Source organism: Pteropus medius, unplaced genomic scaffold (assembly GCF_902729225.1).
Source record: "Pteropus medius unplaced genomic scaffold, Ma_sr-lr_union100, whole genome shotgun sequence".
Classification (NCBI taxonomy): domain Eukaryota; kingdom Metazoa; phylum Chordata; class Mammalia; order Chiroptera; family Pteropodidae; genus Pteropus; species Pteropus medius.
In genome coordinates, this window is record NW_024349800.1 from 24431473 (window position 1) to 24503561 (window position 72089).

At 41.1% G+C, this 72089-nt stretch overlaps 1 protein-coding gene, 1 long non-coding RNA gene, 1 other non-coding gene and 1 pseudogene across 3 annotated transcripts in view; 1 reads left to right on the top strand and 3 right to left on the bottom strand.

Annotated features, from left to right (window-relative positions):
* Nucleotides 1-20036: 20036 nt before the first annotated feature.
* LOC120622161 (uncharacterized) lies at nt 20037-20155 on the bottom strand (annotated as a pseudogene).
* Nucleotides 20156-39438: 19283 nt separating this feature from the next.
* LOC120621599 (uncharacterized) lies at nt 39439-50839 on the bottom strand. Its single transcript, XR_005658202.1, has 3 exons — nt 50685-50839; nt 39610-39674; nt 39439-39499 (listed from the first exon to the last, which is right to left on the bottom strand). It is a non-coding gene; the product is annotated as an uncharacterized LOC120621599 (long non-coding RNA).
* Nucleotides 50840-53440: 2601 nt separating this feature from the next.
* LOC120622188 (U6 spliceosomal RNA) lies at nt 53441-53546 on the top strand. Its single transcript, XR_005658443.1, has one exon. It is a non-coding gene; the product is annotated as a U6 spliceosomal RNA (small nuclear RNA).
* A 17081-nt stretch (nt 53547-70627) lies between these two features.
* The window catches only part of B3GNT2 (UDP-GlcNAc:betaGal beta-1,3-N-acetylglucosaminyltransferase 2), a 25753-nt gene continuing 24291 nt past the window's right edge, over nt 70628-72089 (bottom strand). The window contains exon 2 of the mRNA XM_039887038.1: nt 70628-72089. This exon is cut by the window's right edge and continues 1070 nt beyond it. Coding sequence (XP_039742972.1) covers nt 71957-72089 — 133 coding nt within the window. The 3' untranslated portion in view covers nt 70628-71956.

Below are 72089 nucleotides of genomic sequence, written 5' to 3' on the forward strand. Positions count from 1 at the left end.
TTCCACTTCTAGGAATTAATTCTACAGATTAATGTGCAAAGGACCACCTGATAAAGCTATTCATTGCAATCACAAGAGACCAGAAGTCTCTTAAATTTCCTTCAATGGGAAACTGCTTAAACTATGGTACAGACATACAGTAGAACTAGATGCGGGAGTAAAAAAGAATTAGAAAGTTCTCATGTTACAGAATATCACTGAGATACATTAGCTCAGTCCAGCTATAATGGCTGGCATGTTGTTCCTTATATGGAATACTTTCCTCCCTCAAGGCCTTGGTGTGGGATGTTCCCTTTGCTGTGAATGTTCAACTCCAGACATCTGCATGGTTCCCTCCCTCACTTTCTTCCGGGCCTTGGATCAAATATAACTTAATCAGCAAGGCTTTCACTGATCACTCTCTGTAAAATAGCAACAAGCCCCCATCCCCTGCACAGACACACCAACATACATACACATGCTTCTTATCCCCTTACCCTGCTTTTCTCCATAGCATTTACTACTTATTTCTATTTATTTATGTGTTTATTTATTTCTCACAAAAATGTAAGCTCCATGAGGGCAAGGAATATAACTGCTTTGTTCATTCCCAAATTCCAAGTGCCAAAAAAGGGCTTGGCACATAGTAGGTGCTCAGTAAGTATTTATTGAATAAATGATTATATTAAGTGAAAAAGGCAAGATGCTAGGTAGTGATTTTTAACATGCTTCTATTCATTTTTTTTTTAAAGTCTATTCATGTGAATGCTTTTATGTGCATGAAATATCTTTAAAAGTTTACAAAAGAAACAGGTCATGCTGGTTTCCTGCAAAAGGTGAACTTGGTGGCTGGGAGACAGAATGGCAGGGAGGCTTTTCACTATATTCTATTTGTAGACCCATGGGGTTGCTCTGGCAGGACTCAGGGAGACTGTCATGACTGAGCACTCTCTGTGGCTCTTTCTCCAGTCCTGCCAAGAGCCCAAAGTGTCCTAGGAGGCCCATCCCTTCTGAAAAATATGACAAGGCACCAGTTTCCCAGAATGACTCCGCCCTGTTCTCCTGCCTACTCTCAAAGCAGACTCTGGGAGAAAGAGGCTGATAAGCGCATTTTCACAGCCCCTAAGCCTCACAAGTGCAAATGGAGACCATATTCATCCTTATCTCTGCATCTGTAATTAAATCATTTAATAAAAATATAAATCTGCAGAGATTTCATTCAACCTGTTGAAGTCATGAATTTGATAAGAATAATTTTCTTGCTCATTTTCAGTTTTTATTAGCAATTAAAATTTCATTAAGTAAAGAATTTGTGAAGTTCTCTCACAAATTCTATGAGAACTCTGCTCAACAGAAGACTGCTCACTTTCGGTGTTTCTGGTTTTTAAAAATTAAAGCAGATCATCTTTTTGAACATCTTTTCTTTTTTAGGCTTTTTTCTTTTCTAAGTTCCACTGTCATATTTCCTAAATTGATTCCAACTCAACTTGTATTCATTCTTGATGAGCTAAGAGTTTTTATAAAATAAAGTTGTTTTTCTTCTAAAACATTCAAAATTATTAATATTACTAAGCAAAATACAAAAAAGAATATTAAAAATTTTAAGTTTATTTAAATAAAGCTAATTTGTTTGTTTTTAGACCTTTTTAATTAAATCTTACTAAATATTATTACTAAATATTCTAGGGTTTTAATGTCCATTAAATAAGCAAAGAATCTGTATTGCACTTCAAATACCTTACAATTACACATATATAAATGCATGAAAAATATGAATTCTTTAATATGGCAAAATGTTCCTCAGACATTGCATTATATTGCTACAGAATGGTCCCCAACACATCATACCTTCCTGTGTCCAGCTCATCTGGAATATGATTTTTGCCATGCCTCCCATCAAGAGATAGAGTCCATACTCCTCCTCCAAACTCTCCAACCCTTGGATCTGGGTCTCCCTTAAGGCTTCCTTAGTCAATAGAATGAGACAGAAGTAACACTGTACAATGCCCAAGGCCAGGCCTTAAGAAGCTTTGTAGCTTTTGCCCTCTGGGAACATGTCAGCCATTATGTGGAAAAGCTCATTCCAGCTGAGAAGATGAAAGGCTGTTTGGAGAACCGAGGCAGTCCAGCCAACAGCCAGCATAATTGCCAAACATGTGAATTCGGCCCTAGTGAGCTGCTGGCTGATTGCAGCCCATAAGTGAACCAACAGAATTTGGCAGAAAAATCACTCAACTGTGCCCAGCCCAGAACTATAAGTAAATAAATTGTTGTTTTAAGCCACCATGTTTTAGTCTGGTTTGTTATACAGCAGTGTTATACAGCAGTAGATAGACTCTGCATGCAACAGTTGTGAACACTGAGCTAATACATAAATGCATCTGGAATCACAAATTAGAATTAAAAGAAAGAAGAAGAAAATGGACCCTTGGCACTACTAGATTTGGTTATCCCAGGACCTACTGAATTCATGCTCTCTGAGAGGAGGAATGTGACAAATTCATTTGTCTTTTCTATTATCTACACATATCAGCCAATTAAGTTATTTCTCCCAGATAGCAGTGACTGTCTCCAAGGTCAGCAGGAGCACAACCCGCAAACCTTCACAGCATTTGGACTCAGCAGTCTTTGTTTTGAGAATATAGGTGGAAGTGTGGAGACTTAGGGTGTGGGTCACAAGCATTCACGTTCAAGGTTGCAGGTCATACTGCATCAGCCCAGCACTGAATAAATGCAGCCTCCCATGTGGCCTTTAATAATTTTTTTGTGTGTGTATTTGTGACATGCAAAGCCCTCTAAAGTGTGGGGGCCCAGGACAAAAGTCCCCTTACCTAATTAAAGGGCAATATTACCTTGGCCCCAGTTTGAGGAAATGGTTGAAGTCTTTTTAGGGATTTGCCTGTGAACCATGACTAAGGAAAGTTGGTAATGGCGATTAAAATTTAAAATATGCCAATCTTTTGATATATCAATCCAGCTTCAGGAAAAATATCCTATAGAAATAAAAGGACTAGTATAGTAGAGTAACTGTGCAAAAATGTTTATCACAAACATTGTCTAAAGTAGGAAAAAGTGGAAGCAACTTAAACATCATTAATAGAAGGATGGTTAAATTAATTGTGATCTATTTTCATCAGCAAATGTTACGGCAACTGTTGAAAAGGTTGTTATATCTATTAACTTGGAGAGATTTATTTATTCTTTCATTCATTAAACATTTACGAGCATCAGCTATCAAGCCAGCACTGTTCTCAGTACTAGGAATACAGCAGGGAGAAAGACAAGGTTTGTTGCTCATGGAATTTATATCTTAATGGAGAGACAGACCATAAACAAACAAATACGTCAGATGGTGGTAAGTAGGTGCTATGAAGAATAATGAAGATGGGTCAGGAGATAGAGTCTGGAAGGAAGTGAGGGAAGGAACTTTGTGGCTATAAGGAGGAAGGGCAGTCTAGACTGAGGAAACAGCCAATGCAAAGGCCCTGACTTGGGAGTGTGCTTGGTGGAATCTAGAAACCTCAAGGAGGCCAGGGTGGCAGGGGGACAAGGATGGGAGGTAAAGTCAGAGAGGAGAGCATTAGAATTGGGGTGTGTGTATGTGCATGCAGATCATGTAAGGCCTTGTAGCTGCTGGTAAGTACTTTGGTTTTTACTCTGCATAGGATGGGAAGCCACTGGAGGGTTTTGAGCTGAGGAGTGACATGGCCTGACTTAGATCCCTCTGGCTGCTGTGAGGAGAACAGACTACAGTAGGCCGAAGAGTAGAGTAAAGAACCTTCTGCAGAGAGAAAGAGAGAGAGACAGAGAGAGAGAATGGATCTAATGCCAAGGTGGGGAGAAGTAGTTGGATTCCAGATAGGTTTTGATGGGAGGGCCTACAGGGTGTCCTAGTGGAATTGGATGTGGGGTGTGAGCAAGGAGCCAGATAATGTTAATGAGAATAGCTAGTTTCAGAGTCACGTAAGCTTAACATGATTTCATTTGGGTTCAAATCAACAACAAATAAAATGTCCTCTCCTCCTTGTGCATAGATCTTTGTGCAGCGTTATAAGGCAGCTCCTAGGACTGCCTTAATAAAATACCACCATCTGGGTGGCTTAAACAACAGATATGCATTTTCCCACAGTTCTGGAGGCCAGAAGTCTAAGATAAAGATGCTGTCAAGTTTCTGGTGAGCCCTCTCTGTCTGACATGTAGACCAATGCCTTATCACTGTGTCTTCAGTGGCCTCTTCTCTGTGAGGCCTCACCATTATGACCTCACTTAACCATTATCTCCAAATACAGTCCGACTAAGGGTTAGGATTTCAACATCTGAATTTGGGGAGGACACAATTCAGTCCATAGTAATGAGTATAGAGAAAGTTGTGAAAGGTGACCCATAAATAGCATTGACCACTGGAGGGACTGTGGGCCAGGTGAGGGTGTTTATTAATTTTTTTTTCCTTTGAATGGTTTTCACTGGTTGCAGTGAGTCTCACATGTCAATTTTAAAAACTATTGACAAGGCATTTAATATAAAACTATTTTAAGAGAGAAAAAAATCCACCTTGGCTCTGAATTCATTCCTGCACATATTTTTCAGGCCACCACTAGCCTCTGGCTCTGAGCTCCTGATCCTGGTCCCTGGTTCACTCATGGCTTTGGCAGAGAAGCAGGGATGCTCGGACATGCTCAGCATTTGGTGAGGGAGTCAAAGGAGCTAAGGAGAAACTAAGTGGGGATTATACCCCTCCCTGAATCAAGTTTGGAATGTCCATGACAGGACCCGTTCTCCCACCTGGCAAGCAACTCGGGTGAATGTCCAAGATAGAAGTTACTGGAAGGAAGCCTTAGTGTAACTTCCAGGCAGTGAAGTCAGTGGAAGCCTTAGGTAATCCTGCTACCCCTCTCCTTAGGGGATTCAGAGCTGGGCTGTAGCTATGACTCCATCTGGCACCTTCTGCACTCCCAATCCAACCCTCCTTGGTCCTTTCAAGTTCCAATGAGTGTCACTCTTCTCTTTGCCCGTTTAGGAGGGAGAAAGCACGTATCTTTCACTTCTCTAGACCCCTCCCAGCACCACAGTGGAGCTTGCTTCAACTCAGCACCTACAGACTGCCATAGTAGGGGTTCTGAATCCCAACTCTGCCACTCGTGTGCTTGGCAACTCTGGGCAAGCGGCTTGACTTTGCTCATCCTCGGCTGATTTTTAGTGGAGATAAGAATCACTACCTCATAAAGGTGTGGTGACCGTTCACCAAAAGAATGTAGACAATTTGCCTGTTTCTTCCATTGCCAAATGGGACCTGCCCTGCTGACACACTCTATCGACAGGAAGAACATCGTCACCTCATAACAGAACCTGCCATGTGCCAGACACGTTACATGGTACGGCACACACAAATGTTCTCTAGCACCTCATAGAGACCAGGATTCATTTTGCAGCTGAAGAAAATGAAGAATCAGAGAAGAGAGGTAATATGTCCAGGATTATATGCTCACGAAGAGTGGAGCTGGGATTCAGGCCCAGCTCTGCCCACCGTAAGGCCGGAGCTTTCGCCCCACCACTCACATAGTTTAATTTGTATGAAATTACTCGAGAAGCAAGGACCCCTGGGTAAACACGAAGTATTGGTATCTCCCTCCAACAGTTCATTCCTGAACCCAGGGCACCCTGGGTCTGCTCATGAATTCACCAGATACCTGTTTTTTATGTCCATCATTGAGTCTGACAGTCCAGACACTCGGCTCGGCGGGTGAAGGCTGGAGTGGGCCTTTGCTTCTGTGTCCCAGGTATGCGTTGAGGATGCTCCACAGTGAGGAAGGCTGGAGAGCCCCACAGGCAGAGGCTGAGCCCCATCCACACACTGAGTGACCTTAGACTAGCCACCTCTTGGACTTTCGTGACACAGCTGTAAAATAAAGATGGAGCCTGTCATGGCTTGGAGTGTTTTCAGCTGTGAAAATTTATGATCCCACAGAGAATTCACTTCGGGCTTCCTCATTTGGGAGTAGAGATCTCATAAAGAAGCCCTGAGCCTCGTGGTCTCTAGAAAGCTCGCCACAAATCCCAGAGATCCCACAGATATTAGGATCCCCCTGTCAACATAAGAACATCCAAACTTACAGAGAATTTTTACAAGAGTTTATTTGAGCCAGATTAACAATATATGCCAGGGAGCGTGATCTCAGTATTCCCAAGAGTAACAGTTTTGCAGTTTCTTTAAAGCATTTGAGATTAAGAAGGCAATGTAAAGAGGTGAAAGAAAGCAAGGCAAGGGTTAGATTACAGGATAGTAAAGTTTATGTGCTCTCTTGAGGGTGGTTATGCCTTAGAAGGGCATTACTTCTGGCATTTCAAAGGTGTGTTAACCTAGATGCACAGATATAAGGGACAAGCCTTGCTTAAGGCAAAAATAAGCCTTTTACTAAAGAAGTTATATGCCTGGGGCATGACTACTCACCATGACCTGCCCAGTTATGAATTTATGATCAGATCACCCCGTGAGGTTACTTTCCATAGAAAGCTTTTTTCATTCACACCCCTAAACCCAGCTCATGGTCTAGCCCTGCCTTCCTCTTTTGCTTGCTTCTCTTACTTCTATTCCTGTTCCTTATACTCCAGCAAGAAAGCCCCTCCCACTCCAGGGACTCAGCTCATTCAGTTCCTCTGACTGGAACAGAACACCTTCTGACCCTTGGGAGTGTATGGCTAGCTCCTCCTTATCCTTTTAAGATCCCACCTTTGCCGGGAAGAGATCCAGAATATACCATTGTGACTTTTTTACCCGAACTTCCTTTATCTGCCTAAAAGCAGAGTCCCCCCCACCAAAAAAAAATTAAATGTTCATAAATCCCCTCCATGAGAATTTTGCAGCCAGAGAAGATCGGCTCCTATTACCCAGAGAAGTCACAAAGGTATAAGTCACCTAAACAGACATTTCACAAAACTATCACATCTCCCATTTATCTTTTCTAAAAGTCACTTGTTTTCTCTTAAGTGCTTTGCTCTCCCTCTTCATCTCGTTACTATGTTATATAAGTCCCAAATTCTAACAGCCTTTTCAAGCCACATTCTTCTGTGAACTCCTGTATACATTTGTGAATAAAATTCTGTCTTTTCTCTTGCTAACTTTTTTATTATAGTTGATATATTAGTCTCAAGCGTACAACATAGTGATTCAACATTTGTATACCTTATGAAGTGATCACCATGATAAGCCCAGGAACTACCTATAATTGTACAGTTATTATAATATTATCGACTATATTCCCTATCTTGTACATTACATCCCCCAAAACTTATTTTATAACTGGAAGTTTGTGCCTCTTAATTCCCTTCACCTTTTTACCCATCTCTTCACCCACCTTCCTCTGGCAAAAATGTTTGTGCTCCATGTCTATGAGTCTGTTTCTATTTTCTTTTTCTTTTTTTTTTTAGATTCCACATACAAGTGAAATCATATGGTATTTGTTTTTCCTCTGACTTATTTCACTTAGCATAATACTCTTAGGTTCCTCCATGTTGTCACATATGGCAAGACGTCATTTTTTTATGACTGAATACTATTCCATTATATATATTTATATATATATATATAATTCATATATATACATATACACACACACTACATTTTCTTTATCTATTCATCTACCAATGGATAGTTAGGTTGTTTCATAAACTGGTTAGTGTAAGTAATGCTGCAATGAACATAAAGGTGCACATATTGAAACCGAGGATTCTGACTTAATGCACGATTTTGATTTAACTTGTAGCCCCAGGACTCAATTCAGTTCCTTCACAGCATGCCCTATAATTCTCTCTCGGCCCTTTACATTATAACTCCCTAAGGCAGCAAGAAAGGATGGCCAAGCCCTTTCTTGGTCACAAGGTACGGGCTCTATTAAGTTAAAGATAACATCATGGCCTAAGTTGTGTTTCAGTTCTTGAGCCCTAAAACAGAACAACCCCCTGGCCATGTTTCCATGAAACCAGACTGAGGAACTCTGAAGCTGACCTCAAGACCTGAAATCATGATTTATTGCCATTACCTCACTCTTAAACAATCATCAAGACTGATGACCCCAAACCCCTTACTCATGATAACTTGACTTTTGCTCTATGAAGCCTCTTGTCTGCAAGCCATCTGGGAGCTGGGTATTTGGAGCACGAGCTCACCAGTTCTCCAGACTGGTGTCGATCCTAATAAACTAATTCTTTTCTCCATTGCAAACTCCTGCTCATACATTTTTTCAGCCTGTGCGTGGGGGCAGATGAACTCTTGTTCAGCTTGGTAACAATATCTTTTTGAATTACTGTGTTTTGTTTTCTTTGGACAAGTACACAAAAGTGGGATTGCTATGTAATATGGTAGTTTTTTTATTTTTTATTTTTTAATTATAGTTGACATACAACATTATATTAATTTCAAGTATACGGCCTCGTAGACATTTGTATAACTTAGAAAGTGATCCCCTTTATAAGTCTAGTGCCCATCTGACACCATACATAGTTATTACAATAATATTGAGTATATTCCCTATGCTGTACTTTACAGCTCTGTGAATACTCTATAACTGCTAATTTGTAATTCTTAATCCCTTCAGCTTTTCACCCAGTTCCCCACACCATCTTCCATCTGGCTACCATCAGTTTGTTATCTGTATTTATGAGTTTGTTTCTGTTTTGCTTGTTCATTTATTTTGTTCTTTAGATTCCACCTATAAGCGAGATCATACAGTATTTTATTTGTCTTTGTCTGATTTATTTCACTTAGCTTAATTCACTCTAGATCCATCCATGTGGTCACAAATGCCAAGATTTTATCCTTTTTTAATGGCTGTATACATGTACTACTTCTTCTTTATCCACTCATCTTTTTTATCCATTCATCTCTCAATGGACACTTAGGTTGCATCCATATCTTGGCTATTGTAAACAATGCTGCAATGAACAAAGAGGTGCATGTATCTTTTTGAATTAGTGTTTTGGATTCCTTTGGATAAATACCCAGAAATGGAATTGCTGGGTCATATGGTAGTTCTATTTTTAATATTTTTTGAAGAATATCCATACTGTTTTCCATAGTGGCTGCATCAATTACAATCGTGCCAATAGTGTACAAGAGTTTCCTTTTCTTCATACTCTTACCAATACTTATTTGTTTTCTTTTTGATAATAGCCATTCTGACAGGTGTGAGGTGGTATCTCATTGTGATTTTGACTTTTCCATATGATTAGATGTTGAGCATCTTTTCATGGTCTGCTGGCCATCTGTATGTCTTCTTTGGAGAAATGTCTATTTAGATACTCTGCCTATTTTTTTAATAGGATTTTTTTTCTAACTCGTATATTTCTTTATATATTTTTGGATATTAACCCCTTATCGAATATATCATTTGCAAATATCTTCTCTCATTCAGTGGGTTGCCTTTTTGGTTTTTTGATGGTTTCTTTTGCTGTACAAAAGCTTTTTAGTTTGATGTAGTCCCATTTGTTTATTTTTGCATTTGTTGTCTTTGCCCAAGGAGACATATCCAAAGTAATATTGCTAAGACCAATGTCAAAGAGTTTACTGCTTATATTTTCTTTTAGTTTTATGGTTTTAGGTCTTAAAATCCATAAGTCTTTAATCCATTTTGAGTTTATTTCTGTATAGGATATAAGAAAGTGGTCCAGTTTTATTTTCTGGCATATATCTGTTCAGTTTTCCTAATTTCACTTCCTAATTGAAGAGACTATATTTCCCCCATTGTATATTCTTGTCTCCTTTGTCATACATTAATTGACCATATACACATAGATTTATTTCTGGGCTCTCTATTCTGTTCCACTTATCTTTGTGTCTGCTTTTGTGCCAGTACCATAATGTTTTGATTACTATAACTTTGTAGTATCATTTGAAATCAAGGGGCCTGATATCCCCAACTATGCTCTTCTTTCTCAAGATTGCTTTGGCTATTCAGGACCTTTTGTGGTTCCATATAAAGTTTAGGATTATTCTAGTTCTGTGGAAAATGCCATTGGTATTTTGATAGGGATTGCATTGAATTGCGTTCTTCAGCTCTGATTTTTTTTTTCATATATTTTCTAACTCTTTATTGAAGTTCTCACTGCTCCTCTACTCTTTTCCTAAGTTCAGTGAGCATTTTTATGACCTTTACTTTGAATTCTTTATCAGATAAATTACTTATCTCTGTTTCATTAGGTTTTCTGGGGTTTTGTCTTATTCTTTCATTTGGAATATTTTCTTCTGTTTTCTCATTTTGTTTGACTTTCTGTGTTTCATTCTATGAAATAGATGAAATAACTACTTCTCCTGGTCCTGAAAGAGTGGCCTAGTGTAAGAGTTACCCCTGTATAGACTGCCTGTGCTGGTGGCTTTGGCTGGCTGGCGGGAACTGAGGTGAGTGTGGCCAAAATATCCCAGGGCACATAGCACTGGGGCCACGCAGGCAGCACAGCTGGTTGGAGCTGGGACAGGCACAGGCTTAGGTGGCCCAGGGTGCATGACTCTGGGCCCTCCCTGGTAGGGTGGCAAGCTGGAGCTGGAGTGGATGTGGGCCAGGAGCCTGGGGCCTACTAAGGCGGCCTTGCAGCCTACCTAAAGCACTTGGAGCAAGCTCCAGCTCACCTTATCTAGGAGGAAGGAAAACAAACAATGGTGCTCTCCAGTGTCTCTGATCCCAGATTTCCAGCAGTTCCATATCCATCTGGCTTTTGGAGTAGTAAATAGATTTCCCTCATGTACATAGTCTAGGTGCCCTTTAAACCGCTCTCTTTTCATTGTGCTCCAGAGCAGGCAAATCTGTTTGCAGGCTCCTCTGTGAAATTCCCTGCCACATGGAGAGTGGGGTTCCCATGTCTCCTAACCTTCTCTATGTGGGCCCTCTATTGTTTGTTGTACAGAAGCTGTTCGAGCAGTTGTTCTTACGGAGGAATTCTATATGTGGGTATATGTTTGGCGTGTCTGTGGGAGCAGAGTTCAGGGTCTCCCTATGCTGCCATCTCGGACCCTTCCCGTGCTAACCGTTCTTTCACTTTAATTCACAGATCCTCAATCACTAACCTAAAGAGGGTAGAGAAAAGCCTTTTCTTCCCTGACAATTGTTACCACCTCAGAGGGGTGTTCCCTAACCATTCTATCTCAGTTTGGTCTCTTTCCCCTTTTTGTTTCCCAAAGCACTTATCATAACTTATTATGATTTTATTTATTTGTCTGCTTACTAGTTTTTGTCTGACTTTCCATTACAATGTAAGCCGTGTGGAGACAAGGACAGTACCTATTTCATTCACAACTGAATGCTCAAGGCCTAGCATGGTACTTGGCATATAACAGGAGTTCATGAAGTACTTTGTAAATGAATAGATGAGGAACTCCATCCACAGGCATTTATTGTTGAGTCTTCACTCATCTCAGTTCAACAGTCACTTTAAGAACTTATTAGGTGCCATGATAGTGCTCAGCGTTAGCGACACATAAAGGTTGACTCCCTGTCCTTGAGCTTACAGGAAAATGAGCACCTATGCTGGGTCCTGTGAGGGGCAAATATGAGAAAGAAGACATAATTTCTCCCTCGAGAAGTTTACTGACATTAGAGGAGGGGAGGAGAAACAAGAAAATATGCAAAAAGGAGCTTGGAAACAAACACAACTCCAAGTATACTTATTTAGTACACAAATAAAACAGACACTGTTCAACTATTCTCTCCACCTTTGTTTAGGGAATAGTTCAGGTCATTTTGCTAATTACATTGGATGGAGCTCATGTGACTTCTGTGTCATTTATACACCTAAGCCTGAGGAGTGCTTGTCCCTTGGGCACACAGACCCACTGATAAGCATCACTGATCCCCTCTTGGCAACACTTTGGAGAGTCACGTAGCCTCTAAAACACCTAGCAGACGGTCTCCCTGCCTCAGTCAGGGGCTTTTTAGCCAGAAGGGCCAAAGATTGGCTGAATTTAATTCCTTCACCTCCCTCCCCGAAAAGAAATAAATAAAAGAGAGAGTTTATTAAAATTATTTCAATGCACATGAACCCAAGAGAACCCGAATAGTCAGGCCAGGCCTAGTGTTCTTCAGTTCTCCAGATTCCCAAGTTCAAATTTCTAAATCACTTTATCTTCCTGAGTTAGGCCTTAGGATCTAGGTGCTGGCTGGCCTATGAAAAGAAAGCCGCTGGATTAGGTAGCCACAGCCTGATGCAACCAGCCTACACCTGAGCAGGAAAGTGTGATATCAAACAAGTCCCCTACACCAGAGAAGATGACCCCAGAAGGAGACTGGGTCAGGTAGAGTGATCGACCTTTGTCTAGGACCAAGAGATTTCATTGGAAGTATGGCTTTTAGGGCTAAAACCAGGAAAGCTCCAGGCAAACCCAGGCGATCTGATCACCAGTACAACCAACAGCACGTCTGTTTTACGCCCGTATATCATTAATTCTGAGGAAAACATTTCTTCACATTAAACATTACTAAAATCAGAATGTGTTTTAAATAGGTGGTATCCTGCAATAGCTGTCAGCTGGGATTGAAGCTGAGTTCTCCCAGAGAGGATGCATGTTTGCTGGTGACTTCTGAGGTACTCGCAATCAGACCACCTTATATTAGTATTTTGTTTGAGTTTTTTAGACCATATTGACAGGGCGAATTCAAACCTCAAACCTGCATGAGGACAGGTTTGTGGTTCAAATTCTCAAGAAAGAATTGCTTTTCTTCCCACCACACAGTGCCAAGATAGACAGGCACATTTCTAGCCCGTCTCTTCTTTGGGAAGATTTCTTTATCTCTGGTGTCCCAGCTTTTGTGTGATGTCTCCCTCTTCAGCACTTTTTTTCTTGCTTAGTGGTACATAAATAATGGTACAGCTTACAGTTGATGGTATCTCAGATTGGATAAAGTACGGGTGATCAAGCCCCAACAGCTCACATGGGGTGGAGGGCCACATTGGTGCTCCAGGAAGGCACAGTACTGGATTCCCCAGGAACGTAGGACTGGATCCAGAGAATATAAAAACCATTCTCCCCATCTAGGCCTCTTGGCCCCCCGTGAGCATTGCTCTGAGCTCAGGGGTCACCTCATGGACCTGCACAGCCCAGCAGGCAGCCTATTTAAAAAGCTTTTTTTTTTTTCCCATCAGTTTCGCGAGACAGGTCAGTGTTTAGAAACAACAGTAGCTTTGCTATCCCTACAAACAGAGGCCATATGTGTGAAATGGTAAACCTCTCCGAACATCTGCCCTATGTGGCAAACCTGAGGAGGCAGAATTCTCATAGAAAGAAAGAGGAAGAAGCAGTGTTTAAACTTAGAAACCAGTATCCAAATTTTGTAACTCCCAGATTTTTCTTCATTTCCCCAGGCCACTCTGCATTTACTGGATGTGTGATGACTGGTCCCTTTTATTAGTCCACTCAGGGACATTCCCTGAGGGCCTTCTCCACCCAAAGCACCATGTTTTCAGGGCCTGCTCAGCCAGTCTCTCCTCTCGGCTTTCTAGGCCACCACTTCTATTACCTAAGATGATTTTTAAGATTCCTACTAACACGATGTCTCAGTATTTGTAGACTGGTTAATCAGTTTCACCTCTTACTTTCAGTATTTTCTAGCCAGACTTACCAGACTTAACACGGAGCCACGGCAAACACATTAAGTGGTCCTATTCATGGCCCATGGTTTGCCTTTCTTGATATCATATCTCAGCTTCCTAGGTTAAGCTCCTTCTACCCCAGCTCAGGACAAGACTGCACCCTCCAGATGCACTGAGGCCAGCCACAGTGAAGGCAGAGGCAGGTGCTCTGGCCTCTTGCCTTGGGGGCAGGTACACCTGTACCCTGCAAAGGTCTTCCCAGCTCTGCCCAGCCTTCCTGAGCTGGAGAGTGGGGGTAGGGAGGACAGGTATGCCAATTCCAGGTTGACAAAGGGAAAGAAGTATGAGATTTTTGCAAGTACTAAGAATTCAGTTTGAAAATTAAAAAACAGAAACCTCATTTAAAATGGAGTCGAGAGGCTAGAAGAGAGAACTCTCATGTCACACAACCGCACACCACTGATCCCAACAGGAAGAGATGTACTTTGCATCTTTGATGGAAAGTGACACTGCTCTACCACCTCAGCAGGAGGAAGACTCTCCTTGCCCAGTAACAGCTCAGCCAACAGGGACTGCCATAACTAAGCCAATGAAAAGTCACTACATTTTGAACTTGTACTTTCTTCCAATGGACTCTTCATTTACAACAGCCCCTCCTAAATCCATAAAAGAGCATTTCTCTCTTTGACTTCCCTGGACTTGCTTGAGGTTTGCCATTATACCAATTTGCCATTAGAGTGCATGTCCTGACGTGCAGTTCTTTGTTGTTCCCAAATAAACCCATTTACTTGAGAAATAGCTAGCTATTTGTTTAAGATCAACACCAGCATACACAAGAAAGAGCTTACATTGTCTAGTTTAATCTAAATCATATGATAAGGCTTGAGGGTGTGTGTTGCTTAAAGTGGGACTAGGGGTGTGGTTTGGCTAAAAACATCCTTGGGTTTAGATTCAGAACTACACATCAAAACCCTTCCTTTTCTGTCTGTATAACTTTGCGTAAGCTTCTTTAACAGTTTAGACCTTAGTTTCTCCATCTGTAAAAAGGGAGTTATTATTTTTATTTTAGGGTTATGTGAGGATTAAATGGGATTAACCCATGCTTTAAAACCTGCTTTGTAGGCATTAAAGCATTACACAAAAAGAGTACTTAACTTATGCCTGGGAGGGAAGAAAAAGAGCTATTATGTTTAATGCAGTGTTTTTCAAAGAGCATGTTGTGAGCCATCAGCGGGTGGTGAAAAAAACTTAGTGGGTTCTGATCAACATTTTAACAATGGAATAGAATAGAAAATATCAATCCATATTGCAAGTAATAAGGATAGGTATTGTTTCTTTTATTTAAGTTATCTGTGTGTGTGTGTGTGTATTAGTATGTGTATTGTGATGTAAAATCTATGTCTTTTACATCACAACACACATACTAACACTTTATTTCTGTGGTAAATAATGGAACTAGAAATAAAGGGAGCCGTTTGTGCTTTGTTGTACTTTTTAACTGCAGCATTTCCACATTCCAAGAGTGGGAGAAAAATTCATCTCAGGAAAGAATTTATCTTTTGTTTGGAAAAAACACTTTAACAGGCCTTTTGGTGATCCAAAGGTAGAGCCCTGAGGCCAGGTTGAAGGGCTTGTGACTAAACTGCTCTGCATGGTAAAGCCAATGTCCAAGGGTTTCTTTTTCCTTTGCTGGTCCTAGAAGTAGCAATTTGGGGCCTGGAATCTCAGAGAAGAGGGGGTTTTGGCTAGGCCTGAGGGAGGCCTTGAGTAAAGGCCTCTCCACACAGTGTGACCAGAAGATCTAGGAGCTCTCTGTACTAAATACTAGGTGAGTTCTCCTTGCCTGCATTAAGCCCTTACATGGGTCTTCAAGCCTTCAGTATTGTTGATTAAGCATCCTAACCTGGTTCTCTTCAGACAGCCCTGCCTCAGGAATGACAGGCAGGTCCTGGTTTGGAAGCAAAGTGCCTCAGAGGGAATGGGAGGTGTGTAGAGCCTGCGACAGGAGTGCTGGAAGAATCCAGAAATCAGAAGTAGTAAAAGTAAGAGAAGACAGACCACATAGGTGAATATGTGTCTGGGAATCCTTGGCAATATTTGGAAGGGGACTGGAATTCCTCTGGCCTCAGAGCATGGGTCATTTCTTGGAATATTTAAGTAAAAGGTAATTCTGGAAGGCTGAAAAATGTAGGAACTCCAACCGTGTTGAGGTCTGATGAGGCTCAAACATAATTGAAAATTAGAAAAGTACTGATCTGTAGCTTCGAGCAAAACTCGGCTGGACTGTGATCATCACCAATGCTATTATTATGGTTACTACGACCATCTCCTTCCACAGAGCACAAGCTCATGACCCTGGTAGGCAGAACAATGGTCCCCCAAAGATGTCTGCATCCTAGCCTGTGAATATGCTAAAGTATACAGCAAGGGGAAATTAAGATTGTAGGAGGAATTAAGGTTGCGTATAATTAGAACAACTAATCCTAAAATTTATACGGAACCACAAAAGACCCCAGCTAGTCAAAGAACTCTTGAAAAAGAACAAAGCAAGAAGGATCACAATCCTTAATATCAAACTGTTAGGTAGCTAATCAGACATGAACAACAGAGGAACAAAGGAATAGGGGTCCAGCTCTGTAACCACAGAAAGTTCCCTTGAAGATCTTCCTTAAGTGCCTCCCAGAAATACCTCTCTTTTAGAGTTGTAAATTACTCCAAATCCTAGAGAACAAAGGCCATAAAAGCTGCTGGGCTAAACCAGCTACAAATACATGCACAGAAAGTACTGCCCCTAACTTCAGCCTCATTATACCATCATTATAATCTCATTACTATGCCTGGAAGTTCATGAATCCAATTATAACAGACTGAATTCTGAGTAAGCACGTGCGTACTAGACAAAGTTATACAGCAACCAGGTGTCAGTAAGGCAATCTCACTTGTCAGTCATCTAGGAATGTCTTTAGGACCACCTCATCATGGTCCCCAAATATAATGCAGACCTCTCCCTCCTCCAACATTGCAGCTCTCCATCTTCCTTGACCATAACCTGTACCCCCTCCATAGAGGTACATAACCTCATTTCTACTCGGCCAGCCGGTTTTAGGCTTGACCTGTCTTCTACCGTACAATGTACTTTTAATAAACAAATATTTATCATATTCATTGAGTTGAAATTTATTTCTTCAGTAGTGAAAAGTACCTAGAAGTGTGTGAATTATCAGAACTCCAATCGCTCCATTGGCAACAAAACTATACTGCAAAGCTACAATAATCAAAACAGCATGGTACAAGCATAAAAATAGATACATAGATCAATAGAATAGAATAGAGAGCTAAACAGAAATAAATCCTTGTTTATATGGTCAATTAATCTATGACAAAGGAGGCAAGGATATACATGAGGTAACAGACAGTCTTCAATAAGTGTTATCAGCAAAACTAGACAGATACATGCAAAAAGAATAAAACTGGACCACTTTCTTACACCACATACAAAAATAAACTAAAAATGAATTAATGACCTAAATGTTAGACCTGAAACTTAAAACTCCTGGTAGAAAACATAAGCAGTGAACTCTTTGATATCCCTTTGAGCAATACCTTTTTGGATATATCTCTTCAAGCAAGGAAAACAAAAGAAAAAAAAATAAACAAATAAGACTACATCAAACTAAAAAGTTTTTACACAAGGAAGGAAACAATTAACAAAACAAAAGACAACCAACCTACTGAATAGAAGATATTCACCAATTATACATCTGATAAGGGGTTAATATGCAAAATACATAAAGAACTCATAATTTAACACTAAAAAAGCAAATAAGCCAATGAAAAAAAATGGGAAGAAGACCTGAATAAACATTTCTTCTAAGAGGACAGATGGCCAACAGATATATGAGAAGATGCTCAACATCACTAATTATCAGGGAAATGCAAATTAAACTAGAATGAGATAACACCTCACTGGTTAGTCAGAATGGCTGTCATCAATAAATCAACAAACAACAAGTGTTAGTACGATCATAAATTAGCACGGCCACTGTGGAAAACAATATGGATATACCTCAAAAAATTAAAAATAAAGCTGCCATACAATCTAGCAATTCCACTTCTGGGTATTCATCTGAAGAAATCCAAAACACTAATTTAAAAAAATATATGTACCCCATGTTCATTGAGGCATTACTAGTAATAGCCAAAATATGGAAATAACTTAGACGTCTATCAATAGATGAAATAGCTAAAGATATGGTGTATGTGTGCGTGTGTGTGCGCGCGCACATGTGCGCATGCACAATGGAATGTTATTCAACAATAAAAAATAATGAAATCTTGTCATTTGCAACAACATAGATGAATTAGAGAGTATTATGCTAAGTGAAATAAGTCAGACAGAAAGTCAAATACCATATAACCTCATTTATATGTGGAATCTAAAAACATAAGCAAATGAATAAACAAAACAGAAACAGATCCATAGATACAGAGAACAAGCTGATGGTTGCCAAAGGGTAGGGTTTAGGGGAATGGGGATACAAAAAATATAATGTTGGCGAAATTCTTTTTCTTAAAATCAAAAAAAGGCATTCATTTTTCCAATTAAAAAAAGAAAAACAACCAGGCTTATGGTGAATGGGAGAGCAAGAATTACCTGGGGCAGAAGTACAGGTAATGGAGGGAGAAGAGGATGCCAGGGAGTGGGAGAGTGAAGGGAGAGTATGGGCAAAAGGCCAGTTCAAGCATTGCTCTCCGAAGAAATCAATGGACTGTCTTCCCTTCTCTGGGGCTGAGGCCACTGGGATTGGTGGGCCAAGTTAGGGCTAGGTTATGTTTAGAGTGGGTGTATTTCTTTAAAAAAAAAAAAAAAAGCTTAACAGATAACCTTAAAATAGGGAGATTATTTTGAATTATCCAGGTAAGCCCAATGCAATCACAAGCATCCTTAAATGTGGAAGAGGGTAGCAGAAGAGTGAGTCCCAAAGTGACGTGATATGAAAAATCTTAACCAGGCACTGCTAACTTTGAATATGGAAGGTGGCCATGAGCCAAGGTATGTGGGCAGCCATTAGAAGCTTTAAAAAGCAAGAGAACCTATTTTCCCTGAAGCTTCCAGAAAGGAATGCAACCCTGCTGACACTTTGATTTTAGTCCAATGAGCTTCTGACCTCTGATACTGTTAGATAAAAATTTGTTTAATTTTGTTTTTTTGAGACTTGTTTTTTTGTTTTTTTGTTTTTTTGTTTTTTTTTTTACAGCAGTTTTAGGTTCACAACAAAACTGACAGGAAGGTACAAAGATTTCCCATATACCCTCCGCCCTCACACAGAAATAATCTCTTTTATTATCAACATCCGCCACCAGAGTGGTGTCTTTGTTACAACTGATGAATCTACAATGACACATCAAATCATCCCAAGTCCATAGTTTATATTAGGGTTTACTCTTGGTGTTGTACACTCTGTGAATTTGGACAAATGTACACTGACATTTTTCATTCACGACAAAATTTGCTTAGAGACTGAGATTGTCTTTGCCAATATCTATAATTTATAATATATCACAAGCAATAGCACATAGAATGGTGAATGGGTGAATGTCTCTTAAAACAACAAAGAAATACTCCAAACCTATAATAGATTAATTACACTATTATTCCAGGCAAAGGGGAAGTGACATCAAGTCCAAATTTAGTTGAGCTGTACCTTTCTACAAGTTGGTTCTTGGTGGAATGAGTCCTTCCAACTAAAAGCTGAGTATCAGCTGCCGGCTTATGTCCCTTGCTGCTGGGGCATATAGCTAGCAGGCAAGATGACTGGATTTGAAGGTTCTTACTTCAGGAACTGTCACTCGGCTTACATTACTGCCTACAAGAAGTAGCTTTGTTAAGCAGGAACAAGTGTCCCTTCCCTTCTGAGACCACTGCATGGTATAACACTACTGCCAACCAAGAGTAGCCTAGCCCCAGCAGGAAGAAGTGTCTCAAGGTCTTCAGAGAGCTACTTTGATCAAACTGAACACTCTCGGTTAATCATCACTGGCTCTAGGTACTTAAAGTTATGATGTCCATTATGTTATAGTCGTTCTTCCATATGTTCTTCTGACTAAGTCCTCAGTGGTGCCTGTCAACAGCGGAGCTCTCGAGTGCTTACCAACAACAGGTGTCAATGACAACATCTTGGCACAGTTTGCTCAATGTAAAAAAATCACATTTGTGAATGTGGACTGGATCAGAACTATTTCACTTAAGTCATAAGCAAGTGGATATGAAATCATAACAAAGCAATACACAACATGACCTATATCCATTATAATATCATGGATACTGAGTATTTTTGCTGCCTTAAAAGTCTTCTGTGCTCCTTTAATTCACCTCCGCCCCAACCAACCCTCTGGCAACCATTGATCTTTTTATTGTCTTCATAGCTTTTCTTTTCCAGAAAGTCATACAGTATGGAGCCTTTTCTTTCTTTCTTTCTTTTTAACGCCTACAGCATCTGGTCTTCCTAGGTGGTCTCCCATCCAAGTACTAACCAGACCCGACTCTGCTTAGCTTCCGAGATCAGGTGAGATCGAGCACATTCAGGGTGGCATGGCCATAGACTGGAGCCTTTTCTTATTGGCTTCTTTCACTTAGTAATATGAATTTAAGATCCCTTTCTTTCTTTTCATGGCTTAATAGCTCATTTCCTTTTAGTGCTGAATAATGTCGCATTGTCTGGATATAACACAGTTTATTTATTATTATGTACTGAAGGACATCAAGGTCGCTTCCAAGTCTAGGCAATTATGAATAAAAATATGTGTGCAAGTTTTTGTGTGGACATAAATTTTCAACTCTTTTGGGTAAATACCAAGGAACATAATTGCTGGATTGAATGGTAAGAGTACATTTAGTTTTTTTAAAAAAACAAAAAATAAACAAACAAAAAAAAAACTAGCAAACCATATTCCAAAGTGGCTGTACCACTTTGCATTCCGACCAGCAATGAATGAGAGTTTCTATTGCTCCACATCCTTGCCAGCATTTGGTGTTGTCAGTGTTCTGGATTTTGGCCATTCTATTAGTGTGTAATGGTATCTCATGATTTATCTCATTGTTGTTTTAATTAATTTGTGTTGTTTTAAGCCACTATAGCAGCAATAGAAAACTAATACAATGACATTGTGCAAGGAGGTGACAAGGGACCAGGAGAGGAGGTCTAACTCAGTGCTGCCACCAGCTCACTGTGTTTCCTTGTATAGGTTATCTGACTCTTCTGGGCCTCAGACACCTGGAGACTGATAAACTAGGAGCAATAATTCCTGCTGTAGCTATAGCAGGAAACAGTGAATCAATGTGGGATATGATGGCTGTAGTAACAATAACCTTGGAAGCTGCCATTGGAGAAAGCTTGAAAGGCTGAGGGCATGGTTTTATAGCTCTATCGGTGTTGGTGCTTTTGGTGGATTCAGCCTCTTAAGGAGGCCATCAGCCCAAGTCATGACACAGCCCAACATGACTTGGCAAGACTCCAGGCCTGCCTAAAGAAGTAAGCAGCGACAAGAGCTGACCCTTCTGGGGAGCCCAGGCAGGGCATGAGTCAGGCATGGTTGTGTTTGGCAAGACTTCCACCCAGACTTCCTTTCTAGAGTAGGAACTGCTCAAGGGCAAGACCTTGCTGACATCTGGATTTGGCAAAACTACCCTTAAGTTCCCAACAGATCACACCCATTCACTGAAGATATTTGCTCAGCAGATCTTAAGCCAGACATAGACTCGTAGGAAGTATCACTTAATAATAACAGCCTCCAAGTGTTCTCCACTCATGGTTATTAATCCTAAGAATACTGCATTGATATTCACCTTCCACAGAGGTGTGCACAGGTTCTAGAACTTGCACAAGGGCAGGCTTAGTAAGAGGTAGAGCCAGGATGTAAACTCAGATAGATCTGCCTGGCCTTAAAGTATCCTGCGTCTTATATACCTAGCAGAAAGGGAGCTTGGAGATGAACAAGTCCTGACCCTCATTTTATAAATGAAGAAGAGAAGTGACTTGTCTAAGTTTACTCAGCTAGCTAGAACCAGAGTTAGACCCATTATTCTTTCTACTAATCTTTGGAGATGGGTGGTTGTAGACTTCTTTGAGAAGCTGATATAAACTATAATTCCCTCTCCTGAAACGAACATTGACACATAATTAGTTTACTTACGATCTTGGGGTGAGTTTGTGAACCATCCCTATCTATGAAGCCCAAGTTAAGAGCTTCTGCATTATAACCTCTGCCTCTCTAGAGTGCAGGGTTATGAATGGGGTGGGAACTCAAGAGTGCCTGTATATCAACAAGCATTGTAAAGAGATGATTTGTTTTCCCTATAGTCAGGTACCCATTTTTCACCCATCTTTATTTTTTATAACAGCTATGTTGAGACACATGATTCACATACTACACAACAAGCTTTTCTGCCACTGCTGCCTCCTCCACACTTCTGGAAAATGAGAAAAATTCTACAACTCCTTGCATCATGAAATTGCTAAGAAACCCTATAAGGTTTTACCTATGTGGTAATCATTAGTGCTTTTGCCATATAGTCATTTCCATTTTATCACTTTCTAGGCACATGTTAGAATTTTACTTGATATCCTTGCAGTTGAGTAGAGCCATGTGATCAGTTCCAGCCAATGATTTTCTTTAGCTAGTGAATTTTAAGCAGAAGTGGCACATGTCATTGGGGGGCCAACTGTTTAATTTCTGAGTGAGACCTATCATGACATTGTCATGGTCACTAGCAATGTTCTGAGTAGTAACCACTTCATTGCCCTAGATCTTAGAGTGAGCAGGCAAAAGTCATGAAAACAGAATACCTAATGCATCTTTAATAAATATATACTAAAAGTGAGAAATGAAACTTTGTTGTTTTAAGGTATTGAGATTTGTTTTCTTTTTTTCTTTCTTCTTTCTTTCTTTCTTTCTTTCTTTCTTTCTTTCTTTCTTTCTTTCTTTCTTTCTTTGCAGCATAATCCAGTCTATTGTGGCTGATAAAATATGTGAATGTGCTTTAAAAACTACAGGACACTTAAAAATATAAGGGATTATTATTATACCAAATCGTACTCCCACCGCAGCTCTACCTGACATTGTCAAAGTCTTCACCTTGGGACAATGTATATTCTGTCAAAGTGGATGATTGCTCATCAACGTCTTTACCACAGTCCCAGTGCAACTCCTAAAAAGGAAACATTTTAGACTTCTCTGGGGATGGCAGCAGAACTCACCATCCACTAATGAAATGGCCTTTGCTTTGAAGAACATAGTTTCATCCTACAAATGTAGCCCGAGAAGGAGGTTTGGGAAGTTGCACTGCTCATTTTACCTGATTTCTTCCCTGTGAACTCAGTTAAGCCATTCTTGATGCAGTTAGCAGTCTGGCAAAAGTTAAAGGAGGCCATCCTAGAGACAGTATTTGAGATATTGGACTAGAGAACCAAAATAACCAATCACAAGAAAGAGAATGATACAGAAAAAAAGGTCCTTGCATTTTCATTTTACTAGATCTCATAAATTATATAGGCAGTCCTGGCCAAAGGTGAAACAGTTCCTGTGTCCTCTCTCTTCTCAGAAGGGCTTGTCACTCTAGAATTCAGTTCATTTTGCTGCCTTATGACCTTAGTTCTCTGATGGGTTCAAGAAATTTGTGATTTGCAGCCTACAGGCATATTTTATTTGGTTGCACTTCACTTTATTGCACTTCACAGATGTGGGTTTTACAAAGTGAAGGCAAGACCCTCCAACAGCAAAAAGGTTATAACTCGCTTTTTTGTGATACTCGCTCTATTGCAGTGGTCTGGAACTGAACCTGCAATATCTCCAAGGTGTCTCTGTATCTGTCTTTTTCTCATTGTTTGGATGGGGCTTTGTTCTTTAGTCTCTTGTAGCTTTCTACACCCTAAGTAGAAACTGAACTATTTCTCTTAGAATCTATTTGGGGCCTCAAAGGGAGGTAAGAATGCTATGTTTGGCTACAAATGTGTAGTGGGTAACCTGCGAGAAGGTAAGTTGGTGGTGGACAAGTAATTATCTTTGGATGGCATGACTTTTTCCTACTTTTTATTTGACTGTATGTTCCCAAATTATTTTTTACGATGAGCAATCATGTGATAAAAACACTGAATTTGAAATATTTTTTTAAAACAACTGTTCTAATGACAGTGCAATAATTCCCGAAAGCCCCGTCTCTGGACTCACCAGAGAAAACAGCATACTCAGGGGCACCAAGGGATACTGGACAGAAGGTTCACGGGACAAATGAACAGAGCTCTGCTGTTCTAGGACACAGGACCTTCAGCTCTGGCTCAGTTGGCAGGAAGGCTACTCTCTGTATACTTCCTTTCAGAGGCACCACTTCCTCCCAGCAGGGGAGCACCAGGGTGTGGCCCCTCTTCCTTTGCTCTTATTCTACCTTGGTGGGAATGGAGCAGGTGCCAGTCCAGGTACTGAGTGGCTATTTCTCGCTGAGATGACACGCTTTCCTAGCACTCTCTGTGGAAACTGCCAAGACCTTAGTGAAAAATAAACAGGATCGTATAAAAACATTGGGCAGGTAGTCAGAAGTCTTATTCCCAGTTCTGCCACTAAGTTTGTCACCTGAGACGAATCACTGAGCCACCTCAAGCCTCAGTTTCTTTATCTATAAAATAAAGGTAGCAATCATGACCATCTCATGGGTTTTTTTTTTTTAGGAAACCCACTGCAATGATATAATATAGAACATTTTGCAAACTATAAAAAATCATCATCATTCTTCTTCTTAAGCAAATTAGCCCTGGGAGTGGAATGGGGCGAGAGAAAATAGGCTCCCAAAGTCACTTGCAAATTGAATATTTGGAGGCAAAATTTAGAGATAATAACAGTATCTCTCTATTCTCTTGTCTCTTAACCACCCTGCTCTCTCCACCCCCAACTGTAGAATCTCAGAGTGTGTGGGTGTGGTTGTAGGAAAAGGCTGCCCCTGTAATTACAAAACTCAGGGGGCCCCCTTCCTGTCACCTTCTACCCTGGCTCAGTGAGCAAGTGTGTTGCAGGAAAGCCTTACTCATATAAGATCAAGTAGAAATGATTAAGTACCTGGCAAGTGTTTCTCTGCAACCAATCACTAATCCTTTCATTGAAAAGGAGGAGCCCCTTAATGACAATGGCTGTGACATCTTCTCAGTCCCTGCGTTTGTGTTCAATGTAGATGCTACCTAGCTGATCTCTCTGGAAGAAGAGAACTCCTCCCACAAACAGGGTTTGTGCTCCAGTCCTCAGGTCACAGAAACACATCCTCCCTCTGCAGCTCCTCAAACAAATGGAGACTCCTAGATGGCAGGGCTCAAGGACCAAGGCCGTATAGCCAGGTTATCCCATGGGAGCTGTTTAGGAGAGGACTGGACCAGGGATAGAGCTGGCACTACTGGCTGGTGGGCAATAGAGCACATTTAAAATGATACTTCCCTTTAATTAGCTTCTTTTTGTGTTGTAGAGCCTGATGATTTGACCATTGATATTATCTCTTTTTTTTATAATATATTCATTTCAAAATTATATATATGAGCATCTATAAAAATATCTCTCAACCCGAGATCTCAAATATTAATAACTTACATTCACTTATGTTATTTCCCACACTTTTACTTTTATTTTGTATTTATAATTTCCTTTTTCTTAAAGTAGTTTAATGCTATGCTTAATTATGTTTAATTAATGTTAAATTGTATTTAATGAATGTAAGATTTAATTCATGTTTAGTTTTAGCTGTTTTTAAATTTTATAGAAAAGTTACTAATTACATATCTTTTAGATCACTCAGCACATATAACAGAATTATAGTGTAGGAACTACGCTCCATGCAGTTGCAATTCCTAGTTATCATTGTTGTATAATATCCCACTGTGTGAATATATCAGTTTATTTCTCCACTTACCTGTCAGTGGGCATTTTAGGGACTTCTGAGTTTGTTTTTTTTAATTTGTTTTTGTTATTTTGTATGGAGCTGCTAAGAATATTCTTTTATGTGTATCCTGATGTAAGTGTCAGATCATGGAGAATGTGAATATTCTATTTTAAAATACATTACTATGGTCAAATTTATCAATCTTTTCTCTTTTGGGTTATTGCTTTCTTGCACTTTAATAAAAGAAAATTTTATTAAAGAAAAACCTTTTTCTAGTGCATCTATCTTTTCTACCAAGATAAACATATGAAGACATGCTTTGACACTGTCCTTAATTCATTTAGAGTTAATTCATGAGTGTGGTGTTAGATGGGATTCTGTTTCATTTTTATACCTGTGGATTTTTTTTAGCTGCAGTTATTGAATAGTTCTTCTCTTCCCCACTGACGTAGCACAGTTATTAATATTGTATTTCACACTGATTCTTCAAAGGGAAAAATTTTTTACACATAGTCTTAATAAAACATTATGTTGACATATTACTGTTAAAAGATTATATAGACATATTACCTTAAAAAAAAAAAAACTGTTGAAAAGCAATCACTTCTGGAAAATGTATTCCCCACTGGCTATTCCTCCTCCCTTTCCCTCATGGCATCAGTCAAGCACCTGATTGGTCCAGCAGAGCCAGAGGAAAGTTTTGCTATTGGTAAGTAGGGGACTCACAGATTCATCTGGACTAAAATCAGAGACTACTTCAAGGGCCTGAGGGAACCAGGTCTGGGGATGCTAGTCTGGGAATGGGCGAATTAGAACCAATCTGACCAAAAGGGCACTGTTATGGGTTAGGTTGAATTGTGTTCGCCCACAAGATATGTCCCAGCCTCTGAATCTGTGCATATGATCTTATTTGGACATAGGGTCTTTGTCGATGTAATCAAGTTAAGATGAGATCACACTAGATAAGGGTGGGCCCTGATCCAATGACTGGTATCCTTATAAGAAGAGGGAAATTTGAGCACAGACATGAGGAGAAGGCCATGTGAAGATGGAATTAGGTATTAGAGTGATTATCTAACAGCCAAGAAATGCCAAAGATTGTCAGCAACCATGAAAAACCGAGAAGATGCAGGAAAGGATCCTTCCTTGAAGCCTTCAGAGAGGGCATGGCCTGCTACCACCTTGATTTCTGACTTCTAGCCTCCAGAATTATAAGAGAATAAATTTCTGTTGTTTTAAGCTACCCAGTTTGTGGTGTTTTACTAGGGAAGCCCTAGGGAGCTAATACAGACACCTTCTCCTCTACCAAACAATAACAACGGTTAGTGTGAGGGCATAAAGATGACTGTTAGTTTGCAGCCTTCCTTATCCTTATGAGAGTCCTGGCTCCACTCTCATCTGTCTCTCCTGGACCTCATCTTCTGAGGGAAGGAGCCCTGCTCTGCAAGCCATTCTTGAGATAAAAATCAGGGGAAGGGAGGAAGGAATGGAAACAGCCAGGGGCAAGAGGATCTGAGAGCCAAAAGGACTCTGTGGCATGTGAGAGCGACGGTAGGAGAAGGCAGAGAGGGAAGCGTGAGAAGTGCTGTGCATCTGGCACTGCTACTGGGAGAAATCAAAAGGAGTACTTGCTAATAGGAGGGTGTAAAAAATGCAAGTGAAAGATTTGAGTTACTTTTAAATTACTTTTGGTTTCATGGTCTCTCCGCGGCATCATCAGAGCACCAGGACAGAGCTAAGTTTCCATCAGCTTTATTGCCCCCTCATCAAATACTTTCTGCCCACTAGACCCTGCTAAGTGCTTGGCAGACACATTTCCTCTTCTCCTCACAGCACCCCTATGTGCAGAGTGCTGATTTAGATCATAAAACTGAAGCTGGTGAACATTAGTTAAACGGTCAAGTTCAGAAAGCTCTAACTGTCGGTGCTTATCTCAGAACTAGAAACAGCCAGGAGTTTCAGGGCAGTGCCTGAAAGCTGCCACCAACCTTAACAGCTGGTCTGTACCTTCAGAATAGCCCTGGCTTCTAAGATAATGGCAGCTTTTTTTTCCCCTTGAGGAGACTGGATGAGCATGTGTTTCTGACATCAAGGCCTCACCAACAAGGAGGGCAGAGGTGGCGGCTACAGAATGGACTCTGGAACCAAATTGCCAGAGTTCTCTCCAGCTCTGCTTCTTTCCAGCTACGTGAGCCTATTCTCTAACTCCCTGGACCTCTATTTCCTTATCTGTAAAATGGGCATGATAATAGTTCCCACCTAGAGGGAGTAGTTCTGAGGATTAAATAATTTAATACAGTAAGTGATGCACTGGGAACAGCAATGGCACAGAATAAACATTCGATAAAATCTGGCTCTCATAATTATTAAAAAACACAATGCCCTCACAGATCTGACAAGACCTTAGCTGCAAAAAATATATAAATCATCAAGAAGACTCTAATAGGTGGATTTCATTCCACGTAAGAATCAATCTCACTCTAAGTATATATTGTGCCTTAAAATATTAGCTAATTACAATGCTACATATATATTCAAAAATACATATATTGATAAATCTCCCCATGCAGGAGAATTCCAAATCATTTATGTAGATACACTGCTCTGAAGGAGAGCATTACTCCTTAATCCTTAAAGTGTGAGCTGCACATAGTAACTTCCTTCCAAAGAGTACAGTAAGGAAAGGGGGCTAAGGGCAGGGAGTAATTTCACAATGAAAATCTCTGACAAACACTACCTCAACCAGATGCTCAAGGTCAACATCAAGAGTGATAAGTATATTGATACTATGTATCTTTGATGTATGTGATGAGATAACACTTCCTCCTCAGAACCCAAAACCCCAGTCTACAATGAGAAGAACTTCAGACAAATCCCATTTGAGGAGCATTCTACAAAATACCTGACCGGTACTTCTCAAAATTGTCAAGGTCATCAAAAACAAGGAAAGTCTGAGAAACTGTCACAGCCAAGAGAAGCCTAAGGAGACATAACAATTAAACATAATGTGGTGTCCTGAATGGGATCTAGGAACAGAAAAAGGACAGTAGGTACAAACTAAGAAAATATGAATAAAGCATGGACTTTAGTCACTAGTAATGTATCAGTATTGGTTCAGTAATTGAGACAAATGTATCATACTAATGTAAAAGGTAACTGGGTGTGGGGTATATGGGAACTCTGCACTGTGTTCACAATAATTCTGTGAATCTAAAACTGTACTAAAAAACAAAGTTTATTTAATAAAAATGTTGGGAGCATATGCTTTTGATGACTGATAGGGTATACCACAGTCTACACCAGTGATCCCCAACCTTTCTGGCACCAGAGTCCAGTGCTCCTATGAGAATCTAATGCCTGATGATCTGAGGTGGAGCTGAGGCAGTGATGTTGGCACTGGGGAGCAGCTGCAAATACAGATGAAGCTTCGCTTGCTCACCCGCCACTCACCTCCTGCTGTGTGGCCCAGTTCCTAACAGCCCAAGGACCGATACCAGTCTGCAGCCCGGGGTTTGGGGACCCCTGGTCTACACTGCTCATTTGTAATCTCATACTGCCACACAGTCTTTCTTATGATTTTGCCATGTGACCATTTAATATGGGAAAAGCAGTTACTGAATTGGCTATTTGAAGCTGATTCTGCCACTCTAGCTGTATGACCTAGGGCATGTTCCTAAACCACACTGAACCTCTTCTTCCACCTGCATAAAGTGAATGAAGGAGCTATGCAAGGCAACAATGATTACAATAATAACAGCTAACAACATTTACTCAGCACTTGCTACGTGCCAGGCACTACTTAAAATGCTTTTCGTGAATCAACTCATTTAATCCTCAAATGACCCTACAAAGAAGATACAGGTATGATCCCCATTTTTCAGAGGGAGAAATGGTTTATATCTAAAGTCCTTCCAGCTCTTAAGCTGTAGGAAGCATAAGCCTTTTTTCCTTTTCTCTGAAGACATCTCCCAAGGCAAAAGTTACTCGAAGGAAATCACATGAGCCCACAACCTAGGATTGGGTCCTGGTTTGGCCAGCACTGGCTATGTGACTCTGCACATGACCCCTCCAATCTCAGCTTCTGCTTCTGTTGGATGGAGATTATACTCTACCTACAATCTAGAGAGGTTTGGTAAGCATGAGAGCATGATGTAGGACTCACAGCAGGTGATAAATAAGTTTACCTCCTTAGTTTAAAATGGCCAAGCTCATACATCAAAATAGGTGCAAGGTGAGGAGGAGACTACAAGTAAATATGGTAGGTACAGAGGTCTGGGTCCAGGCCACACCCAGCCCCTTCTCTGGCTGGATGTTCCCTCTTTCTTCTCTCTGAGACCTGCTTAGGGGTTACCTGGTGGGAGAGCCAGCCAAAGAGGGTTACTACCCTCCAACAGCACGAAGGTCTAGGGTGGTCACAGAGACCCTGTGGCTAATTCCTAACCAGCTTCCTAATCAGTCAAAGAGCTGGATCAACCTAGCTCTGCTGCAGCAGCCAAACTGTGCAGTGGGGTCAGGCAGACAGATGCACTCACATCCTGGACTCCTTACCTTCTGGGGACCTAAATGATTCTGTTCGCCAATTTCAAAGTGTATGGGAGAGGGATTTCCCCACACCCACACCAATTTTCTATGTCCTAAGCTTCACATCAATTTTGACACTACTTACTTGGAAATAGCATCAGTTCCCACAGGTTCAGTCCCACAAGACTATCCCCTCCCCAACTTTAGATGCTAGTCCCAAATCTAGGTTGTCACCTGTGCTTCTGACCAATGGGCTATAGATTAAATCTGGCTATAGATCCAACACCTCCCTCCCTCCCTCCCCTACTCTATTGGGTTCGATTTGCTAGAGTGGCTCACAGAACTCTGAAAAACATTTCACTTACGAGATCACCAGTTTATTATAAAATAATATAACTCAGGAACAGCCAGATGAAAGAGATGCATAGGCAAGGTATGGGGAAAGGGCATAGAAGACCCTCTCCAAACATATCACTCTCCCCAGATCTCCACATGTTCACCAACCCAGAAGCTCTCTGAATCCTATCTTTTTGGTTTTTTTATGGAGGCTTCATTACATGGGCATGATTGATTAAATCATTGACCATTTGGTGATTGATTCAAACTCTAGCCCCTCTCCCCTCTCCAGAGGTGGTGATAGGGAAGTGAAAGTTCCAAACGTTTAATCACCTGGTTGGTTCTCCTGGCAACCAGCTCCCAGCCTCCTGTTCTGACCAAAAGTCACCTCATTAACATAACAAGAGACACCTTCATGAGTTCCATCAAAGGAAATTCCAAGGGTTTTAGGAGCCCTATGATAGAAACTAGGATGAAGATCAAATATAAATTTCTTATTATTAATCAGAATATCACAGGACCTTACAGGCCGCACCTGTAAAATGCAGATACTAGAGGCTACTCCACCGAGCTCTTGTGAGGATTATAGGAAACAGTCCTGGGAAAGCACCTAGCCGTGCACCTGGCATGCAGCACATTTTAATAAAAGCCACTTGAACTATAGTCAATATTATCTTAACTTTATATGGTGACGAAAGGTAACTAGACTTATTGCAATGATCATTATGCAATGTATATAAATGTTGAATGATGTTGTACACCTAAAATCAATATAATATTGTACATCAACTATATTTGAATTAAAAAAAAAAAAGCCACTGGAATCTGAAATTCCTAACCCAAGTCGTTGCTCCTTGGTTTCCCTACCTATAAAATAGGGATGATATCACAGCACCACCGCCCAAACTTAATGTGAGGAGTCAATTTTGATAGCTCTCTGTTCACTAGGTAAAGAGTCTCTGAAACTAAGCTCAGAGACACTCCTACAACAATTACATAAGCATAGTAATTGTTCTTTGCCCTTCATAAGTCCCTGGCTGGCAGAGATCAGGGGGGCTCGCCCACAGACTTCTCTACTAGCCAGTCTTGGAGGCCGCCCTGCTTGCCTGTCAGGGCTCTAGGCCTCCTTGCCTCCCTGCAGCCCAAGGACTAGGCCCGCTTCCTTCTCATCAGGCAGCTGCCCCACCCATTTCTCAAGAAACCTGCATGCATAGAGAGAACTGGGTTCAAGAACTTCTCTCTCATGGTTGTCCCTTAGGCAAGCACACAGTCTATTTTCGTTTTATGAGTTTCGTGGCTAATGATTACAGAAAACATGGGATAGTAAAAATAGCAATCTTGGAGAGATGACAAAGTCCTCCCAGGCTGGTCCCTGACCTCAGTCCTGATGACTGCGGCAACAACCTGCATTTTCACATTGAACATGGAACCCAGACACAGGGGAGTAGATCACTGCTAGAGAAATTTCATCCAGTGCCAGTTGTCTATAAGGAAAGGCAGAAGGGAGACAGATGGCTTCCACTCTTCATGAAGGATACCCAGTGAATAAATTCCACTGTTTAGAGATGCTCAGACCCCCTCAGTTCCTGGCCGATGACAGCCTAGGCAACTGAAATACTCACAAAAATGAGTCATGAAAAAAAGGCAGAAGAATCAATGAGATGTGTAACTAGTCTCCCTTTTCTATTTCACAAAGCAGGGAGAAGTTGTGACAAACAATGCCAGAGGGCCCCTGCTTGACAAATCTGTCTGCCCTCACTACACTTCCGGCCTTGGGCTGAGGTTGAGAGGGGAAAAGGAAACTGTGCACAGGCAGGAAAGCCCCTGCAGGAAGCCAGTCATTTGTCCAAGTTATCAGGCCCTACCAACAGATGCTCTCCTCCCTTGAAAGAGGATGGGGTTGTGGAGGCCCAGATGTGCCCTGACCTGTTAGCCGAAATAAGAGGCCCTTATCTTAGACAGTATCAAATAACAGTATTTCCCATGTATTCTCATCTCATTTAATCCACCTCTTGAGGGAGTTAGGTCCAGCGTAATCATACCCATTTTCACAGGTGAGGAAACTGAGGCCGTGAGACATTAAGTAAATTTGCATAACTAAGAAGTAGCTCAGATTCAACCTGAGTTCTTAAACACTAAGTCCAGTGTATATTCTCCTACACAGCCTGCCTGTTGAATCAACGGCATGTGGTTTTTCCAAGTGCTCTCACATCTATGACTGTGTGCATTCTGGGTAAGAAATATAAGGCATGGATCATTCCCTTCTCCATCTTCCACTTCACAGGTGAGAAGCAGTGGTGCATGGAGGTGGGGTTGCCAGCAGCTGCAGTCTGTGTGGTTAGCCGACCTCTGACCAAAACTCGAATCCAAGGCTTTTTCCACCAGCTGGCTGCCTTCCCCCTTACCACATCTGGAAAAAATGACTCAGGTGACAGTGGGCTACTCATGTCATCCTCTTGTACAGAAGATGCCTTGTCGTTTATGAATCACTTCAAAGTGGGAACACTTACCCTGGCTTTCCCCCAGGCCTTTATTAAGTAAAGGTCATGGTATTTGTTGAAATTTGAGTGTGCTGGTGCCTGGCTCATGGGAAAGGGTTTCAGAGACTATGCCCCAAATAAAGCTGACTTCTGGAGGCTTCTCTGCAGATAGGTATGAATTCCATCCAGCCCCACCTCACCATTGGATAATAAGATTCAAGCTCCAGCTCTTCCCTATCTGTCTGGCTTTTTCGAACTCTGTGTCTAACAGGACGACTTTTCTCATCTACCTGAGGTCTGTACCGCAGAACATTCCAACCACCCAAGAAAGGCAGGAAAAAAGAGAGGTTCAGGCCCAAAGAAGATTTCTAGTCTTCCTCGAGAATGGCAATTTTTCTGGCTATGAAGAAAGGTTTCCGATCCTGACTCCACAGGTCCTGGCTCTTGGTAGCAGATTCAGGGCCCTTCACCTGGTCGTTGCACTAAGACTTGGCTCACATATTTGGCTTTCTTCTTTGCCCAAAGCAAAGAGGTCAGCAATAGCCATAGCAGCCTCTCTGAGACAGTAACAGGAAATAATCCTCCTAGCCATGGCCTTCCCATCCACCACTGTTCCAGCAGGTGATAACTGCAGAGACAGTAACAGGTAAGGTGGTAGAAAGCTGGGTTGAAACTTTAATTGGCCTTAAATCACCCATTGCTCTTGCTTTTCTCGAGTGGTTAGAATGTTCTGTAGCATAGACTTCAGGTAGGCAAGAAAAGTGGCCGGCCGTCTAGTCAGACACAGAACTCGCAAAAGCCAGATAGGAAGGGGAGAGCTAGAATTTTAATCTTATTATCCAATGGCGGGGTTTGGCTGCGTGGAATTCATGACTGCCTGCAGAGTGGCCTCCAGAAGTCAGCCTTATCTTGGCCATACTCTCTGAACCCCTTTCCTATCCAGCCAGGCACCAGGGCATTCAAAAAAACATTTTTTGAAAAAAAATTAAGACAGTGTTTTTAGAGCAGTTTTAAATTCACAGCAAAAATGAAGGGAAGGTACAAAGAGTTCCTATATACCTTCTGCTTTCATTCATGTACAGCCTCCCTCATTATCAATATCTCCCACCAGAGTGGTATATTTGTTACAATTAATAAACCTACATAGATGCATCATCATTACCAAAAAGTCCATAGTTTAGGGTTCACTCTTGGCGATGTCCAGTTTTACCCATGTTGAACAGCACTTGCAGTCAACCAGATGTGAGCCAAGCAGCCGGCATCTTTCTTGGAAAAGCCCAGATATGATGCTTCTGATCCAAGAAGTGATGAGTCCTGTTTGGGAACATTAATTGGCTACACAGGCAGAACTGCCCCTAAACAAGTTAGACATATGTTTTAGGTGTTCCCTTTTCTTAAATCTGGTTTGAGGCTGTCCTGTGGCTGAAAATAAGCATTAGTTCCTGAGAGATGTAGATACTGGGTTGTCCAAAATCTGTTCATGGGAGAAGGGGTGACTAGATGATGGCAGACCTGACCCTCCCCTGACTCCACACTGGGAGAAAGACTGTGACATTGCACTGGGCAAAGAGTGGTGCTGTTCAGACCTGCCTGTGGCTCTGAGACCAAAAAATTCAGACTGGAGACTATTCCAGTTAACTCATCTGAGTCAACGGGCTCAGGTCACACCTTTCAGCATGAGGCAGGGACAGGGAGACTGTACCTAACAGAAAAGGGTGTTCTCACTGTCAGTTATCCTGTGGCAGGCAAAGAAGAGTGCCTTAGGCTGGGGGAGGGAAAGACTGCCTCCTCTTTCTGTGGAGTAAGTGGGCCTGGAGACTGCTGTTGGTAAAGACTGAAGTGGCCCCTGTCAGAAGGAGGCCTGTAGGTAACAGACTTCTCTTTTGAAGCAGATGGAAATTACTCTGTACAGTTTGTTCTCTTTTCTCCCCTGCTACATGGACCCTGTCTTCAGATGGGCTGTGGGGATTGGAGCAGGGCAGTGTCCTCTACATGGGCACTGGTAGAGTCATTAAATCACCAGTCTCATGAGCTACAGAGGCAGAATCATGGCAGCAAGGTGAGAAGGCTGATGTGGGAGAGACTGGGGCTCATGCCAGGCTGCACCCAAGGAAACTCAGAAATCCTGTTGAGCAGAGCTCTATGTTTGGGTATAAGAAGGAAGTATAGTTTCACGTTAGATATTAAGTTTCAACATAGGTTACTGGCACATAAAGCACTCTCATTCCACTCTCATGAAGAAATCAGTGGTTGGAGGGGGGCGGGAGAGAGAGAGAGAGAGAGAATGCATCTGTGAGAGCGTCTGCTGTCTGAAGAGCAGGTACCACTCTCACCACCCTCTGACAGTAGCAATAACCCAGGAGTCCCTGGGATCTTGTGAAAAGTTCTCGATAGCTGCATCAGCTAAGATTTTGGGTAAAGGTGGCATAAGTGGGGACAGATCATACAACCTCCTTCTATCTCATACATCTTAAGAGTGATCAAAAAAATAGTTTTTTTGAAAAAAGCCAAAAGTTAACCAGAGACAATCAAATACTAAAAATAGTACAATCTTGTAACATAAGACTGAATATATGTCAAGAAGAAAGAAAAAGAAGATCTCAGAATGGAATGTTAGTTATCTCTCCCCACACACATACCTGGAGCTGAACGAGAGAAGATTAGAGAAGAAAATCTCAAGAAATGTCATTAGTACCTCACAATTTGGCACAGAGAGGGCTGAGAGTCTGAATAGACAGCTTGGGGAAATTGAGGAGACATTCCGGGGGGAGGAGTCCCTGGGCCCCATCAAGGAGGCCCCACAGGGGCTGGAGGAGCAGTGGACATGCTTTTCAAGGGCTCCATGCTGCCTTCAGGAATGAGCCAAAGCCCCTGAGAAGTCCACACCTCTGTGCTGGGTGGAGAGGACCCTGGAGTGGGGTATCTAATCTATTTCAGGAGAAAGAACACAGCCCAGATCTGTCTTTCACCTGTCCCTGTAACCCTAAGACCTCAGTGATGTAGGAAGTACAGCCACTCCCAAATTCTAGTATCAAAGGAATGACAAGTAGGTAGAAGGGTATCGAGAAGAACTCACCCTCACAACTTCAGAGCTTTCAATGGTCTGGCCAGACTTACCCATGCAAAATTAAAAGAAATGGCAGAGAAGCTAACCCAACATACTAGATTTTAAAAAGAAGATCAAGAAAGAGAAGGCAGAGTAGAGGAAGGAAGAGAAGAAAAATAAGCAAGAAACACATGAAAAAGATAACAAAACATTCTGGAAGAAATCACTCCCCCAGGTACAGAAGAAAATTCCTAAGGGTGCTTCGTACTATAGAAGCAATAAGAATATTTAATATTTAATTAATTATGTTAATGTAATAGTTCATTATATCATCTTAACATATAATAAGTTATATCCATTTAGTGTATAATTAATTGAAACATATTTATATATTTAAGAAATTTAACAAAAGAAGAACCCGAGGGTGAATTGAGAAATCAACTAAATAAAACAAAAAGGAAGTCCAGAGTGAAGGAAAAAATTAAGGACAAAAACAAGAGATTTAGAGAACGATTAGATAAGTTAGAAACATCAAGGAAGCTAACAAATTTTCTGGCTCAGGGGAAATACTTGCAATAATTGCAGTGAACATAGAGGCAAATGACAAAGCAATTAAGAAGATGTTGCTTTATGGGGAACAAACACAAATCATCCAATATAGGAATAATCGGTGTTGAATTTCAAGTCAAGATGAGGAGCACACGCGAACCTTCCCTACTGCCCTCACCTCTTATTGCAAATACATGGAAAAGCTTGATGAAATATAAAAACACATTTTTAAACGACCTCTCCAAGCTCCAAGCAAGAAAGAGAACCCTCTAGGGAAAGAACCAGAACAAAGGTATAAATAGGAGCTGAAGCTTCAAGATCCACAGGGACTCAGACTGTATGATTGGTAGTTGGGGTTTCAGTAAGTCATGAGCCCCACATACAGCAGGGAGCCACAAGGCCAGGAGTTAGGACTGTGATGCCCCTCCACGAGAGAACCAGCCAAAGGTTGTGGCTGAACACAAGCCATCTGCCCAGCGATGGGTGGAAAGAGAGGCAACGGGCCTGGTCCACTAGCCTAAGATTTGGTCTGGAGGCAGTGCTGTACCCTGTAGGACCACACTGAAACCTCCCTTGAGGAAATCTTCCCTCTATAACCCAGAGCACACGGGGAAGGGGTGCCAAGAAAGATGACTCCATGGAAGATGAATTCATAGACAAAAATTACAAAATCTATAAGGAAGACCAAAAATGCTAAAGGCAATTTTTATACTCCCCCCAAACTAGAAAATTTACACTTAAGGAATAGACAATCTTAAAGAGATTTAAAATAAAAATGTATATAAAACTTCAGAAAAATAAATGAATGAATGAGCACCATAAATAAGAACAAGAGGTTATAAAATAAAAACAGGCAAATACCTTACAAAATAGAAATATTAAAAACTAATAATGTAGGTATTGAGATAACTTTATATTGAGACATCAATATAAAGTTAATATTGAGACACAGCCTTATTTGTGTTTTATAGGCATATGAGTGTTTTTTATACACAAACATTCATTGTACATACATAGAAGATTTGGAAAAATATTCATCAAGTTGCAAATAGTAGTTAAGTATAAGAATGGGACTGGGGTCTTTAATTTTCATTTTTAATTTTCTTCCTTTTGCCTATCTATATCTTCTAACTTTTTAAAAAGGTGAATACATAATGGTTTTATCAAAAGAAAAATCAATGAGACATATTTTAATTTTAAACGGATGGGGAGTTAGCCGGTCTTCTGGCTCTGCCCATATTGCTATGTGTAAAATAATCATGAATTAAACTGTGAGAAATGAATAAAATGTTATTATCATATGAAAATAGTTGAATAAATGTTGAGCAAATGTTTAAAGTATGTTCAGGATTGTCTGACTTTATAGAGACTATATGTCATGCCCAAAATAATCACTTCAAAGGGAGAGGGGCAAGATCTTCCAGAGTGAGTACAACTGAGGGCCAAAGAGAAGCCAGTGTGACTGCAGAGGAAAGAGATGTGTTCTGTATAATCGGGCCCTGTGGGCAGAGAAAACAAGTAGTTTCAAATATGAGGCACATATCACAAGTCACAGGGCAGATGCTCAAAATCCCAGGCCCTGACTGGGGCTTAACCTGCTTCTCACATGGGAAAATATGTGTCTTCTGGGTGAGGAAAACAGAGGTTATTTATTTAATAATGGCTAACGATTCTCCTGAGCAACACACCAGATAAGGCCAGGTAGTAGTAAATTAAAAAGATTTAAAGAACATGGCCTAAACAAAATTTTTCCAGCCCTAAACATATAATATGTTTTCCCCAGAGACACAGCATCCTAAGGGAATGGGTGACAACTGCAGTGTGACAGAAAAATCTTTGACATTAGGCCCCTGCCTGTGGTCCCCTCCTTCCGCTGGCAGGACTCCGGTATCTCACCAACATCACCTCAGCCTTTCTACACTTTTCTTTGGTGCCATTCTCCTCTTTGCTTCAAGGGGACCAGCAGCAGTTTTTACCATGAGTGCCACGCTGGCTGCAACCAAGACCGATGTTGCTGACTCCATATGTCACTGCTGGTGTTGGCCATTAACAACACAGCTCCCAGGTCACCATCACTGCTAAGTGAGGACATCACTGTGTATTCTGACTGTGGCTCCCATATTTTAAGCTCATGCCAATTAGGCCAAAGAGTGCCCTTCCTCAAGACATTGGACTTCCTCTATCAGAGAACATCATGATAGTATGACTTCATTAGGATGCAACACTTGGCTGCCACTTGCTGGAAAGATTTGTCTCTAAGTGTCTGTTATGTGAATGAGCTTCCTTGGATGTGGCAGAGCACAGCCTTACCACCTTCTGATCGCTCTTGGGAGAGATGTCTCTCTTAACTAGTATTCACAGCTTGTTTATAAGGCTCCAAAAGGAACACCCCAATTCTTTCCATTTCCTTATGGCCTCCTGGCTCCTTTCTTTACTGGTCCCTCCACATACCTCTCTCGGCAGGGAAAAGGGCTTCCAAGAGAGACACACAGGGGTAGACACACTGCACAGTTACGGACTTCAAACTTATGAAGAGTATTTGGCACCTACACATACTACAGGTTCTGAATACAGAGCGAAACATCGCTTTGGTTTAGTGAGAGGGAGGGGGCAGGGAGAGAGAAAATATGTCTATCTGACTGCCTTTTAGAGGCCCAAGCAAATCATTTAGGGGTTTTGTCTGGGAACCCCCACCTCCTATAACAGGCCCTGTGGTTTGTATGCACTAGCCACCCCCTACCTCGCCCCCAGGTTTGCTGAGCTACTCCTACATGCCACGTTTCCAGTTCTTATTGTTGAAGATACTCTTGTGCAAAGGCAAAAGGTAAAGGCCTTTTTATCCCCGGCTTTTGTCTGAAGTAGGGGGCTAGTGGGACAGCTGGCTTGGGTACCATGTTCAGCTCAATTTTTTACCCTTCATGTGGTTAACCCCACTACCCACACTTTGCGATGTCCCCAAGGCATCCTGCTGATTAAGTCTGAGACCCCAAGCTTTTCCCTGGGCTTGACAGAAGGGGAGAGATCAGGAACTCCTCACAGGCCGGGAGACTGATAAAAACGGGCAGGCCAGCGGTATCCTCGTCACTGACATCCTTCTGCATCCTACAAAGTATAATTTTCAAAAAGTCAAAAACATGACACAACATGGATCAACCATGAGAGCATTATGTTAAGTGAAATGAGCCAAACACAAAAAGGCAGATCCCACTTACGTGATGTATGTTTCTGAAGTAGTCAAATTTATAGATGTTGAAAGTAGAATGGTAATTACCAGGTGCTAGGGGAAGGGGGAAAGAGGAGTTATTTAATGGGTATAGAGTTTCAGTTCTGCAAGATGAAAAAGTTCTGGTGATCTGTTTTATGACAATGTAAATATTTTTAACACTACTGAACTGTACACTTAAAAATGGTTAAGATAGTACATAATGTGTGCGTTAAAAACACACACAAGTTAAAAACATGATTCTGCAGATATGACACAGGGAGTTTTGGCAGGCGATAAAACTATTTTGTATCCTAATTGTGGTCGTGGTTGGACAACTCTGTATGGGTTAAAATTCATAGAACTGTACATGAAAATAGCCCATTTTGCTATCTTTTAATTTTTTTAATAATTAAAATTTAAAAAACATGGCTTTCATACAAATGTACACTGTACATGTATCAAAAGTGTATTTAATTAATGAGAGAATCAGCGGGGTGGTAAAGCTAATTCAAAAAGTACAGGAGATCTTTAAGTATTTATAATAACTAGAAGAATGAATATTGAAATGATTGCTAAATGATATCATATAAAATAAAGCCTTAGCCTTTTGACTAAAATATTTTTATTTGCATCACTATACATCAGTCCTGCATTGCTATCGATTTTCTACATTTTCCTTATAAAGTTGCAAAATATTCCAGTCAATAGTAAACAGCAAGTTAGACAAAGGTACACACTCCTAGAAAATCAAGTAATTCACCCCAGGCAGGACTGCTGGACAACGCCCCAGCCCAGCATGACTCAAAGGCTTGCAGGAATCCCTCTGTCCCATTTCCAAGTCTTGCACAACTTTTCCTAACCACCCAGATGAAGGGAAGTAGGATGTGAGGCCCAGAGCTGTGCCTGGGAGGAAACGATGAGCGATACTGTCACAGAAGTGAGGGCCAGGATGCCTGCTGTCCTGAGGAAGCTAGGTGGTCCTCAAACTAGTAGGATATCAGTTTTCAGGAATAAGCATTTAAAGAAAGGACTGAAGGAAGAAAACCAGGAAGGGGTTTCTGGTTCCACAAACCACGGGATCGTCCTCAAGCCTGCCAGTCTTATTCCTGCCCTAGGATTGTAGACGCGTGGCAGAGTGACACTGGCGTGGGGCACTGGCATCTCTCCCTCCAGGTTTCACAGGCACCTTTCTGACCTCCGTGACTTCAGGTGGGTCCCTTCACCATTTTTTTCCAGGTACTAAGACACTTAGGGGGCTTCATTAACCTTATCTGTGCAGAGGGAAACTCCAGAGTAAGCCCCAGGCAGATCTGGGGGTGGATTTGCCTCCTTTGAACACCTCCAGCTGAACGGCAGTGGGGCAAGGCGGGAGGTGGGTGAAGAGGTCATGCCAACCGGCCCGCCCCAGGCTGACATCTGAGTGCGGTTCGACCCAACACAGAGCCCCTGGACAACTGCAGGGTCTTCCTTTGTGGGGAAGGGAAGAAGCAAAGTTGCTTTGTGGAAAGAGAGCTCAGAGCCAGGAAAGCAAGTAAGCAGGAGCCCGTAAACAAAAGGCACCGAGAAATCAGGTTTGGGCTAGGGGCAGGGACAGCCTCAGCTAAGGTCCCTTCAAGGACAGTCAAATGCCCTGTTTATAGTTCTGGTCACACTGGGGCAACCGGAACTAAAAGCAGCTTAATTCTTCACCTCTTGGGTGACTGAAGAGAGTACGAGAAGAGAGCACACCTTACTGGACACAGTTCGGGTTTCCCCTTGGCACTTCTGCCAGCCAGACTCTCGCCCAGGGCTTAATAATTCAGGCGTCTCACCTTAGCGGGCCTGGGGCCTGCACCAGGGCTGCCAGCTGAGGCACAGTTTCTGTTTCCCTGAGGGCCTCCCCATACTCTGAGCTTACTGGGAGTAGGAGAAGGTTTTAGGCCAACACTGATAAGACCCTCCTCAGTCCCACCCACCAGCCCAGGTGGTCCTGACTGACCTTCAGCTTTGGCTCAGACAGCTGCCAGGACCCAGAGAAGGGGTGGGGGGGCTGTCTCTCCCTTGGGATGCAAGATTCACACCTCACTGGACACAGTTCAGGGAAGGGAAGTTCACACTGCTCTCCCTCTTCCCTGCCCTTCTCCTCAGCACCCCGCTCCCCAAGCCTCAATCCCAGCTGCCTCCATTTCCAGACCTGAACCCACTGCTAAGTGGGGGGACCTGCATAGAAAATGGCAGGACTCCAGCCCCACCCCTCCCTCAAGACCCCAGACTCTGTTCTACGACTGTCGAGAAAGCCCCTAGCCACTGATGTGACAGTGGGGGAGAGAGACTGACACCCTGAGTTTGTGGGCCAAGCAGAGAAGGACCCCTCATTCCTTCCGGGGAGGGCAAAGGCAGGAGCACGCTCCTGACATTCCTGTCACAGGCCCGACTCAGGAAAAGTGCCCACTGAAAGAGCCTCCACACCAGACACAGGTGGGGCAGAGGGTCGGTCGCCGACCTGGGTTCTGGGGCTCCCACAGTGCACCTTCCCGGGGACAAGCAAGGGTCTGAACAGAGCCGGAGGAGAGGATTTCAGGTGGTGGGACTTTTCACTGGCAGCTGAAATGGGGCTGTTGGCTGTAGCAGCAACAAAAACAAACAGCACGCCAAGAACAGGTAAAAAGCTTTCTGCTTTGCCACGGGTAGTCGCCGGCAGAGGTCCTGGCGGGCAGCAGTTCAGGTCTCCGGAGTGTCGAGGAGGAGGAATCTGGGACTACAGAGGAGGCCCCCAGAAGGTCTCCTCTCTCTGGGACAGCAGGAGCCATCTCAACGGGGCTAAAGATTTCTGGACCCCTTCAGTGAGGAAGAGCCTAGCAGTCTGCTCTGCTGACTTTGGCACCCAGACAGAACCTCCTGGATGAGAGGCAAGGAAAATACCTCTTACGCAACCTTAGTTCACAGCTGAACTTTTTGAAAGCCACAGCATGCCACTGATTCCTAACGTGACTTTGATCCGAGGCTGCTCCACAGTGGATATCCTTACCGTTAGGCCTCCTTCTCACTAAAGAGGTTCCCCTACCCTGAACAGCTGAGAGCCAGGCCTGGGCTGGCTCTTCACGTCCTCACCACAGCCTTGTGAGGTGGCAATTAGCACCCTGAGGTAATGGAGTCTCCAAAGTTAAGCCACAATTCCTAAATTAATTGTCTCCACCTTGGATTTCTGCCAATCATGTTTTGGACTCAAATATAGGTTGTCACATTTCTCTGTTAAAGGCAATTTTGAAGCCTTTATGTCATGAAAGACCATGTAGAGTATGATTTCGTTCATATGAAATGTCCAGAATAGGCAAATCGAGAAAGTAAGATTGCCTAGGACTGGGGGAGGATTTGGTGGGGGGAGCTTAAACAGTACAGGATTTCTTTATGGAATGATGAAAATGTTCTAAAATTGATTGTGACGATGGTTGCACAACTGTGAATATAATAAAAACCATTGACTCGTACACTTTAGATGGCGCATTGTATGGTATGTGAGTTATATCTCAATAAAACTGTTAGAAAAAAATAATTTTGACAGAATTTGATTCATAAGATGATCCGTCATTTGGTGTATAGGCTCTGCATCCAGCCTGGGGTCAGTTACACTTCTGACTAGCATGCCTTCCTCGAATGCATTTTAAAAGTTCCTTGTGCAAAGAGTTGTTGCCATCCACTCTTACCCTCTCTTCCCTGCCCTTACGCATGGCAGTCACACTAGCCTCAGCTATAGAAAGGCCCCATAGAGCTCCATCTGACACTTCTGCGTCTACTCAGGTGGATAAGGCTACAAGGGCCCAGCTGCCATCTCACCTGCCTGCTTTACCTTTGAGGGTGGAAGATAATGAGCTATGTGGGTTGTCAAGGACATGACAGGAAGAGATCAGCAGAGGCTCCAGGAGGAGGGAAGACAAAACTATGGAAATCTACCTTACACTCCAGTCCAGACTCCAGCACTTAGAGCTATAGGCTTGCACTGGGCTGGTGGTAAAATGAAGTCTTCATTTCCAAAGAGAAGTCAACAAAAGATCTCTCAAAGCTGCACTCCCTCTTATCTCACGGTTGGTGCCAAAGGCTTTGGATGGTCTCCCTAGAGGTCAGTGTGCCTTAAGATATCGATTCCCTTCACTGAGTGTGGCCCGGGATGGCCACGGCTCTTGGACTTGTAACCTCAGGCTGTTAGTGACCTGGTTCAGGCTCCAAATTTCCTCCAGTTTACGCAAGCAAGACATGTGCCAAGAAGTAAAAATGGTTGGGTGAAATAGTTACCTAGCCCAGGGGTTCTCAAAGGGTTGCCCCAGGACTGGCAGCATCAGCATCACATGGGAACTTAGGAATGCAATTTCTCTGGTTACCTAGACTTGCTGAATTGGAAACTGGGGATGGGGACTGGCAATCTGTGCTTTAACAAGCCATCCAGGGGAGTCTGATGTACATTAAAGTTTGAGAACCGTGACATAGATTCTAAGGTCCAGGGCAGAGGGTTTTGTTCTGATGTGGATCCTCAGCTCCTGTCCATGTCCGCCTGCTACAAGGTAACCTATTATGAAAATTTACTAAATGAACAAATGAATGAATGAATGAATGAATGGATGGATGGATGAATGAATGGATGAATGGATGAATGGATGAATGGATGAATGGATGAATGGTTTAGCTCCACTTGTCACTGACTGCTTCTCTTCAACCTTACGCCAACCAGGACATTTGCAAGCTGATAAAAAGAGAAGAGTGTAGGTATATCTGATAATTCTCTCTAGCTTCTTGTTGGCTCAGTTTGGTCCCTGAATTATTAAGCAGGGCTCACAGCCCATTTCACATTTTCTTTTTAGAGATGAGGTTTTGGCTCTTTGACAATTTTTTTCTTAATGTCCAGAAACAAAAGCGCTTTCTATTTGATTTCAGAACCAAGCTCTCCCCCTACATTATTCTGGCCCTGGGAGGAAAAGGAGGATGCAGCTGGAAGGATGTTTTCGTATTTTCAAGTTAAAAATGTACACCAGTTACTACACATCTGGTTCCCAGGAGAACCAAGAAATACAGGCCAAGCATTTCTTAGAAGTCCTGGGGTTGAGGAGACAGACTACACACAACAAGAAACAGACCTGCTTCCTTTTCACACTCAGTTGGTAGCCAGAGGCTAGGTGGAGTTTGGTGCTTTCCCTCATCTGATTCTGAATTATGGGCCAGATTTCCAATTCTCTGCTACTGCCACCTCCCTCTAATACCGCAAAGCCAGGATTTCTTTTTAGCTCACGCCTCCCAAAATCATTGCCTCTGTCACCCAACTCAGTTCCCTTTCTCCTGTGACCACACACATTTCAACAGGCAAGATGCTGGCCTCATAAAGGCCAGGCACGGTGCCAGGACACTGAGGTGTTATCTGTTTCCAGAGCTCATGGCTGCCTGCCACTGGCCTCACCCTTACGAGGTCACCACACTCAACTGACATGCACTGACCGCCCTCTGGGGCCATCTCACCATCTCATCCCAACTGGACATCCAGCTCGCGCTCGCGCGCGCGCGCTCGCTCTCTCTCTCTCTTTCTCTCTCTCTCTCTCAAAACAGGACCCCTACAGCAATGTGATAGAACAACCAGGCTGAGAAACCCACTGTTCCTTGTTTTTTGGACTATAGGCTTATAATGAAAAAGCAAAGCATCCTCCTTCCTCCTAATGGATAACCAGGGCTTAAGTCCTGGGTGTTTGGGCTTCCCTTGCCCAGAGAAGTGAGCCTTTATTTTTCTCAAGTGGATAAAAAGCTGGTGGAAGGGCTTGGAGGGTAGCTAGAGAGTGCGGGAAAGGAGTGGGGAATGCATCATCCGCCCTCAGGGATCCCATGACTCACAGGGGTGTGCACGCAGGAGTGGTGGTGCCTAGAAGGTGAATGAAAGTGGCACCAGGAGTGGTGGCCTGAGAACCTCCATAAAGCTATCCTAGCTTTGTTCAAAAGAGGAAGAGCCATGAGCTTGGAAGAGATCATGAGGGCAGTGGACAAAGGGCACTAGGAGAAGTAGCCTGTGCTGGACTGAAGGCGGGGACTCTTCCTAAGCGTGTACAAGCCCAGGCTTCCGGTGCACACCTACGGCTGGGTGGGGACTTGGGCGGAGGGATGCGGTGGGAGAGGAAGGAGAGAACCCTAACAAATGACAGACCATCTTTCCTACCAACCCTAGAGGGCAGGGGCCAAATGAGATTTGATTTGTCATTCCTCACATTTTGGGGACTTTGAAGAAAATTTCACCTCTCCAATAGATTGTAAGCTCCTAGACACAGGGCATAGGTCTTGTACTTTTATATTCCTGCCCCAGCACTTAACTAAGACAGGCACAAGGTAGGTGATGGATTGATTGGACGTATAATCATTTCTATGTGCTAATTTTCTTCCTCTTTCTCCTCCTCCTTCTCTTCCCTTTCTCCTTCCCTTTTTCTTTTCTCTTTTTCCTTCTCCTTTTTCTTCCTATTCCTCTTCTTCAACTTCTTTTTAAGGTAACTTTTTCAGGTATAATTGATACATAGTGAAATGTACTTTTTTAGCATACAGCTCCATTCATTTTTACAGACTCATTCAATCACGTTAACCCCCATCACAATCAAGTTGTAGAATAATTTCATCATTCCCCAAAATTCTCTTGTGCCTTTTTGAAGTCAATGCCTTCCCCCACTCCCAGGCCCTAGCACATGCATATCAATGGAATCACATAGCATACCACCTTTTTGTGTCTGGCTTCATTTGCTTAGCATGATGTCTTGGAGAAATACCCATGTTTTTGCATGTGTGGACACTTTATTCATTCTTGTTGCTGAGTAGTAACCCCTTGTTTGACTATACCACAATTTGTTTATTCATTCATCTGTAGCTAGAAATGTGGATTGTTTTCAGTTTGGGCAATAATAAATAAAGCTCCTATGAGCATTCATGTATAGGTCTTTTTGTGGTCAGATGGCTTCATTTCTCTTGGGTAAATATCTCAGAGTAGAATTACAGGTTCTTACAATAATTATATATTGAAGTTTTTAAGAAACTTGTCAAACTATTTTTCAAAGTGGTTTTACCATTTATATTTATACCAGCAATATATGAGAGTTCTAATTGTCCCACATCCTTCTCAACATGTGGTTTTATCAATCTTTTTAATTTAAGTCATTCTAGTGGATATGTAGTGGTATTGTATTGTGATTTTAATGTGCATTTCTTTGATGACTAATGATATTGAGCATCTTTTGATATACTTATTGGACGTTCGCATATCTTCTTTTGTGAAGTGACTGGCCAAATTTTTTGTTCATATTTTTAAAATAAACTTTATTTTGGAATAACTTCAGGTTTACAAAAAAGTTATAAAGATAACACAGAAAGTTCTAATATATCTTTCATTCTTTTGGTCATTTTTAAATTGGGGTTGTTTTCCTTTTTACTGAATTGTGAGAGTCCATTATATATTCTGAACACAAGTCCTTGGTCAGATATATGCATTGCAGATATTTTCTTCCAGTCTTTGGTTTGCTTTTCATTTTTTTAATGGTGGTTTCCAAAGAGCAGGTGCTTTCTTTGAACATTTTTTTTATTTTAATGAATTTCAGTTTGTCAATTTTCTTTTATGGTAGTGCTTTGTGCATGTGTCCTGTCGAGTAAAGTTTTACCTACCACAAGTTTATGAATTTATCCTGTTTTTTTTCAACAAGTTTTGTTACTTACTTTTAACTTTAACTCAGAGGTGATTGGTTAAAATTTGAAATACCCTAATGATGAATAACACTCCAGAGCTGATTATTTAGCAGTTCAAAAATACAATCAAAATCTACATGAGAGGGTTTGTTAATTGGCCTAAGGGAAGTTAGGAATGCATTTTTGTGATATGCATGATATCATAGTCATATCAAGTCATATCGTCGTCATAGTCAAGATACTACAGTTGACTAAGAAGTGACACAGGCTGCAGGAAGGAGTTACAAGGGTCTACTGAGCAGGCCTGTGTGGTGTAACACTTCTCCAAGCATTTGAGATCTAGGCCCCAGTTGCCCTGAATCCCCCTACTTCACTGAGGGTCCTGTTATCTGCCTCAACCACAAGCCTAGTTGACCCTGGAGCCCAGAGAGTATGACATCACATCAGAGAGGACCTTACAGTAAAGGGGCCAGGTGAGTTCTGAGAGCAGAAAGCAAGATTCTCAAATAGGTTGTATCTGTTTTGTGACTGTTTGCTGGAAAGCATTCCTGGATTTGGTGGACTTTGGTCTCAGACTTGCTTTCAGTGGAGCAAACATCAGGTAGGAGTTTCATGTGATCTTTAAAGCAGCGGTCCCCAAACTTTTTGGTACCAGGGTGCTCCTATGAGAATCTAATGCCTAATGATCTGAGGTGGAGCTGAAGCAGTGATGCTGGCGCTGGGGAGCAGCTGCATATACAGATGAAGCTTAGCTCACTCATCTGTCGCTCATCTTGTAATGGTTCCTAACAGGCCACAGTTCCTAACAGGCCATATACCAGTACTCTTCCACAGCCTGGGGATTGGGGACTCCCACTTTAAAGGACTCCAAACTAACCAAAAGAACCTGAGGATTTCTAAATGGCTATATCAGCTCAGGTCGGTTCACATCTGAAGGAAAAGGAAGGGAACCATTCCAGACAAAATAAATAGTGTTATTGAGGAGACAGATGTCTTCAAAATGTGAATTCCAATTGAAGGAAGGATATCATCCCTGTTTGGAGGGTGTGGCCCATATTAGGACCCTGCAGAGCTGGGACAGGGACTTTGTGCCTCGGAACAATTTCTCCTGCATGGTATGCCCAGCCCAGCTACTGAGATATTCCTAGACCTAACCCTGTTCCACCTGCCACCAAACCCTCTGTCAGATTCTGAATTTTCTCTCTAAAATCAGGACCTACTTCTGATTATTGCCTTTTCTTCCTGTAATGTGCCCCTGAGCCAGGGCCAGAGGGGCTTCTCCTTTTTCGGGAGAGTCACACCTGACCAAGTGGGACGAGTCTAGCCTAGGAGCCAAGGCCCAAGTTAGTGGCTCTGCCTTCAAGGGTCTCCAGAGACCACCATGTAGTCACATCTAGCCTTTATCTTGAGTCTTCCATTCATTACTACACAAGCAATTCTTGTCATTGCATACAAACCAGAAATGTGGAAAAACAAAAAAGAAAACAATCAAAATCCCATCAACCAGCAAAGGATTTGAATAGACATTTCTCCATAGAAGATATATAAATAACCAATAAGCAAATGGAAAGATGCTCAACATCATTAGTCATTAAGGAAATGCAATTCAAAGCCACAGTGAGATACTGCTTTAAACCCATTAGGATGGTTATTAACAAAAAACCCAGAAAATAACAAGTATTAGCAAAGATGTAGAGAAAATGGAAATCTCATATATTGCTAGTAGAAATGTAAAATGGTGCAGCTCCTGTGGAAAACAGAAAAACAGTATAGCAGTTACTTAAAAAGTTAAATATAGAATTACCATATAATCCAGCAATTGAACTCCTAAGTATATAAACAAAGGAATTAAAAATGTGTCCACATAAAAATTGTACTAGAATATTCATAGCATCATTATTCATGATAGCCAAAAATTAAAAACAACCCAATGCCCACGAACCAATGAATGGAGAAACAGAATGTGCTATATCCACACAACATGATATTATTTGGCAATGAAAAGGAATGAAGCACTGACACGTGCTACAATGTGGCTGAACCTTGAAGACATTATGCTAAAAGAAGCCAGACATAAAAGGTTACATATTGTATGATTTCATTTATATAAAATGTCCAGAATAGGCAAATCCACAATGACAGAAAAGACTAATGGTTGCTAGGGCTAAGGAGAAAAGTGACTGTTAATGGATATTGAGTTTCTTTTTCAGGTAATGAAAATGTTCTGGAATTAAATAGTGATGATGGTTGCACAACTCTATAAATATACTAAAAATCACTGAATTGTACACTTAAAAATGACATTTTAAAGTGAATGATGAAGTTTATGTTATGTGAATTATATCTCAATCGAAAGCACATTCTATCAACCAACTATAAGCATTCAGGTCTATATTATATATAGATAGATAGATAGATAGATAGATAGATAGATAGATAGATAGATAGATAGATATAGATATAGATATAGATATATAGATATAGATATATACTTTTGAAAAAGAGGCTATAATATTTATATTGTTTATTAGCCTGCATTTGTCACATAATATTTTTGAATATCTATCCATGTCAATAAATATAGATCGACATTGTCTACTTTTATGGCTACATATATGCTATCCTATGGTTGTAACAATTATTTAACCAATCTCTTATTGTGAGATACTTTAGGCTGTTGCCAATTTTTTACTATTTACCAACAGCACTTTTGACTAGTCCTCTTAACTTACATTTCTAATTATTCCCTTAAGATAAATTTCAAGAATGAGAACTGCTGGATTTTTAAGGTATTGAAAAATTGTTAACTTGCCGCCCAGAAGTTTGTGTGATTTACCTGCCCATTCAGAAAGGTGCATGAACCCAAACCCTCAAACCTTCTTCAACACTAGGCATTTTTATTTGAATTCATCTTTGCTTATTTGTAGGTGGAAAAGTGGTACCACATTCATGCTTGATTTCTAACCTCTTTTGCCACTTGTCCTTTCCTTCAGTGCCAAGACGATTTGCTGCCGAATTGTCACTTTTTCTAGAGCCCCCAACCCTATTTTAATTCATTTTATTATTTATTGAATATTTTGATATGGATTTTAATACTGATTAACTGTCTGTTCTGTTGTGTCTCAGCTTACTCTTCATAACACTCTGGGAGGTGGATATTACACCCCTTTCACAGATAAGATGACTGAGTCTCCGAGATCATTGACCCTATAAGTGGCAGAACCAAGATTCAAACCCATGGTTGTCTCATTCTAAAGTCTCCACTCCACTCAGGACATGGGATCAGACCCATCCTTCCCCTGAACTTTTTAAAAATCTCCCTTGAAAGTATACACGTCTTATGCTCTTCCCTAGATGTCATGCATAAGCTTGCTTCTTCTCCTTGATTAGAATTCGGTGACAAGCCACAATTACCTTGACATCCCCAATGGTGAGAGAGCACTGAGGGCCTGCTCTCAGATGCCCAAGCACTGAAGCAAATCCATCCAGGCAAGTAGGGCCTTACACCCCAGGTCCATCTGGATGATCATCCTTGGAAACCAGCTTCAGCAAAGTGTGCAAGGCAGAGCTAAAGGCTCCCACAGAAACTGAGCCCCACAGGATACCTATAAAATCAATGAGGTTTCTTTTAACAGTGAGGTTTCATCTAAATTGTGCCACGAACTATTGATTTTGCTGGCACAGTTGGCAATTTTCCAGAGCAACTCAATTCAAACCAATGTGTATTTAATAAGAATTTGGCTCTTAAGACTACAGAGTTCCTGAAAGTGAAACAGGAGCTGCTGCAGTCAGTTTGCAAAACTGTTGCAGAGCCGAGGACCGAGCAGCTACAAAAGAATGGATTCCAGTGTAAGGAGCAAACAATGTGCCCTCATTCCACAGTCTCATCTGATCCTCCAACAATACGCTACAGCAACTACGACAACCTGGGTAGATCATTTTAATCTCACTTTATAGATTAAGAAATTGAGGATCAAAATTAAAAGTGACTTGAGATGTCACTGCTGGCAAGAGGTAGAGCCTGGCCAGCAAAAGATCTTTACCTGCCGGGCCTGAGTCCTTCCGGGACACCAGGAACTGGCGGACACTGTTGAACTACAGATCGCTGACCCTTTGCGCTTTTCATGGGCCTTCTCTGCAGTCCCTGGGGCTGTCCTCTGCACTGGCATACTTCCTGGCACTGAGGTCTTTGCGTCTAGAACTCTCCTCTAGGTAATCTTTTCTTGGCACATTTCATTTTGGTCTTATTACCTAATGCTGCATAACAAACCACCCCAAAAAGATCAACAGAAAACAACCTCTATTTATTATGCTTCCGGATTCTGTGATTTGGACAGGGCACTGTTGCGGGGGTGTCTTTTCTCTGTGCCATAATACCTGGGGCTTTGGCTTGGAAGACTCAAACAGGTAGTTGTGACTCCAAGGCCTGGCTACTGAAATCATCTAGAACTGTAGTGTCCAATACAGTAGCCAGATGTGGCTATTTAAATACTCATTTAAATTAATTAAAATTAAATAAAATTTAAAATTCAGTTACTGGTAGAACTAATCACATTTTAAGGCCCAATAGCCATATGTAGCTTGTGGCTACCATAAGGGACAGTACAGATAGAGAACATTTCCATCATCATAGAAAGTTCTGTGGGGAAGCCTGCTCACTCACATGCATGGGCTGGGATCTTCGAGTGGAGCCTCTGTGTGGGGCTGGGCTTCTCACAGCATGGCTGCTGGTTTCTAAGAAGGTGCATGCAGAGGGGCAGCATCAGCAGAGCAAGTGTTCTATGAGGCCAAGGAAGAAGCTGCAAGGTTTCCTCTAACCTAACCTTAGAAGTAGCATGCATCCCTTTTGTCACATTCTATTGGGTACATCAGAGTAGGGTTCTAGATAAAATACAAATATTGCACGGAACATACTTATATAAAAAATCATTCATTGTTTGTTTATATCCGAAATTCAAATTTAACTGGGTATTTTGCATTTTTATTTGCTAAACCTGGCCACCTTACATGGGAGTCACTAAGGCCAACCAGATTCCAGGGGAGGGGAATTTAATCCACTTCTTAGTGAAGAGTGGCAAGGTGACATTGCAGAGAGCATGTGGGATAAGTGGACGTCTTTGGAAAATACAATCTGCCATATGCTGCTAGGTGGGTCCTCATTCAAGTTTCATGGCCTGGATGGATAGAATTGGGAGAAAGGACCCTCTTTCATCTGTTTTTCCTTTCACGCTGAGCTTTGGGGCCAACTGTTCTTAGATAATAGCTCCAATCTCTATTGACATAGGCATTCTTCTCTGCCTACACCATGAGCAAAATTACAAATAACGATAACAGATACGCCATGGCACCATCACAGACAATGTTTTGCTAAAGTAAGGGTGCCCCAGGTGACAATGTACTATGGACACATTGAGTAATCAGGGAACTTTTGTTAGAGAAAATGGCTCCCCATCTGGAGCTCCCCAAGGTCTAGCTCAGCAGGAGAGCTTCTCCTGTGTCTGCCTCCCTATAGCCAACATAATGACACACATGATAAAGGCATAAGCAGTGCTCCGTGCAGAGATTACCCCCTCTCCCCAATACCAGGTATATTTATTCCTTGCACAGCAGTGGGTGTTATCAGGTCATATAGAAATATAGGTGTCAAGTTGAGGCCTGCAAGAGTGAGGCTGGGACTCTCCAAGAGCGTGATGTCACTCCCAGCGTCAAGCCCTAGTCAGCCTGGAGAAGAATGAATTCATTCATATTCTCCTCTCTCTCTCCAGTCCCTCCCTCCTTCCCCGCCCCTACTCCTCTCTCTTTCCCTGACTCCTTCCCTCTCAACCGAGGTACCCTGATGTCCTGGGAGCCGGAGAGGGAGCTTTTTAGAGGAAAGTGATAAGATGGTATGCCCCATGTGGAGACCAGTTAAGAGTGGGAAGTCAGGACCTTCCCAAATCAAAAGTGAGCTTTATTTCATTAATCAATTCACAGAGACACATGACGTATTCTGTGCTTCTTTCCCTTTCCTTTGATGTATGGCGAGAAGCTGGGACCAAGAGGGGAACAGCAGTGGTCAGAAAGTGGTCTAAGGGTGAGTACATGACCCAGTTCTGGCCACTATAACATAAGGGAAAGTCCACTGGTGACTTTAGGGAAGAATTCACTCTTTGGTTAAAAATAAAAGAAGAATGCTCACTTCGACAGCACATATACTAAAATTGGAACGATATAGGGAAGATTAGCATGGCCTCATGCAAGGATGACGTGCAAATTCGTAAAGTGTTCCATATTTTTTCATAAACTATATAAAGGTCTAACCAATGTACTATATCCTTGAAACTAATAATAAAATAAAATAAAATAAAATAAAATAAAATAAAATAAAATAAAATAAAATAAAATAAAATAAAATAAATAAAATAAAATAAAATGCTTTAAAAAAATAAGAGAAAGAGAATCACAAGAGGAAAAAGTCCCCATGTCCTCCTTAACCTTCATGTTAGGATGCTGTCTATGAAGACAATATACTAGGTGCTACAACAGCTATCTTGTGACTAAGAGGAGGGACACTGCCAACATACTGAGATGGCAGAAAGAAAAGAGGAGAAGACTCCAGGTCTTCAATGTCATCACTGAGCCACCAAATATACCCTGAAAATGCCCACTATCAGACTTTTTCTAAAAAATAATTGTCTATTGTTGAAGTTATATTAGTTGATATTCTTATCTGCTGCCAAATACAACCTAAATAATATTCACTATCATTCAGATAAGGTTAGAAACTAGGAGTCGAGGATTTATTCAGATGGTTGAAGTGCTAGAGAAAAGCCATGTTGAGTGGGACAGGTCAGAGATGATATTAAAAATACTTAACAACTGGTCCTTATGGACACAAAATAATATGAAAGAACATTGGCCCTATCAGAATGGACACCATCCCATAAATAATAGATATGCCCAAGCCAATGTGTCCCAGCTGAATATCAGCACCAGTATAATTACAAAAGGTAAATCAGGGGACTCAGTTAAACCTATGCTTACAAATGAATTTGCTTGGATTAGATTCTGCCCACAATGTGCCTCTTCTGAAAGTCCTGGCTCTACCTTCTAAAGCCAAGACTTCTGACAACATAAAGTGGATCAGTGGCTTGTTCGACTCCAAAGACAGTGACTGGAAGTTGTTAACTTATACATTGAACTGCTATGAATGTTGTGGTGGTAGTGGTGCTTTTGAACTGTTAGGTTTTTTAAAAATTTATTTAAAAAGTAATACATAATCTTGGTATAAAAATGCAAAATTTTCAAAGATAAAAAAATAATAATATAAAGTGAGTCTCCCACTCTGGTACCCCCAGAGGTACATTATCAACAACTGTTGCATACATTTGCATAAACTACACAAACATATATGTATATATTTATATATCTTTTTTAACAAAGACAAGAGCCTGCTTACACATATGTATGCACTTTGTTATTCCCACTATTTCTTAGGGCTTGTTCCATATCTGCATATAAATCTAGTTCTTTCTTTTTTACAACTGCACAGCATTCTATTGTATGGATTCATATAATGAATAACTTTTGCAATTAATCCTCTGTTGATGAATATTTCAGGTGTTTGTTATTACAAACTACGCTGTAATAAACACTATTAATTTGAGTGTTTCAGGGTGAAAATAACAGACTACCCAACTAGTTTAAACTATATGGAGTTATTATCTTACATAACACAAAATCTAAGCTAGGTGGTCCCAGGGTAGATTAATTCAGAGGCCTAACAATGTCATTAGGGGACCAGGTACTTTTCCTATTTCTCTTACCATTCTCAGAGTGTTGAATTTTTTGCCTTAGGTTTGGAAGTAAGATGGCTGCCACAGACATCCTATCATCGCCCAACTATGTTCAAAGAGAAGTCAACTTCTCCTTACACATCTCCTTTTCTCTGGGAGGAAAACTTTTCCCAGAAGCCCTGTTGCAGACTTTCCATTACATGTCATTGGCTAGAACATGTCCATCCGTAAATAAATACTCACTGGCAAATGGGAATAGAAATATTATTGGCTTACATCGATTGAGATTCATCCTCCAGGGCTAGGGAAGAACACACTTTTCCTGAGCGCAGTGCATCCTGATATCTGAACCAACTCAAGGTCCCATTGGCAAGAATAAAGGGTGAAATGGCCATGGGTTAGCCAGCAAGAGAATCTTCCACTAACACTCTTGTACATCCATTTGCATGTATGTATGCAAGTATATTCATTAAACAATGTCTTTGTAATAGATTTGTTGGGTCAAAAAAGTTTGTTCATTTAAAATATTGAGAGACATCAACAGATGAATGGATAAACAAAATATGGTGTGTGTGTGTGTGTGTGTGTGTGTAAAGTGTGTGTGTGTGTGTGTAAAATAGAATATTATTCAGCCTTAAAAAAGAATGAACTTCTAACACATGGTACGACATGGGTACACCTTGAAGACATAATGCTAATTGAAATAAGCCAGACACAAGAGGACAAATATCGTATAATTTTACTTATATGAGGTACCTAGAATAATCAAATTTATAGAGATGGAAAATAGACTGGTAGTTACCAGGGACCGGTAGATGAAGGAGTGAGATTTCATTCATTCATTCATTCATTCATTCATTTATTATTTAGAAACTTGAGTTAGGGAAGATTAAAAGAGTTCTCGAGATAGTGGTAATGGTTGCACAACAATGCAAATGAACTAATACCACTGGACTATACACTTAAAAATGATTAAAACGGTAAATTTTATGTTATGTATATTTTATCACAATAAAAAATGTTGATAGATATTGCCAAATTGTCTTCAAAGAGGCTTCAGCATTTAATTCTCCCACTCCTTGTGCACAGACCAGGGCTTGAGTGTCTTGTGATGTTTTGAGCCCGGTGTTGGATCAAGGGTCCACAGGTGGTGGCACAGACGGTCTTGGTGGATGTAAGACCTTTATATAAGATCAATAGCAGAATAGTCTGGTTTTAGAAGTAAAGGAAGACACCCCAGGAGGGGAGGGCTGGGCAGGCATTCCCTTGTCTTCCTGGAGTTCATTTCACCTCTGCATCACTTCCTTTCCCGAAGCACTTCAATCCCTCATGGTGGCTCCAAGACTGTCCCCCTCTAGTTCTCTGACTGAAGTGAGCACAATGGTCTAGTCCCTTATTTCCCCTTGTTAAGAAAAATTATGCAAAAATTGGAAATTCATCAAAAATATTACTGCAGGCCCTTTCAAAGCCACATGACTGAGTCTGTGTAACAACCTGCAGACAAGTTGTCTGATTATCTAAGGGATATAACTTTATTTGACCTCCTATTTACAATTGATTAGGCCAGGCTCCATAAAGCTACATTTAATGTATAAAAGAATGATACATTTTGCATTTGACTTTCTTTTTTTCTTTTTTTCTTTTTTTGCCAGTAACAATGTAAATGATTTCTGTCTGGCAAAAAACACAAGCCCAAAGGTTATGTATGGTTTCTCTGTGAGGACATTAACTTGTTTTTTCTCTAACTCAGCCATATTATTCAATGTTTTTCTTTTTCACTGACCATATATACTTCAGCCTATTCTCCTCGAACTAGCTTTGTCATTATGCCAGTTCTCTTCTTAGTGAGCTAAATTAATGACAAGGGCTCACTGTACGTTTGTATGAGAGTATGTTTTTAACTTTTTGAAAATTATTCTTTGACACTCTTAGCTCTAGCAGGCTTTCAAAATGACTTTGCTAAATATTAAAGAAAGAGAATAAACAAGGAATTTGAAGCCTTAGAATAGTCTGGATCCTGATTCTATATCACAGTTAAGGTGCGATCTACTTCACACCTTGTCCCCAATGTTTACAAGTGGCTGCTGCAGAAGGCCGCAGTGACCCTTCTGAGTTTCCTTGCACACAGCACAATCGGGCCAGTTGCCAAGTCCAGGCCCTCTGGCACTTCCTGTTAGACCACAAAACCACAAAACCATCAAAATCTACCATTAGGGTTTGAACCCTGTTTCATGATTTGGGGGTGAATTTTCCCCAGATGGTGAGCAGGACTGTCGAGATTGGCCATGGCTGTGTCTTCCCTCCTCTGGACTCCCCTTTCTCACCACCAGCTGGACAGGACTTGGTCTCTTTCAGCACCCTTACTATCCATGACACAGATGTGGCCTGGGAAGCCCTTAGCCTCAGGGAGGCACCCTGTCCCTTCACTTTTGCACCTGAATGGCTGGAGCTGTGTGCATTCCCAGGATTCTCCTTCCCTCTGCAAATTGCCTATTCCCACCTCAAATCCTGTCATGCACAGCGGCTGTTTCCCTCCTTCGGTCCCACCCCGGAACCCAGCTCCCTCCTGGTTTCCCGGAGCCAACACTTGTCCGAAGCAATTGTGTACAGCAGATCCTACAAAGATTTGGAGAGAGGTTACCTTGCAGCACTCACTGCACGCCACCATTTTCACATTTACTTTAGAACCCATGAGCATTCCTGCCTTCTCTAGAGTTTTGCTGGCTCACCCTTCTCAACTAGATGATCGGCTCTTTGATGCCAGGCCTGAAGCATTGTTTGCTTCTTTGTTGGCATGTTTTGATGGAATCATGTTTGTGAAGCTTTGAGCACAGTGACTGGTGTGTAATAGGGGAGCTGACAGTAGACCCAGAGCAGAAGCCCTTATAAGAGAGCAGACTATGCCACCTCAAGTGTGCCTCTTTCGTTAAGGATTATTTTGAACTCATTATTCTGAGAAACAGCAGACACAAGAGAAGCTTTGAAAACAGAGTAGAAGTTACCCTTTTGTAAGGGAAATTTACATTTATAAAAGAAGTCTCCCTCAGTACCGGGAAAAGAAGGCTGGCCCTATATCATAAGAGGCTTATAATGGAGAAGGCACTGACTTAAATCTGCATGACAAAGCTTACCCCTTTGATTGTATTTTCCTGGTTATTTTCCAATAACTTGCCTCTCCCACGCTTTTCTTCCTTTGTTTAAGCTGAAGATGGTGTTTAAGTTCAAGTTCTAGCTATCTCTTTGAGTTACTCTTCTCTGAGTTTCTCCCACTGTAGGAAATATACAGAATAAAACACTCTTTGTCTTTCTCTTGTTAATCTGTCTTTTAAACCAAAGGCCCAAGTCAAGAACCTAAGATTAGAAGGAAAAGAATGTTTTCCCTCCCCTATACCACCTACTTCAAGGTAAAACCAGATGGAACTAGAAACTGTAACCCCAGCCTTCCCTGGAACCTTGGCTCCTGCTGCTGCCCCCTTAGGCAGTCTAACAGCTTCTGTTTTTGTTTTTAATAGTAAAAACAAAAACAAATACATTTTAAAACCTAAAAACTTAGTACAAAGGAATGAAAGGAAACTTTAAAGGGGTAATGTTCTATTTCGTTTTTTTTTTTTCTTTCAAATTTTATTATGGAAATTTTCAAACTGTTGAATCAAAAAGTCGAAGTGGGCTTTTTCCCAAAATGGGCTTTTATCCAGACGGCTGGACTGCAAGTCTCTCTCCTTGCGGCCCCAGCGTGAGAGCCCAGTGAGAACTGCGGCGGCAGGAGCCGCGGCAGGACAGACACTTAGAAAGTTTCTCCCTCTCCTTGACTGAGTGTTAGTTAAAAGGAGTGCTGCGGAAACTGTAACCAAAGGAGGCGTTACGCGTCCGGAAAATCCTCAAGGAGCAGCGCTGCAAGCCACAGTAGTAGCTGTTGGATCGAGCGCTAAAGGGAAGGGTGGAGAGAGTCAACCAGGTAGCGTGAAAGTTGGAGATAAAGTTGTTCTTCCAGAATATGGAGGCACCAAAGTAGTTCTGGACAAGGATTACTTCTTATTTAGGGATGGTGACATTCTCGGAAAGTATGTAGACTGAAATGGCATCGCGTGAAGCTGCCCGTTCCACTGAAATCTCATCATGTAAATAATTTCCATGTCTCTTCTGTAATAAACTAATGATATCAAAACTAATGACATCCAGTGTCTCTTAAAATTTAGTTTCACTGTACTGATATAAACATTTCCAAGTAAAAATACATATTTTAAAAAAGTTGAAATGGATAATAAAATGAACTTCACATATATTTATCAGTTAACATTTTTCCTTTTGTTGAAAATTTTGAAAATAAATTTCAAATCAAGACACTTCACTACTAATTATTTCAGCAAGTATCTCCTAAAAATAAGGACATTCACCTGCATAACCATAATAATATTATCAAAAGTAATAATAATATCCTAACATTATCTAATATCCAGTTCAAATTCAAATTTCTTCCAACTGTTCCCAAAATATCTTTTACAGCTAGATTTTGTTTTGTTTTGTTTTTCCAACTAGGATCTAATCAAGGCTTATACATTGCATTGGATATTTCATAGGTAATGCTTTATATTTCATAGAGTATCCATCAGAATGCACATGTCAGGCGTCCCACTCTTAGTGACTAGGTTGGATTGCATGGTAAAGTGCTGACCAGCAGATATCTTCCTTTGCAATGAATAAACAACTTGTGTAATGACACCCTGTTCTGCCTTGTCCAGTTTTGTAGCTCTTAGTTCCTAGCACAGGCCATATCCAGTAGATAGATGAGTTCTACTTTGGCCCTACACACTAGGATTGAGCACAAGCACCGAGATCCCACTAAGGCACTTCTGCTAATGGATTATGCTGGAGCAATGGAAACCCTGCAGTCCTAGGAGAGGGTAGCAGAGGCCCCTACAGCAAGTGGTAACAAAGCTCCCTCTGCCAATGCCTCAGGCAGAGTTCCAGGACCCACCTAATGCTTGGGAAGAGCTAGCTGCCTTCTTTCAGAGACTGCTGGGGAAGGCTACCCAGAGATCGGTAGAAGGTAGAAAAACAAAAATTTTAAAAGCTATCATTTTAAAACTAGGAACAGTTTTCTGTCTTGCTCTATGGAATCTCGCCTTGTTCTTGGAAAAACACCTGCCTAGTTCATTAATGTTATGCAAATGTTAAACAGGAAATGTTTAAGCTAAATTGCTTATTATAATGTAAGAGGTGTCTGCTTTTACAGAGCCAAATCTCGTCAAAGTTTGTTCTCTTAGGAGAAATGTGAGAAATGGGGTGTGTGTGTGTGTGTGGTGTGTGTGTGTGTGTGTGTGTGTGTTTGGCATGGTTTGAAAATCTGCACATAAAAACGGTTGCTCGTTCTGGTGGAAATGGGTAAAAGGGGACCCCAAGAAATGTTCTGTAATGGTCTATGTGAAGTTTTTGCTGTTACCACAAGGGCATTATCCACAGAGGCTCCTTTAAGCTGCGTGGAAGAATGTGAACAGACTGGCTCCTGTACAGTCTGAGACTGGCTCCTGGGCATTCTCAGAAACACCTAGGGAAGCCCTGAGGAGTGGCTTCAAGTCATCTTATCTGGCTATGAAAGTGAAATGTGACCTTATTGTGATACCAGTTTGATATAGCATACAAAATGCTCTTAATACCAAGATGCATAATTAAAACTCTTTCTCTGAGAAAGCAATTGGACGTAGGGAGTAGTGGACACAGAGTTAAAAGACACAGAGCCCCTCCGCCCCACCCCATCTCTGGCAGCTTCAAGAGAGTACGAGAGGGCACGTGTTGGCAACAGACCCTTTCACATTTTAAATACAGATTTCTTCTTTAACCAGGCCTAGAGGGTAGCTACCTATGCAATGTCATTAAAAATGGGTCAGGTTAGGTAAATAGCAGTTCTGTCACTTGCTGACCTTGATATGTTATTAATGGGTCAGAATTTAGCCACATTAGAATGGATCTCCTCACTGGGATGAACACATTATCCAAAAGTTTTCTGACTCCTAAAGTTCCTAAATACCTTAAACCTCTTAAGCAATAACTTTTGGGGACTCAGATCCACTGTAATCCCCCTCCCAAGTCGCCAAGGGTGCACTCTGAGGATGCACCCTGTGCAGGATCTTGGGCTGTGCGGAGACTGATTCTGTGCAGGCAGGTGTTGTTATAGCACAGGGCCCAAGACCTCAAAGTCTTGTCTCTCTTGTCATCTTTCTCTGTTATTAGATGTTTTTGCCTTGCGAGATTATCTGTGTAAATAACCATGTCATTTTCTGTTTTAATTTTTAATAGTGACTAACATTGATTCATTTTTGAATCTTGAACCAATCTTACAATCCTGAGATAAACGTTACTTAGTCATGATTATCTTTTTTAGATGCTGTTAGATTCAGTTTGTTAAAAGTTTTTAAGAATTTTTGTACCTAGGATCATGATGAATATTGGTCTATAGTTTTTTATAATGTACTTGCCTCGTTGTGATATTAGATAATGCTGGGCTCATAAAATGAGTTGAGAAATGTGCCCTTCTCTTCAATTTTCTTGACAAGTTTGTATGAAATTGGTGGTTTCTTCCTTAAATGTTTAGTATAACTTACCAGTAAAGCCATCTGAGTTTAGATCTTTCTTTGTGGGAAAGTTTTTAACTACAAATTCAATTTCTGTAATATATAGAGAGAGCTATTAAGGTTATTGATTTTTTTCTTAAGAGAACTTTAGTAGTTTGTGTCTTTTAAGAAATTTGTCTCTTTCATCTGTCTTGTTAAACTTATTGGCATAAAGTTGTTCATAATGTTCCCTGTGTTCCTGCTAATATCTGTAGAACCTGTAGCAATGTCACCTCTTTCATTCCTGATTAGTAATTTGTGTCTTCTCTTATTTTCCTTATGGCCTAGCAGGAGGTTTATCAATTTTATCGATCTTCTCAAATAACCAGCTTTTGGTTATTTTATTGATTTTTCTCTATTGTTTCCTTTTTTCTGTTTCACTGGTATCTGCTTTGGTCTTCATTATGTCCTTTCATTTGCTTGCTTTAGTTTAATTTGGACTTCTGTTCCAGTTTTTTAAGGTAAAAGTTGAAGTCTTTGATTTGAGACCTTTATTTTATTCTAATATGGGCATTTAGTGCTATAAATGTCCCCCTAAGTGCTGCTTTCACAACATCCCACAAATTCTATGTTGTGTTCTTATTTTAATTCAGTTCAAAGAAGAGTTTCTAATGTCTCTTTTTATTTCTTCTATTATCCATGGCTTATTTAGAAGTGTTTTACTTAGTTTTATTGGGAAGGTCCTTGATAGATGGTCAACTACTGGAAAAGTGTTCCTCTCAATTAACTGGTGTCTCTGAATATAACTTCCACCGGAGGTTCTAATGCTATCCCTTCTCAGTCTACACTTCTCTCTCCACCCAACCAACTTGCAGACAGAAAACATCTCTGGTCGTGTGTTCCTTTTTCCTTTTCTCCTCAAAACCAAAACATTTTTAGTTGAATTAAATGTTTTAAAATAATAGTTTTTGAGCCCTCCTCGAAAGTAAAACATAACTGGACTCAGAGGTAGGAAAATAAAAAAAAGAAATCCCAATCAAGGAATTTTCTCTTTTGCTTGATGGGAACTGGAGTGGATCCAGACCTTGGATCCTGAAGCTTAGGCAATTTTGTGGTCCTTTTAAGAGAAAGAACACAAAACTCAAAATATACACAATTTTTTTTTCTTAAAATAAAGAAAATTGCAACAAATTAAAAATTGTATAAAGCTTAGAAATACAAGAATCATAAAACCCAAAAAAATTATGTAGTTTCATAAATGGCCTGACACACCTCTATAATACATTTTATGTTTATTGGTCTGCACACACTGAGAGCTACTTCATAGAACAATTTTGTGAAATAATTTTTTACAGAGAGAAGGACAATTCAGTCTTTCCTCTAGCATGTTCAACCAAAATTTGCTTTGTATTGACAGTCTAGAAAAGTCTCTTTCAGCTTCACAATGGATTATTTGTAATGTCATGCATATTGTTAGGATTTTCCCAAAATTTGGGTAAAACTATCAAGTTCCTTTTATATAGGAGCTATATATAATTTCAGGGACTTTCAAGTTTGCTTGTTCAGTGACTCATTTACTGTATTCTTTGAATTGACTGTACTCATCATGCAGTTGACCTCCAACACCCTCATAGTAGATTATGAGTTTTATGTTTTATGAATATTTCATATCAAGACAGCAAAAACTTAGGAAGAATTTATATAGATGTGCTTGGAGAGGCCATTTCAGGCTGAGAGAGAAGTATGAGCACAGGCAAGCGTGGCAAAGGTGAGTTCTATGGATCAAGCAAAGGGTACAGGATGGTGGCAATGAGTGATAAGGCAGGAAAGTGGAGAATAGTGTCAAATGTAGCAAATATTTGAGGAGAGATTGATTGCCTTTATGATCAGGAATCAAAGCCATTGATGGATCAGTGAGACTATGAAAGCCAGCCTAGTCTCGTGTTAAAACCATGGAATGAACCTTGGCTTGGACCCTAACTCTGTGAAGTACCAGCCTGTGCAACATTGCTAAGAACAACATGACTCTATACAGAAGTGACTGCCAGCCACATGAATGTAGCCCCAAATCCCAGTAAATGTAGCTACAATTCAACTTCCCCTTAGCAAATCCTCAAAACACCTCCAGCAGTTCTTACACCATCAGACTCAAGAGGAAGTACAATGGAGAGGAAGCTGAAGTATAAGAAACACCAGTCCTGACTGCAGTTAAAAGAGTTTGTGTAAATTTTATAAAAACATCAACTATATGAACACATTGCTAGGGACTGCCCCAGGGCCAAGCAGGGGTTTATGCTAGTGAGGGGCCCAGATATTTAAGTTTCCCTAGCTTTACAGTAAATTCATCTCTTGGCGAAGAGCATAAAACAAAACACATATATGATGTATTAATTATCTCCTGTTGAGTAACAAATTATACCAAAACTTATTTCTTTCAAACCACACACATTTATTATCTCAGTTTCTGAGGTTCAGGAATGCAGGCGCAGCTTAGTTGGGTCCTCTGCTTCATGGACTCTCACAAGACTGTGTTGGCATATGGTCTGCCAACTGAGGGCTCAGCTGGGGAAGGAGCAGCTGCCCCTCCCCTGACCACAGGACCCCACACAGGGGATTCACACCCCACACTCTGGCTGGACAGGCCTCCTCTTGCCCAATCTTTTCCCAGACAACCAGCATCTTTTGTATGTCACACACACACACACACACCTGGCCAGCAAGCACACACACACGCACACACACACACACACACACCTCTACCTTTTGTTGTTTGTTTGTTTATTTCTTCATGTCACTAGAGCAAACACTTATAAACTGAGCCTATACAGTTGACTCTGAAAGAGAAGCTGTAAACTATCTCAGCCGGAGATTTCTACACCCTCAGTGAACACACTGTGGGACAAAGAAAGACTACAACTTCCTCCCCGCTCTCTGCTTCCTAAGTTTTTCTACTGATTCTTTGGCCTAAGACAAGTACATCAACTTCCATTCTCAGCTGCCTACTTGGAGTAAATGACGTGAAATTGGGTTTCTCGGGGTGAGAATCTGGAGGCGCTCACAACTGGACCTAACCTAGAACTCAGAGAAGGAACGAGGCTTTCGTGGTATCAGCCGGGACCAGGAAATCCAACTTCAGTGAACTTGAGCAAAAAGGGGAATGTATAGCTGGGAGGCCAGGGGTGGAGGTGGACCCAGGGCTCAGAGTCTTCCATGTGTCACTATCGCTCTCTCCAAACACCCTTCCTTCTTCCATTCACGTCGCCCTCATTCTTCTGCTGGTGGGAAACTTCCTGGAGATAGGAAGCTGGGCAGGTAAATCCACCAGCCCGATTTAGCAATCCCAAGGAAGAAGAGCACCTCTCTCTCAGCCTGAGGAGGACTCCAATAGGCCTTGTGTGGTCACATTCTCCAGTCCTGGGGCTCAGTCTCTCTCCAGAAAGGGGAGGATGGAGAAAAGCATGCTGGGCAGGCAAAAATAGTAACTTCAACTGTCTTCGACATGGCAGCTGTTTTCAAACATGGGAAACTTCTCATCTCTGAGTAAAAATAGAACCCAAATGCTCTAAAGTAGAATACGAGTCTGAGAGACCAAGGAAGCTGCCAAGAACAGCCGTTCTGTAAATAACACTCCGTGTGCTAGAGTAGGACAAGGGACCTCCTGGAAAGCAATCACAGCAGCCTGTCCTTGAGTGCACTGGCATCTCTGCACTAGAGGGAACCAAGGTTGCTTTAACTTGGGCATTCTTGCCCAGTGCAAGAAGGGAGGGCTCTCCCACAGTAAAACTTGGTGCTCTCTCCATCCCTGACCTGGCCCTTCTCTCCTGCTGTGGCCCCAGAAGATTGCTCAGTGCAGCTGCCTCTCTGCTCATTGGAGAAAACTCCACCACCTTCCATAGGAGGAGGTCCACCTCTGGCTCGGTCCTGCTCCAAGGCCTCAGCCAGGTGGACTCTTCTTCATCCTGCCCCTCCACAACCAAGAGGAAAGTGACTGCGGGTCCTCGGGTTTTGGTCCAGATTTGCACCATGATGGATACAGGGCAGCTGGCCCCCCTCCTCCAACCAAGGTCACCTCTGAAGTAAACACATCCTATAGCAAGGAACCCTTCCTCCTGTTAGCACGGCTTTGCTCCTACCCTGGAGTAACAGTAGGCTCTTTGCCCCATCTACTCCCATGTGCCGAGCAGCATCCAGCTCTTCTGTGCCCTTTTTAAGGCCACAGATATTTGAATGGGATCCAACAGTGTGAGGAAGTGACCAGTCAAGGGTTAGTCAGCATGGAATGCAGAGGATAATGAAGAACAGTGAAAGTAGCCAACACCAGAGAAGGAAAACCTGAGACAGAACTGAGACAAGGGCAGCAATAATACTGATGATGAAAAAAGCCACAGATACTTACCATTCATTGAACCCTTACTACATACTAGGCCGTAAGCACTTTTCATGCATTAACTCATTTAATTATTGCACATTTCAAATGCGCAAACTTCTAAATATACAAATATCCACCACAACATTTCTTAACTACAAAGTGAAAGTAGTACCTCACAGAGGAGAAAACCCAATGAACAAGATTAAAATGACCAGGAACAGGACATAGTGACATCATGAACCCCCAACATAATGCACTGAGGACACATCACGTCTGTGATAGTTTTGCCAAAAATACATAACTTCATTCTAATTGTACGAAAACATCAGATAAGCCCAAATTCAAGGACGTTCTGTAAGGGCCACTATTCTTCAAAAGTATTAATCATGAAAGACAAGGAAAGACTGAAAAACTGCCAAGATTGGAGGAGACCAAGAAAAAATAACTTAAGTGCTATGTGGGATCTTGAACAGGATCCTGGAATAGAAAATGGATATTAGTGAGAAAATTGGTGAAATTCAAATAAGGTCTATAGTGTAGGTAATAGAATTATAGCATCATTGATTTCTGTCGTTAGCTGGTCCAATGTTTATGTTGACGATTGTGATATGGTTATGTAAGAGGTTAACATTAGGGAAAGTCAGGTGGAGGTATACAGGTACTTTCTGTCCTATAACTTTTCTATAAGTCAAAACTTAATTCGAATTTGAACATTTTAAATTATTTTTTAAATTTTTCTAAGTGCAAGATTCTCCACACAAATCAATTGCATCTCAGGAGATTAACTGACTAGGTTGGTTTACCAGCTACGAAAAAAGCCCTGGGATAAAGCAGGAAATATTTTTAATTGTCTACCATACCATTAAGTCTGCCACAACCTGGGTGTTTTATGCTGTAATTGCCCCTATTTGTTGAACAGGTACTCAGTTGCAGCAGGGGTGCTAACACTCATTTTAGTAAGCACCTCTGCAATTTCTGGAGGTGTGACTAGCAAGACAGGCTGCTTCCTACCATGAAATGCTCCTCCCTAGCCTCACGAGCCAGCATGCTCTCCATGGGGTTGTTCTGCATCTTCTGTTTGTCTTGTTCTTCAGTCCAGGACTTGGTGAGTGAGAACGTTCTCTTGCTTTTCTGACAGTGCATCACAATCCCGCCTTCTACATTCTTTCCATGGTGACTCACTCTTGGAGATTTTGCAATCAAAGGCATTTTCCACCAACTTGAAGCCCGACAACTTTATCCCTCAATGTCCCCCACTCATTTCTCATATCCCACAAGAGGAAAAACAAATCAGATTATTGCTATTTTGCTCATGTTTGATTATTTTTTATTTTTGTGCTTCTTCAGGTTTCTCCCATCTCACCAGCAAATGAGAAGCTGCAGAATCTGCAGTTCTGGCCTCTTGGTTGACTGCAGCACTGGGAGGGGGTATGTTCACCCTTAAAGGTTCCAATGGAATTGTGCCTTGTTACTGCGCTGGACCTTGGCACCTGGCAGAGACCTTGGGTCTCTGCATGATTAGGTTTCCTGCTAGAACCCTGCAAGGCTGCCCCTTGGCTGTCTTTGTACCGTTCCAACAAAGTTCTGTCTTCATTTTCTTCTCTCTACCCCACAGACTGAAAAACAAATTATCCGATGATTAGTTGACACGTCATGACTGGGTACATTTTCCAATGAGATTGGACAAGTGAAAAAGGCATTCTGAGTGCAGTGCCTTGAACCCCTGAATGAGAGGAGGAAGAGCCCAGAGGGCCACTGATTCAAAGAAAGTGAGAACTGGGCTTTTTAATGTACAGGGAGATCTTGGGTAATACCAGACTGAGGTTGGGAGAGACTGGCCACTTCCCATTCACCTAGGAATTTTTTGGCAGCTAAAGGGGTGTTGCCTGGGCAGGGGTGGTGTCTGTGAATGAGCCTCAGAACCCCCTTTCCAAGGCCACCTCTCTGGCTACTGAGCTCTGTGCAGGAGGCACCGTGGAAGACAGGACTTAGGTAATGAGCAGGAAGAGAATCATAGCTGAAGACAGTCTAGGAAAGGGCAAGTCATGTAATGGGAGGTTTCCAAGGCAATGAGTGAGCCCTGGCTAACACTTAAGATGCACGTTCATGTGGCTTACTGCTTGAGAAGGATGAAAGAATATTCCCCTGATGTGAGCCAATATCGGGAAGCTGCAAGCACCTTTGTTCCACTGCCAGGCCTCAACTTAGAAATAAGCCCTTGGAATACAATCGAATTAAAAACTATTGTGTTACTTCAGTGCAATCAGTACATCCCCTTTTACGATGCACAAGACAGGAAGAAAGCAACTGCCAAAGCTCAAAAGTCACCATGATTGCTTAGGTGAAAATTCCTAAACCCAGAAAGTGAAAGAAAAAGAAAGTGAGAGAAGCAGAAAATATACCTAAACAGGACTCCATCTTCCAACTTAAGGGGAATATATATATAGCATTAGTGTTTTATTGCTGTATTTTCAGTTATTCTAAGATGTAATCTTTCTGTTTAACATCTCTGCAATTGAGACACATCATACAACTGATACAAGTCATACTGAATTGGCAGGGTTTTTTTAGTGGCATATAAAAAGTATCGCATCTTAAAGTTAACAAATATGGTAATTCGTATGCAATGTGACAAGATTTGGGGTGCTCTGTAAAGACAAAAGGGCCTTACTCTCAGCCTCTACTTTTCAAGAAATGACATTAAGGGGAAAAAATTCTTTGTAGTATATTACTTTGAGACCTGAACGAATCAGAATAGTTTAATTTTTCAGATTTATCGTTGACTGTAATAAGTTCAGCTTAAACATTATTTGGCAGATGTTTTTAGCATTTATAAAATAAAATAAATATAGAATTTACATTAAGGAAAAACTGAATTTATCCAAAAATCTCAATAGCTCAGCACATGAAGTATGTTTTCTGTTCCAGAATTTCTTCTTCATCTGAAATTTTTCATTAGAAGGCAAATCACAGAAAAGTTAACTTTTAATCCAAGTAAAGGCTTCATTCATTTTGGCTTCTGTGGAATTGAAAATAAGTCATCCTTTGCCTTAATAAATGTATGTTCCCTTTCTGCATGAGGGGGTCAAGATGATCCAGAACATCAACTATTCCAGACCATTATCACAGGTAGAATAGCAGGAGACAGTCACACTTTGGGTGCTTTTCATTCTGGATTCAACTTCCAAGGATGACTCGAAGTATTCCCCCAACTCCCTGCCCTTCTTTTCCATTCTCCCTTGACTCAAGAATGGAGATGAGTAAAACCAGGGTCAGGGATGGAAATGAGACATTTTGGTCTTTCATCCTTATTCTCTTAAGGCCTGGTCAGGTTTATGAAAAGTCCAAACTCTGGCAATGCTTACTCAGTCTTTTTGACCTTCAAATTCAAAATCGACATGACTTGGGAGAATCCACAAAAAAAAAGTCCAAATGTCAGTTTTCACTGAGGCCTTAATTATTCAGCAGTTCTGAAAGAATGAATTTACTGTGATGCTTACATTCACGAGATGGAGGGTCACAGAAGAAGCCATCTCATGGGTACCAAGAGTTTCATGGATTTAAGGATCAGTCAGTACCATGACTGAGCCCAAGCACATATAAAGTTCTAAAATCTAGTATCCCTTTGCTGAAATGCCCATAAGGTCAGTGACCAGTGTTGATGGCTCACAACAGTGAACTGCCAAGGAGGTCCAGAGATCATCTCACCCACCAAACATCAACAACATCAAAGACTTATGTTCTCGAACAATGGCATATGTCAGCTGGAGGCTCACACAAGGCCCTCATGGTCCTCCAAACTTTATTTCAAAACCTGCTACATTTCATCTTTCTCTGCAAACTTGAAATATCAGTGAATTCCTTAGAAGAAAAAATTAAAGAAATTGCCCTCAGAGGAAAAATCTATTACTTGAAAATGCAGGGTCATGTTACACAGACGCATGCAAATTGTGAACCAATTACCAGCGAATGTTCTGAATGTTCTTAAAGTTTCGTTATTCTTCTCTAAACCTAATGTGGTAATGCGTTTCTCTCTAGGAGATGTGCTTGCAACCACCGGAGTAGAGAGGTCAGATGCAGGCATATGAAACCTTTAGAAGGACCAAGCTTATAACCATCTTCAAATCCACATTAAGTATCTGTGTTCTCACACTTGCTCATATATGCCCTTGACATTCTCAGTAAGAGAGGACAGTCTGCTAAATGTTCTCACTACACCAATCCTAATCTGTTGTTTGAGCTTCATCAAATGTCTATGTGTTTTTAATTGACCATTAGCAATTTCTTCTCAACATGAGTCTCGGTAAGAAATTTGAGTGGTCATGGCTGCCTCTGTATTTCACCGCTGTGGATACAAACCCCAAAATGGACACATGGCTTAGGACAATATAGTCCTCAAGATGCTGCTCCATTTCCCAATTAAAATTTTTATACTCACTGAAAATAGAAGCATAAATATTCACATTCCTTTTTAAAGACTCTAAGTGGGAAAACACTTAAGAATTTTAAATGCAAAGATAGATGATCCATTGAGACAGAGGAAAAAATTATAGTTCAATATTACTATCATAGTTTCTAGGGGTGGAAATGGCCTCTTTGGGTAAAATGTAATCAAATACAAAAACCAAAAAGAGATAATAGATTATTACACATCACACATGACAATTAAAAATAAAGTAACTTTATTTTTTTCCATCTTCTTACAGTCCCCAGTATCACATCTGGTAAGAATCCTCAACTCTATAAACACAAAAAAATTTTCAGGAAAGCATGTTACAAGATGGTATATATAAGTAATGGTTTGGCAGAATTTTGTCAACTCTAGCAGCTAACGGCCCCCCAAAAAATGAATTTTAAAATTCAAAAGTAACAGCTTTATTTAACATATGTTACACCTTAACATTTAAAATATCATGCTCTAGTTAAATATTCCATCAACAACACTGTATACAAATAAAATATTACACAAAATATATTTAAGAAAATGTTTTGGTCATTGATCTGAACAATAAATAAAAACACAGGCACTTCTACACCCAGACAGGAAAGCAGTCACTACTTAGAATAATTCTGTATAAGCAACATGTGAAAATATGGCGAGAATAGAATCCCAAAGTTTTAGGCTGACAAACCACTCATGAAAAGATTTGCAAGTCTGATCTTTTCACGTAAAGTTCAAAAGTTACATATGCTTTTCCTGGTCCACCTTAAAAAATCATAAACATGATATGACTGCCACGGTCAATTCAATCTTCAGTTGGCCATTATGAAATCATATTCATTATTTTCAAATACTAAAAACAGAGAATTATTATGATACCACCCAGCAAACCAAAGAACAGTCATTATGTTCTTGTGTCATAATCTCCTTATTATGACTGTAAGATCACAAGATAAACTGGATAAATGTCACAGTGATCCTCATTTCACAAAATTAACTGATTAGATTAATAAGAAAATACTGTTGGGGTGGCAGGAAATTTCAACAGAAGTCAGTTTTTCTAGACAATTTTAAAAATGTGTCCAAATTTCATAAAAATTAATTTAATTCCATTTCACAAAAACCTCTGAGTAATGTATAACAAATTCTTTGTGGCCAAAAGGTTTATAAACACCTAAATTGCAGACAATTCACTCATTATAATGGAAAGTAGGAATAGTACGAGGGCAAAACAAAAATAACTTAAAATGGTAAAATTCCAGAAACTTATTTTTTCAGATGAGAAGGGGAAACAAATTAGAAAATGATGACCACCAGCCAGTAGAAAGAATAAGAACCAATTGTCCTGCCATATCCTCCTTAAAAAATTATGATCTGCTTTTCATCTTCAGAAAATACCACACATTGAAAAGGGTTTGGAGGCCCTCATATGGATACTATACTTATGAAGGCAATTTTGATGATTTAGCATAGAAATTACCTCTAATGAGAGAACACAACATGGGAACTATTCAAGATATGCCTTTCTATGCAAACTTTAGTTTGTATACATTTTAGCAACTTAAATGAGCATTTTGCAACCGAGACCAAATATCAATCATCTCTTGAGGTTTTCTACTATGTACTAACATCAAATCTAGATAGGAACAAATGTTATTTCTTTTCTTTTCTTCTATATCAAATGTC